This window comes from Nicotiana tomentosiformis, chromosome 4 (genome assembly GCF_000390325.3).
Source record: "Nicotiana tomentosiformis chromosome 4, ASM39032v3, whole genome shotgun sequence".
Taxonomy (NCBI): Eukaryota; Viridiplantae; Streptophyta; class Magnoliopsida; order Solanales; family Solanaceae; genus Nicotiana; species Nicotiana tomentosiformis.
Genome location: NC_090815.1, coordinates 62941514 through 63013602, shown reverse-complemented (window position 1 = coordinate 63013602; position 72089 = coordinate 62941514). Strand labels below are relative to the sequence as shown.

Sequence of the window (72089 nt, the reverse complement as noted above, 5' to 3'; positions counted from 1 at the left end):
TTTGCTGTAACAAACATCTGTTTGATCATATTAAAAATACTAAACTCCATTTATTTATTAATTTCAATTCAATTTTCACTAATATTTAACAAGAAAACAACAGAACAGATAACCAAAACAATGGAAAGAGACAAGTACACAATAAAGATAGAGCAGAAGAACCACTTGGAAATCCGACCAAGGCAGAACTTTGTTTAAAGGTGTTCAACCGTTTTAATTTTATACCAATTTGTTTCTTTGAAAAATAATTTTCTCATAAAAATAGTAAAAAATATTTATGAAGCTTATTCAACTGAATCCCCTTGACCCAATGTGGGTCCGTCCCTGCCGAAGTTACGTTGGTGATATTTCAAGATGAGCCTCTCCAATTGTAGGCGGTGACCAGAAAGTCTAAAATAAAAAAATTAACAACATAAGTAGGGCTAAAGTATTTTAACTGACACTGAGTTTTTCGTTTTACATGCCTCTCATAGCATCGCAAATCAATGACAATTAGCCAACTTAAAATTCAAAAACCAAATCAAGCTACTTCAAATGCAAGGAGTACAAATATTTGAGATTTGATGAATGCGTGTAATCTTTCCTTGGCAGAGTATATCAAGGAATACTTAATTTAGTTTGGATAAAGTTTTAGGCATACTTCTGTGGTTTAATATTATTGCTGTTACTTTATCCGGAAAATAAATTATTTTTTGTACAATTTTGAAAACTACATATAAACAAATGCTCTTTTATGTGTTAAAAATGTTTGGTGGACTGACAGGCATAGAGTAGTAAGATTTAGAACATAATTATCAAATTCAAAAAGCAGCGAAAAGGATGAAAGAAAGAAAAGGTAAATAAAAAGTGACATGAAGCTAGCCATTCACATAATACAAGTTACAATTGCTTTTGTAGTATCTTCTATCGAAATATACCATGGGTAGATCGTAGCATAGCTTTGAGGTGAAAGCAAAGACGGAGCTAAGATATTGTGTCAATGGGTTTTGGTAAAAAATACTCCCACCGTTTCAATTTAGATGAGGTAGTTCGACTCGACACGAAATTTAAGAAAATAGAAGAAAACTTTTGAAACTTGTGATTTTAAAAATTTAAGGGGTAAAGCTTTGTGGGGCCATGTAACGACCGACCAGTCGTTTTGAATATTGTAGCCCTGTTCCCCCGTTTATTGCTTATTCTATGTTCATTTGTGGTTATGTGACTTGCCGGGTGGTTGGTTTGGTTCCGGAGATTTTTCTGTCACGATCCAAAACCCACTATAAATTATTATGGCGCCCAACGTCGCCGTTAGGCAAGCCAACGGTGAACTACCAACTTAATTATTTATTTTATTATTTTTGAAATCATAAATCTTATTAGATAAGGAAATCAATGCATTAAAAATCGTAGATACGTACAATTTAAATGAAATATAAAGTAAAAGTGTGTCAATGGTAAGCAAAACCATAAACAATTTCTAGAACATCCCAAAACCTGGTGTCACAAGTGCATGAGCATCTACTAGGAAGTACAATAATAATACAACATCTGTCTGGAATACAAGATAGATAAGATAAAGTAAATAATTATGATGGAGACTCTGTGTGCTACGAATCGTAGCATAGAATGCAGCTTACCATAAAGTCTCCTCAGCAGTTGCGCCTACGCGCCCAAATGACTACCGAATGAACCTGTCAGATCCTGCACATTTAGTGCAGAAGTGCAGTATGAGTACGTAAATCAACATATACCCAGTAAGTATCTAGCCTAAACCTGAAGAGGTAGTGACGAGGAGTCGGCATTGACACTTACTAGTGGTTCAGTAAATCAAATATAATAAAGAAGACAAGTATAAAAAATGGTAAATAAACAATGAGAACAGATATAGGCAAATAGTATGGTCTACAGCTGAATAGTGAACACAAGGTCCTCAATTATCCGATACCTCCTCAAATGGAATACGTAATGGTCAATACCAAATCAACGGTCACATCTCAAGTCAGGAAATTCATGAGTACGCGGATAACTTATCAAGTATTTTGCATGATTCTGCCGAGGTGAGCGGTCTGATCCCATAAGAGTGTTTCATAGAACTGCCGAGGCGAACAGCCCGATCCCATAAGAGTGTCATATATAATCCTGCCGAGGCAAACGGACCGATCCCATAAAAATATGTTACTCTGTCGAGGCGAACGACTCGGTCACATAAGAGTGTGTTACATGATACCGCCGAGGCGAATGGCCCGATCTCATAAGAGTGTTATACATAATACCGCTGAGGCGAACGACCCGATCCCATAAGAGTATTGCTGAGGTGTTCAACCCAATCCCATTAGAATAGGAAACTTTGACTGATCACTGACCCTACTCACGAATATACGTGTGAGTTATAAAATTCAAAAAAAAACTATCGAACGAATACGCACAACACGGAAGAAATCCGTAAAGGAAAGTACAATTTCCACTGCTAATCAAGTAGCTCGTCAAGTATCTAAAATAGCAAGTCTGATACTTTACACGAGTCTAGTCTCAGGCTAAATGGAAATTAAATTATTTAAACAAGCAAAAATAACTCAAATAGTACAATTAAAGCATGGCGTGAGTCTAAGCCTACCCGTACATAATCAGGAATTCTAGCATATGCACGAACACTCGTCACCTCATACATACGTAGCTCCCACAACATGTAGCACATAAAAAATATAACACCTACGGGGTAAATTCCCCCTAAAAAGGTTAGATATGAGATTTACCTCGCTCTGAAATCTGATAACCGGCTCCAAAGCCTCTCTAACTCCTCAAACAGATGCCAAACGATCCAAAACTAATAAAACACCGTGCAAACTAGTCAAAATATACTCCAATACTCATAATTTAATAATTTGTAACAATTTCCAACTCTGCTGGAAAAGTCAACATGGTCAACACTCGGACCCACATGTATGGATTCCAAATATTATCAAAATAAATATTCCCCTTAACTTATATAGTATATATCCAGAAAATCATCCAATTTCATCTACGATTTGACCCTCAAACTAAGGATTTACCATTTCTCAACTTTGGGGCTCGAAACCCCAATTTGTACAATCCAGAGATGGATAAAAATAATAATAAACGAATCTAATCATGGAAAAACATTTAAAAAAAGGTCAGATATTTATCCCCTTTATGAGACGAGAACAACGCCACGAAAATTACCTCAAACGGAGCTCTAGAACTCCAGATATGTTCAAAATACTAAAATTCTCGATTTAAAACACTATCGAGATGATTTTTGTTCATCGCCTTCGCGGGAGACCTTCGCGAAAAGAAATTTTTCGCGTTGACGGTCAACCAAGAAATCCTTTTTTGCATTCGCGGAACCTTTCTCGCGTTTGCGAAGAACAAAAGTTCGCACCAGAAATCACCAATCTTTCCCGACACGGAAAATGGCATAACTCTCTTATACGACCTCAGAATTTGACGATTCTTGTTGCTATGGTTCCGTAATTATGATACGGATCTAATGGTTTAATGTAATAACAAATTAAAGGTCATTTTGTCAATATAATACCTTTTACGCCCAAAGAAACGATGCTGAAACATTAAATAAGAGCGCGATACAACCCAAACATATCTGGAACACACCCGAGGCCCTTGGGACCCTGCCCAATCATACAAACTAGTCCCAAAATATAATACGAACCTATTCGAGGCCTCAAATCACACTAAACAACATCAAAATCAAGAATCACACATCAATTCAAGCCTATGAACTAATGAACTTTTAAACTTCTAAAGCGCATGCCGAACCATACCAAATCAACCCGGAATGACCTCAAATTTTGTGTGCAAGTCCCAAATGACACAATGGACCTGTAACAACTCCCAGAACCATAATACGGATCCGATATCAATAAAGTCAACTCTCAATCAAACCTGTCGACCTTCTAAACCTTCAATGTTCCAACTTTTGCCAAAAAGCATCAAACCAATCTACGGACTTTCAAATCTAAATTCGGACATACGCCTAAGTCTAAAATCATCATACAGACCTAACAGAACCGTCAAAACTCCGATATGAGGTCGTTTACCCAAAAGTCAAACCATGGTCAACCCTTCCAACTTAAAGCTTTCGAATTGAGAATTATTCTTCCAAACCAAATTTGATCTTCCTGAAAATCTAATCCGACTACACGTACAAGTCATAATACATAAAGTGAAGCTACTCAAGGTCTCGAACCACTGAACGACATGCTAGAGCTCAAAATGATCGGTCGGGTCGTTACATTCTTTTCCACTTAAACATACGTTCGTGTCACGACCTAAATCGATGGGCCGCGACGGGCACCCGGTGCCTTACTCAATCGAGTACCAACATAACGTATCTTTCTTATTACATCATCATATACACGTGATATACGGGCCTAATAAGCCAACATAATCATTAATAAACTCAAAACATAGGCCGACAAGGCCGTATAATCTTTCATATACATGACATCTGTCTACAAGCCTCTAAGGATACATAATTTTTTATAAAGGTCGGGACAGAGCCCCGCCATACCAAACAATACACATCTAAATCATACTGACCAAACAAGCAACTTCGGAGCAAATATAGTGCACCGACATCTTCCGCTGAGCTGATCGCCTACTTGGAGGACTCTCGACCTGTCTATCGAGACCTGCAGGCATAAAACGCAGCATCCCCAGGCAAAAAGGGTATCAGTACAAATAATGTACCGAGTATGTAAGGAATGAAAACCAGTAAATAATAGACATGAGAGAAACATGTAGTAAAAGACTCGAAATGTACGTCTGTATGGCTCTGTGAATCATTTAATTTTTATAATGTCATGCATATGGGTATAAATATCATACCATACATAAGTATATGCGTTCATAACATAATTAAGCCTCTGAGGGCATTCCATCATATCATTTCAACCACTGTGTGTAAATTATTAACATATACTAGCTAATCATATGGTGGTGCGTATATAACGCCATAACCTTTTCCCATATCCCATATACATATAATATACGCGTATATAACACCATATGGTCATGGGTCAATGTACATGTATAAATACATGAAATGCATAAGAAATACGTTAATAAGACTTTCTCAGAATGTCACAAAAATAATATGCCTGTCGGATAAATTTGATCAAATACATATTTTTCTGAGACCCATGAATCAGAAGATATAATAATAATTCACATGGGGAATCAAGAATATAGGTACCCCTAATATTTCTATGAATAGAGTAATTTATAGAAATTGTGCATTTGCTCGTTTCGTTCGTGTCGTATAGATCATGCCAAAAGAAAGAAGGGATAACCTTAACATACCTGGGTCAATTCTCTTGACAAACCCTCTAACACACGTTAATTGCGATAAAACACGTGATGGCAAGATCGGAGTAGGGAAAAATCCGTATGATATTCTTGAGAAAGATTGCACCGTACTTCCTTATAATTGCAAAATCTCACGGTTCTTAAGATGCTATGAAATCTTATGAAATTTCCATGAAATAATGTTGAATTTGTTGAAAATGCTATACTTCCCCACGTTACCAGGTTAGAGAAGTCTTATTTTTGAGTTGAAATTTTGAAGACTAATGTTATTGATGAAAGACTTCTTAAGTCTTAAGATGCTTTATGATGTGGCCCCACTTTAGGAATAATTTTGCCACCAAATTCCTTAAGGTGACACCTATCTTAAATGACTAATGAGTCATTAATTAGGATAGAAGGGGGGTGCCACGTTTTTTACACTTTGTACTCATCCAAAGACCTTAGTCTTTACCCAAAGACTTTAATTAATCCACTAATAATTATTAATTAACTAGATAATATCCCATTATCCAATAATTAACCAATTAACCACATAACTAAGAATTATCTCCACTTACTTAAAATACTACTCACTTTTAACATACCTTATATATCTTACTATCATGGTCATATGGTACCTTGTATGACACTAGTCCATAAATACTGAGTATTTTAGCTCGGGCCGTATTTTATGCCAACATGTCAAACTTGGACGAAAATTCATTTTCTTTGACTTGCTTCCCCTCTCACCTTCACGAATTTACTCATCACTTGTTTGAAATAGCATAATGCTTATAATCTCAAAATAATCCCATTCCCGAACTTATGTCGATTAACTTACGACGAAACCTTAGCGTACGAAAATGCAGAATGTAACATCTCATTTCCGAGCTTATATCAATTTACTTATGGCGTACTTGCATGTATGAAAACATGGGGTGTAGCATCATTCCCCCCTTTGGAACATTTTTCCTCGAATGTTGACCGATGCACTTATCATTCTCATAACCCATAGCTTTTGCAAATACTTTAATACTCTTCTTGCCATTTAGGCAACTGTTCTTTGAATAAATCCAAAGGCCAGGGCATTCCCCCTTTTAGGCCTCTTTCTCACACCATGGTCTGTGGTCGAAATTCTTCCAATCTCGTAACTCTTGCTATCTTCTGTCATGCAGCCTGTACGACTTTTTCCTTGTATGTGCGCCTATGTGACTCTTCTCTCCTCTTTCCTCCAGCTTTTAGCCAATCTTTAGGCCTTACTTTGCAAATATATATACAGAACTTGATAAAATATCCCTCTGGGCATCTGTAGGTATACTGAAGTTCTTCGCTCGGTACTTTGTCGAACTTACGAATATTGTTATACCTTATTTCATAGATCCGCTTATCTATTCATATGACTTTACTGCATCTAGCTAGGTCTTATTATACCATAACTCTTACTTCGATTTATCGTTACTGAGGTCTGCTACCGAACTCCAGGTTACTTTCGTTACTTAACCCATATGTATAAATCTAAGTCCTTTAATGTCTCCTCATTACTTGTTCATCTTAAGAATGACGGCCTAATCTCACCTCATACCTTGTGACTTTTGTCCATCAACTGTTGATTCACTTTAATGTTGATCTATCATCTACCACTGATGACTTGATCTCTTATGTAACACTGCCGCTAGGGCTCACGTCTCATTAGGGACATCTAGAGTAATTAGATTGATCCACCTAGGGGCGATACTATACTTCCATAACCGTATTTTATAGCATCCCAATATGACTCACCTTACATGGGTATTTTAATCCTGTATAATTCATGAAATTCTCTTCAAGTCATTACTCAATCGAAGGCCAAACAACATCCTTTATCTGTCACAATCACACCCTCATTCCACTCTAGATGCTATTAGTCTTTAGATTCCTTTGAGTTCATTCAGACTATGCTGAACTTTCTATAATTTTGAGAAACCATTAGCTCTCTTGTTTCATGGGATTAATCTCGAGGACTTATCTATTCTCGTTACCTTCTTACTCTCCTTTCTCATCCTTACTCCTGTCACAAAACCTCATCGCTTTACTATACTTTAGCTTGCGACCTCTACGTATCTATTTATACTATTCACAACCTTCCTTCAACTTGTTTTCACCATAGATTCCCTTATATTATTCTAGAATATCAAGCGAGATATCACATCATCTCTAACTCTTCTTTACTCTCTTGGCTAGATCTCTCGGTACCTAGAAACCATAGGCTGGAATATATGCCACTGACGATACCGCTATCATTCCTGGATATTGAATCCCCGCGCTTCTAGCCTTCTATCCGAAGTATGGACTATTCTCAACCTTCTTCTTTTGAGTATCTCATGCATTGTTCACCTTTACCTTACTTACCTTAAAGCCTCACATCACATCCCTCTTGTACCTCTGATATTAAGAGTGATTTTGCAATGTTCTCAATCATGATATCTATAACTTTCTGGGTCCAATAAGCAGACTCCTAATTTACTTAGTTGATGTAACTCTTTAGTTTCCTCTTCCTTCTGATTAGCCTTTATGTAGGCTTAAGCTATCTTCCGATATGTGGCTCATGGCATTTAGTTATTACTTTAGCCTTTCATGGACGCTATGGAAAACCATGATACAATCTTCTAATGATTCCATCCTTTGTCTATGACCTGGACCCAATTCCTTATTTTAACTTATACTGGAGTCTTCTATGGCTGATCATTAATCGAATAATTCCTTTCGTTCCATTTCAGTTTTCTTCAAACGTAAGCAATTGCTTTTCCTGGTCTTTTTGCCCCCTTGTTACATGCATACTTAGCTTATCTGAGTTCTCACACATGCCGAAATTTTTGTGCAACTCATATGTTCTCGAATATTACTTTTGGTTTCACTCCCTGCTCATTAGCCATGGTAGGTGCCACTTTCTTTTGTAGTGCATACCATTTTGTAGTGGGATTGTTGTTACAAAACCATTTTCTTTTTAGGTCACTGTACTTTGGTTGAAGCCTTCTTCCTTATTTTCTCAGCTAGTCTTTCATTATAGTACTTAGGGAAGACCTTCTGACTCTTGTAAAGCTGCGAGCTTATTACATCGCATATCCGATAGAATTCTTGATGTTCGTACTTACCTATAATTATCCGTAGTTCTTACCTCTACGCCCTTGTGCTTGTAGTGTTGCTTCTGAACTGATATTTTGACTGTCTCCCCAGTGGCACTCTCTTTTATTTCCATAACATTCATACGATACCTTTAACTACCCCAACTCCTATCTGAATATTTCTCAAGGGTCACGATGTCATAGTTGCGAGACTGAATTCCCCATATTGGGGTTCACTCTATTTATCTTGCACGATCTATTGATTTGTCTGTATCCTCTTATCTAGCCATAACTAGGCACTTCCTGAGTCAACTACTAACTACTCGTTGGCCCATTCTCATATCAATATTCCGCGTAATCTTTCTTAGGTTATTTCCTTTGTCTTAACTTACCTCTCGCACTGGATCCTTATTAATCAATAACATCTTGGGCAGGAACCCTTACTTTCTCTCTTTGACGTCGTGTTTGCATAATGCTCTGGTATCATAGCATTTTTGTATGCTTTGAATAAGTGCAATCTCATCCCTTTTTCATTTTATCGCATTCTTCCTTTACCATTCCATAATTACTAGAACCACTTAATTCCGACTTAATGCCACATCACTCCATATTCCCCCCTTTAGGGTAGTACTAATATTTAGCGCTATGACGATCTACCTATAGATGCTTTACCTCTTCATCATTGGTGTCTTCTCACACTATCGATGACCCTTACTCGCCTTGCGGTAATCTTTTTATACCAAGGATAAGGAAATTCATTACTCGTGCCGGTGGTACTTAGTGTAACTGGCACACATAGTCCCTTAAGCTTAACTTTGCTCACATTGCTTGCTTTAGGGATGCTTCTTCCTGAATAACTATTCTCTAAATTTCTCATGAATCTTCTTCTGTTGTCCATTCTATTATCGCCGGAACGAAATCTGAAACTCTCATGATGCCGACTATTATCCAATCACTCAGTCCCTAATTCACGTTTAGTTTGTCTTGTTCACCAGCCCGTACTGACTTCTATTATTCTGGGGTCTAACTTTTCCTTTCGGTAGTTGCGTTGGAGTCACGAACTTATTTCTCGAAGTGAGGATATACTTTATGGCCTATACTCTTTTGTTGTCTCAAGGCCTGTCACTTCTCGTCTTTTTCTTCTTTTGACCTACCGTTGTCATCCATGTATCACATCTTACTCTTAATGCTTTATTAGCACTCTTCTTATTTCCTGCTAACATTTCTGTCTATCAATTTATCTGAAAACTTCAATAAGAGATTCTTTTGCTTTTAGCTCCCTTTTGCTCCATCCACTGGCTCTTCGGGTTGTCTAGCATTATCTCTCTACTAAGGACAGGAGCCATACTAAGATAATATTTATCCCTTCCAGGCTTCCAGTGCCCATCTTTGTGGTACTCATATCTAGCTGTACTATTTTAGAGTGCACCATCTGGGTGTCTCACAGGGAGATCTATTAGCATATTTGTAATATCCTTTAGAAAGGTAAACTAACGCAAACAATTCATCCACCCTTTTGGGTCACTCTAACCCCAGCCGGATCTTGATATCCCGTTCTTCTCTTGAACCATATCTGTTAGCTCCCGTAGGGCATAACTAAGATCGACGTAGCCAATTGTACATACCTCTGTTACTGTTGAATGTAACTCAAAAAGCTTATATTCCTCTGCCTGAATTGTAAATACTGTTAACCTTCATTTACTGGGCGCCTCGTACTCTTCTTCATCTTGCTTCTTTTGCTTGTTGAAACTTGTATTTATCTTCTGAATCTCCCATTGTCTTTCACCATAAAGGTGGATAGATATTCTTGCCTCAAGGCTCCTTATAAAGAGGCTTACACATCTTAGTACACACATGATCTACTGAAGACCTTATATTTACTTATCATAAGCATCATGAAAAATCGAGTACCTCTAACTCAACTCTTCCATAGTCACATTCAATCTCTTACCAACTGTCTTTCTGGATGTAGGTATCGTCTTATTACGAATAAATAGAAGTTAGGAATTTGAATTCTTACAACTGAGCTCTACCACACGATCTAGAGTAAGAAGAAAGAATGACAGTCCTAAATGCCCTGTAGCCTGCTACTTATAAGTGTGGTGCACAATACACCCATAAACAGGAATCTACGAGACACGGCTTGTAGACTCCCTAGGACAGAACTGCTCTGATACCACTTTTGTTACGACCCAAACCGATGGGCCGCGATGGGCACCCGGTGCCTTACTCAACCGAGTACCAACGTAACGTATCTTTCTTATTACATCATCATATACACGTGACATACGGGCTTAATAGGCCAACATGATCATTAATAAACTCAAAACATAGGCTGACAAGGCCGTACAATCTTTCATATACATGACATCTGTCTACAAGCCTCTAAGGATACATAATTTTCATAAAGGTCAGGACAGAGCCCCGCCATACCAAACAATACACATCTAAATCATACTGACCAAACAAGAAACTCCGGAGCAAATGTAGTGCACCGACATCTTCCGCTAAGCTGATCGCCTACTTGGAGGACTCTCGACCTATCTATCGAGACTTGCAGGCATAAAACGCAGTGTCCCCAGGAAAAAAAGGGCGTCAGTACAAATAATGTACCGAGTATGTAAGGAAAGAAAACCAGTAAATAATAAACATGCAGTAAAAGACTCGACATGCACGTCTACATAGCTCTGTGAATCATTTCATTTTTATAATGTCATGCATATGCGTATAAATATCATACCATGCATAGGTATATGCGTTCATAACATCATCAAGCCTCTGGGGGCATCCTATCATATCATTTCGGCCACGGTAGGCAAATTATCAACGTATACCAGCTGATCAGGTGGTGATGCGTATATAACGCCATAAACTTTTCCTATATCCTATATACATATAATATACGCGTATATAACGCCATCTGGTCATGGGTCAATGTACATGTATAAATGCATGAAATGTATAAGAAATACGTTAATAAGATTTTCTCAGAGTGTCATAAAAATAATATGCATGTCGGATAAATTTTATCAAATACGTATTTTTCTGAGACCAATGAATAAGAAGATATAAAAATAATTCACATGGGGAATCAAGAATATAGACACCCCTAATAATTCTATGAATAGAGTCATTTATGGAAATTGTGCATTTGCTCGTTTCGTTCGTGTCGTATAGATCATGCCAAAAGAAAGAAGGGATAACCTTAACATACCTGGGTCGATTCTCTTGACAACCCCTCTAAGACACATTAATTGCGACAAAACACGTAACGGCAAGATCGGAGTAGGAAAAAATCCGTATGATATTTTTGAGAAAGATTGCACCGTACTTCCTTATAATTGCAAAATCTCACGTTACTTAAGATGCTATGAAATCTTGTGGAATTTCCATGAAATCATGTTGAATTTGTTGAAAATGCTAAACTTCCTCACGTTACCAAGTTAGAGAAGTCTTATTTTTGAGTTGAATTTTTGAAGAGTAACGTTATTGATGAAAGACTTCTTAAGTCTTAAGATGCCTTATGATGTGGCCCCACTTTAGGAATAATTTTGCCACCAAATTCCTTAAGGTGACACCTATCTTAAATGACTAATGAGTCATTAATTAGGATAGAAGGGGGGTGCTACGTTTTTTACACTTTGAACTCATCCAAAGACCTTAGTCTTTACCCAAAGACTTTAATTAATCCACCACTAATTATTAATTAACTAGGTAATGTCCTATTACCTAATAATTAACCAATTACCCATATAACTAAGAATTATATCCACTTACTTAAAATACTACTCACTTTTAACATACCTTATATACATTACTATCATGGTCATGTGGTACTTTGTATGGCACTAGTCCATAAATACCGAGTATTTTAGCTCGGGCCGTATTTTATCCCAACATGTCAAACTTGGACGAAAATTCATTTTCTTTGACTTGCTTCCCCTCTCATCTTCACGAATTTACTCATCACTTGTTTAAAATAGCATACTGCTTATAATCTCAAAATAATCCCATTCCCGAACTTACGTCGATTAACTTACGACGAAACCTTAACGTACGAAAATGCAGAATGTAACATTTCATTTTCGAGCTTATATCAATTTACTTATGGCGTACTTCCATGTACAAAAATATGGGGTATAACAGTTCGTCCTCGAACGTGTCAAGAACCGTTCTAGAGTTGCCCAAAATCACTGTTTAACACCTCGTGCACCTACCCGTGCCACCACAACCCATATGAGCATATTAGCTCAAGATAGAATGAAGATCCTTCCTGCTACCTTAGCCCACAAGCCTTAGAACCAAATTCCAACATCCAGAATTCTCTACCTGGTTTGATTCTAACATACACATGCCGTATCAATCTCAACATGCTATACCAAAACATGATCATGCACCCATGATGAATTCATGCAATGCACCACATAATTCGTATGCTCATAATAACATCCCCGAACCACGATAACAGCAAATTCACGAATCCGATGCCCGTAATATACCTCATAATGCATATAAGCCCTGTTCTAACCCTCGAAATACTGCAATGATGAAAGACATGTGTAGAAACTCATAACTACCTACCAAATAAATAACTCATGGAGTCTCTCCGCTCAGCGAGAACCACTGCCTTATTTTGAACTGATTAGTGACATTTTTCCTCTAATATACAGTATATAAATCTGATTACACTAATTCTAGGTCCAAAAACATCGCCTCACCCAGTACAAGATGCTCGGGCAATAAGCTACCTCAAACACCATCTAAAATCTCATACGACGCCATCAATGTGCCAACAAGCCACAACTCGAATATGACCAATAAGGAATAATGAACCTAAATACAAGACTATCTGGCATGCGTAACGAACAAAAACAACCAAACTAATGCTATGAACCTATCTCAGAGATGAAAAACAAGGAACTCAAAATAAATGTAAGGAACCGTACTTAACATCTCACTGTTGCGGCGTGCAACCCGATCCACACATGATACCATTGCAGCGTGCAACCCAATCCAAATATGATACCCGTGGTGGTGTGCCACCCGATCCACACATAACAATCAATAAGGAAATACCCACCAAGCCATAATGCTCGTATGCAAGAAACATACGTATATCAACAACAAGTATGCCAAGTGCATAACATTACTCTAGCTACAAGGGCCAAACACGACTAAGGTGCAATAAATGTCATGTATCTCGAGAGCCATATTGCTCATATAACATCACAAGCTACACGGGATCACAACCCACGTGGAATAATAGAGTATCACATAGAATAACTGACGACACGGAAAACATCCAACGCCCGAAGACTCATCCATAAGCAATGCTGTGCTGAATGATCACATATGACCTGATATAGAGCATATATTCACATTAGATCTACCAACGGACCTCAAGACGATTCCGATCATCCCATATTAGGCCAATAACCTTTCAAGGGTCCACAGTGGCCCTATTCATGACACATATGATCAACCGTCAAATCCGAAACAAACTATCATAGAAAACCATTCTCCGATGACACTAAGGTAGCACCAACATACACTGAACATCTGAAATCTTCCCCCTGCTCCTCCGAGCCCGTGACATTCTTGTCAAATTGAATCACAACCTAGATCCTTCAATTCCAATTCCACACCGCTCACTGTCCCTATCATGCTATTACATGAGGGTACACGAATTTCATCATAAATCCTGAAACACTAGTAGAATAAACATCCCATCGGCTAGAAACCTTTCATTTAACTCATTTCAGAAGAAGAATTGCAATACAAAACCAACTTCCCATAACAGCAGAGAACACAAACCTAAAATGTGGCCTAAACCACCATAACACTTTTGGGGCCCATTTACACATAACAAAACGATCCGAATCAAATACCTCCAAATCAGTCAAATTACGGAGACTGCCAAGCCCGCAAGTTTAGCCATGAAACACCTGTATGGCCTTATCGCACCAAAGGAACCGATTATTTTCTTAACCATACTGATCCAAACCACTACTAACTGACTCAACTTCTTCCGATTTACTCTTGACTTGCCTCCGATGTAATACCTCTTTTCAAGCACATAACAGACCTCAATTGACACTCACCCCGAGTGACCCTAAAACATAAGACCACATTGCCTCAGCACCCATAAGCCAGTTCATACTCTCCTCATACACTCAGTAGTAACTCCAACGGATACACCCGTTCTAAAAGATCTTCTGCGAATCTGAAGCCGTTTATCCTATTTCTCTAATACTGCATCGTAGACCCGATGATAACATAGAATTTCCCCAAGTATCCTTCACACTCTGTTGCGAAACCCGGTCCTCAGCCACATAACAAACCCAAAATCATTAGGCACCGCACTTTAAATTTGGAATCAACTAGAACCATTATTGAGAGTCACCCACTCTAGTCCAATCCCGATTATTTAACCAAACCACTAGTGCTCCGTTAGCACATGAGCACTCTAATGAAGCAACCGGATGAATACTTTCCCTGTACATCACATCCATCAAATTCCCTGCTCAAATTACCCCTGATGTTTTCTTCCCTTAGTAATAACTAATCCACCAACGTACCAATAACCCTAAACTGCAAAGGCACATTACCACGTGACCAAATCATAGATGGTAGGCTCCCCCACTTAGCTTTAAGCCATAATCACATAAATCCAGAACCCACAATGACTCCTCCTCTTCAGTTACCATGATCTCGCACCGTTGCTCAGCCAAATTTCTCATAGGTTCTTGGTGCACTAATCATAACACATCCCAAATTATCAGCCACAATCACACACTCGACCTCTGGACAATCGTACCATCTTCTTCAAGCGATCCACGCTCACATCGCAGTACATGCATCCCATTGGATAGAAGGCAGAAATCTTTATAGGAACTTCATCAGGAGTCATACAACCCCTAACCTTCCTATAGGAGATAGCCCACCTGTGTAACGTCATACCGACATCCTCCAACGGCATAGCCATAACCACATCCATTATGAAATCAGTTGATTGTCCTAGGTCCACACTCTTCAGCCAGATGCAAGAGTGCATTCATCCCATTAGCATCAATTGAAGGTCCAACAATACATTCCAAAACTCAAAGTCATGTTGCATCCCAAAATGATAATCAAGCTTTCACATCCCTCTATGTTCCAAGCAAACTCTTCCCGTCACATTCAAATTTCCTAAGCAAACTACTCGATCTCTGATGCTTGCACTTGACCTGCTAACAACTCATCTACTGCGAGACATAACCCTCCATGTCATTCCTCATTCTTCGCTACTAAAATACTACCTCAAATCATAATCCATCTTTGTAGCATCGAAACTAATGAATTGCCACCAACTCTAAGCCTCCATAAAGATGATCTTTATCGAAACATCAACACTAGAAACATCAATTCGAACCTGAAGTTTCCACACACCGCCATCTCTGATACCCACTTCTTAGGTGCCATTTCACAACACCCTGCCCTGAAGGCAAACCGATGAAGATCACACCGACGAATCGTAAATGCGTTCAAACAAAGATGACACCATATCACAAACAAGAATTCCACCAAGTTCAAAAATATCCAATCTCGCTACTTCGTCAACAAAAGCCTGAACATCCATAGTCTGATTGCCTCTCCTCCGCTGGAAGTAAATGCCGAATCTCTAAAAAATAAACCGAGAAATCCTCTTCTTGGTACATTCACTGCCGCGACATATAAATATGCACCCTACTATTCACACCAGCACTGTGCGATAATAATGCATGAACATCACAATATACTATGCATAGCCTCGAAACTATAGGCAACGCTAACACTGGGCTGAAACGCAGAACACCCCTTCACAAGGTGTCGATAATAGTCTGTCCGAATACACAGGGAAAAACATCCTGTACAACTCCTCAATGCCCAATTGATAACAAGAGCTCAACATCGTATAATAATGAGTAGGAAGGAAATGAAGAGATAAGCTTTAATGAAATCAAACCGCACGATGAGAAATCAAGAAGGGAAGTTCTCCTAACAGCCCTGTAGCCTCTCAAAAATAAGTACAGACGTCTCCGTACCGATCCTCAAGACTCTACTTGACTTGTTCATGACTCGTGAGACCTAAGTGAACCTAGAGCTCTGATACCAAGCTGTCACGACCTAAAACCCACTATAGGTCGTGATGGCACCCAACGTCGCTGTTAGGCAAGCCAATGGTGAACTACTAACTTAATTATACATTTTATTATTTTTGAAATCATAAATCTTATTATATAGGGAAATCAATGCACTAAAAATCATAGATACATGCAATTTAAATGAAATATAAAGTAAAAGTGTGTCAATGTTAAGCAAAACCATAAACAAATTCTAGAACATCCCAAAACCTAGTGTCACAAGTGTATGATCATCTACTAGGAAGTACAATAACAATACAACATCTGTCTGGAATACAAGATAGACATGATAAAGTAAATAATTATAATGGAGACTCTTTGTGCTATGAATCATAGCATGGAATGCAGCTTACCATAAAGTCTCCTCAGCAGCTGCGCCTACACACCCAAATGACCACCAAATGAACCTGTCAGATCCTGCACATTTAGTGCAGAAGTGCAGTATGAGTATGTAAATCAACGTGTACCCAGTAAGTATCTAGCCTAACCCCGAAGAGGTAGTGACGAGGAGTCAACCTTGACACTTACTAGTGATTCAGTAAATCAAATATAATAAAGTAGATAAGTATGAAACATGGTAAATAAAGAATGAGAATAGATATAGGCAAATAGTACGGTCTACAGCTGAACAGTGAACACAAGGTCCTCAATTATCGGATAACTCCTCAAATGGAATACGTAATGGTCAATACTAAATCAACGGTCACATCTCAAGTCGGGAAACTCATTAGTAGGCGGACTCTTTATCAAGTATTTCGCATGATTCTTCCAAGGCAAGCGGCCCGATCCCATAAGAGTGTTTCATAGAACTGCCGAGATGAACGGCCTGATCCCATAAGAGTGTGATACATAATCCTGCCGAGGCAAATGACCCGATCCCATAAGAGTATGTTACATGATACCGTCGAGGCGAATGACCTGATCCCATAAGAGTGTGTTACATGATACCGCCGAGGCGAACGAACCGATCTCATAAGAGTGTGTTACATGATATTGCCAAGGTGAACGGCCTGATCCCATAAGATTATTACTGAGGCGTTCATCCCGATCCCATTAGAATATAAAACTTTGACGGGACACTGATCCCATTCACGAATATACGCGTGAGTTATAAAATTCAAGAAAAACTATCGAATGAATACGCACAACGCGGAAGAAATCTGTAAAGGAAACTACAATTTCCACGGCTAATGAAGTAGCTCGTCAAGTATCTAAAATAGCAAGTCCGATACTCTACGCGAGTCTAGTCTCAGGCTAAATGGAAATTAAAGCATTTAAACAGGCAAGAATAACTCAAATAGTACAATTGAAGCATGGCGTGAGTCTAAGTCTACCCAGACATAATAAGAAATTCTAGCATATGCACGGACACTCGTCACCTCATACTTGCGTAGCTCCTACAATATGTAGCACCTAATAAATATATTATCTACGGGGTAAATTCCCCCAAAAGAAGTTAGATATGAGACTTATCTCGCTCCGAAATCCGATAATCGACTCCAACACCTCTCTAACTCCTCAAACCCAAAGGATCCGAAACTAATAAAACACTGTGCAAACCAATAAATATATACTCCAATACTAGTAATTTAATAATTTGTAATAATTTCCAACTCCGCTCGAAAAGTCAAGAAGGTCAACGCCCTGGCCCACATGCCCGGACCCTTAACTTATATAGTATATATCAAGAAAATCATCCAATTTCATCCACGAATTGACCCTCAAATCAAGGATTTACCATTTCTCAACTTTGAGGCTAAAACTCCCAATTTCTACAATCCAAAGACGAATAAAAATAATAATCAACGAAGATAATCATGGAGAACATAAAAATAAAGGTCAGATGTTTACTCCCTTGTTGAGACGAGAGCAACGCCACAAAAATCACCTCAAACAGATCTCTAGAACTCAAGATATGCTCAAAATACTAAATTTCTCTGTTTAAAACATTGTCCAGATGATTTTTGTTCATCGCCTTCGCGGGAGAGCTTCGCGTTCGTGAAGAGCAACTTTTCGCGTTGATCGGTCAACCCAGAAATCCTTCTTCGCATTCGCGGAACATCTCTCGCTTCGCAAAGAACAAAAGTTTGCATTAGAAACCATCAATATTTCCCGGCACGAAAATGGGCAATACTCTCTCATACGACCTCGAAATTTGATGATTCTTGTTGCTATGGTTCCATAATTATGATACAGATCTAATGGTTCAATCTAATAACAAATTAAAGGTCATTTTATTAATATAGTACCCTTTATGCCCAAAGAAACGACGCTGAAACATTAAATAAGAGCGCGAAACAACGCAAACACATCCGAAACATACCCGAGGCTCCCAGAACCCCGCCCAATCACACAAACCAGTCCCAAAAACCCTATTCGAGGCATCAAATCATCCCAAACAACATCAAAACCATAAATTGCACATCAACTTAAGCCTAATGAACTAATGAACTTTTAAACTTCTAAAACTCATGCCGAACCATACCAAATCAACCCGGAATGATCTCAAATTTTGCATGCAAGTCACAAATAATAGAACGGACCCATACCAACACCCGGAACCATAATCCGGATCTGATATTAATAAAGTCAACTCTCGGTCAAACCTATCAATCTTCTAAACGTACAATGTTCCAACTTTTTCCAAAAAGCATCAAACTAACCTACGAACTTCCAAATCCAAATTCGGACATACGCCTAAGTTTAAAATCATCATCCGGACCTAACAGAACCGTCAAAACTCCGATCTGAGGTAGTTTACCCAAAAGTCAAACCATGGTCAACTCTTCTAACATAAAGCTTCCGAATTGAGAATATTCTTCCAAACCAGCTCTGATCTTCCTGAACATCTAATCCGTCTACACGTGCAAGTCATAATACATGAAGTGAATCTACTCAAGGTCTCGAACCGCCGAACGACATGCTAGAGCTTAAAATGACTGATCGGGTTGTTACATTATTCCCTACTTAAACATACGTTCGTCCTCAAACGTGCCAAAAACCGTTCTAGAGTTGCCCAAAATCACTGTTTAACACCTCGTGCACCTACCCGTGCCACTACAAGCCATACGAGCACATTAGCTCAAGCTAGAATGACGATTCTTATTGCTATAGTTCCGTAATTACGATACGGATCTAGTGGTTCAATCTAATAACAAATAAAAGGTCGTTTGCTCAATATAGTACCCTTTATTCCCAAATAAACGATGCCGAAACATTAAATAAGAGCGCGATACAATCCAAACACATCCGAAATATACCCGAGGCCCCCAGGACCCTGCTCAATCACACAAATCAGTCCCAAAATATAACACGAACCTATTCGAGGCCTCAAATCACACTAAACAACATCAAAACCATGAATCGCACGTCAATTCAAACCTATGAACTAATGAACTTTTAAACTTCTAAAACTCATGCCGAACCATACCAAATCAACCTGGAATGACCTCAAATTTTGTATGCAAGTCCCAAATAACACAATGGACCTATACCAACTCCCGGAATCATAATTCGGATCCGATATCAACAAAGTCAACTCTCGGTCAAACATATCAACCTTCTAAACCTTCAATGTTACAACTTTTGCCAAAAAGCATCAGACCAACCTACGGACTTCCAAATCCAAATTCGGACATACGACTATGTCCAAAATCATCATCCGGACCTAACAGAACCGTCAAAACTCCGATCTGAGGTCGTTTACCCAAAAGTCAAACCATGATACATTCTTCCAACTTAAAGCTTCCGAATTGAGAATATTCTTCCAAACCAACTCTGATCTTCTCAAAAATCTAATCCAACTACACGTGCAAGTCATAATACATGAAGTGAAGTTACTCAAGGTCTCGAACCGCCGAACGATATGCTAGAGCTCAAAATGACCGATCGGGTCCTTACAGTTTCGGAATGAATTGGGACACTTAGTCCCAAGGTTGAAAGCCTAAGTTGAAAGAGTTGACCGGATGTTGACTTATGTATAAGCTGTCATGACCCAGTTTCCACTATAGGCCATGATGGCACCCAACGTCGCCGCTAGGCAAGCCAACAGTGAACTACTTATTTATTTCCTCATTTTAATATTTTTAAAGTCTTTGATTTTTATTTAAATGCGGAAACATATAGTAAGTGAGCGTGGTAATATAAAGCATAAACTAAATGGGGAAGTAAGGAAGTGAGTTAAATAATCAAAACCCATGAATGTCTACTAGAATTCCTAAAACCCGGTGTCACAAGTGCACAATCATCTAGTAAAATATACAAAACTCCCTAAGAACTACTGTCTAAAAAAAAATAGACAGGAATGATAAAAACATGAGAAGAGAAGGCTCCGGGTGCTGTAGAACGGAGCATGGGAAAGAAGCTCACCTTTAAGCCTCCGGGAAATGCAGATACGCGCCCAGACGAACTCCACATGCACCTGCCTCAGAACCTGCACAATATGTACAGAAGTGTAGCGTGAGTACATAAACAACATGTACCTAGTAAGTGTCTAGTCTAACATCGAAGAAGTAGTGACGAGGGGTCGACTTCGAAACTTACTAGTGGGCAATATACATAATGTACAAGATTATTTAATAGGCATGAAAAACAATATTAATGATGGAATAAGAGGAAATAGTTAAATGGCCATTTATCATATAACAATTAAAAGTCCCCAAATATCACATAATAATCTCAACAAGTAAGGGTTTAACATGTATTATAACTCCTAAAGTCATGACAGACATGTCAAGTGAAATCGGACTCCGAGTGACAACACGCACGAATTATGCCGAGGTCGTATGGTCTGATCCATAATATTCGTGTACATACACTACAGAGGCCGTACGGTCCGATCTATGGATGCATACCATAATATATATATAAATATTGTCGAGGCGTTCATCCGATCCACAAGAATAGGGAAACTTTTGGGATTTTGAATTTCATATTTACAACTCCGAGGTAAGCCCATGAAAGGATATACTTTCCATCAATAATTAAATATTTTGCCAACTCTCTAAGTAATGAAGCTCGATTTAACATGATCTTCAACCAAGTCTTTACTTATTAATACAAGCAATTAAACTAGCAAGTTGAGTCCAAATAGTGCAAGTAATAGCATAGTAAAGGCCTATGTCTACCCGAACATAACATGAATTTTAGCTACGCACGGACTCTTATCACTTCGTGCGTACTTAGCACCCAAAATTAGTAGCAAATAACAATTTAAATACCTATGGGGTTAATTCCCTCTTACAAGGTTAGGCAAGAGACTTACCTCGTTCCCTACCTAAGGTGGATTAATGGTTTATTTTCAAAAGGGATTTTATTTACCGTAGCTTTTAAACAGCTAACAACTAAGCTACTAATCATACAGCTAATAAAATAAAGTCGGTCACTACTGAGACAGCCCATAAAAGTCATAAGTCCACTTTCCGGTCCACAAATTACTCTAAAAGCCTCAAGTCATTGCCGAATAATCCGAAACTAGTCAAGGGTTGTAAAAACTAATCAATAATTGTTCAAAAAGTTCATAATTTAACTATTAAAGTGATTATCCAACCCAATTTGGAAGATTCCTAAAATTTACCCTCGGGTCCACGTGCTCGGATTTCGGATATTTTCGAAGATAAATATTACCCATAACCTTACGAACACAAATATATGATTTTTACCCAATTCCATAATCAAATCCATGATCAAATCTCAATTTTATTTAAACCCTAGGTTCTTCACAAAATCCCACAAGTTCCACTAATTTCCCATGTTTAATCTACCTATAATTTGCTTATTTAACTTAAAAATGGGTAGAGTTTACTTACTTTGTGATGTTGATGAGAATCACCCACAAAAGTGCTCTCAAAATCGAAGTGTATGGAAAATAGGCTAAGTCCCGAATTAAATGCACACTGCCCAGGTCTGCCTTCTTCGCGATCGCGGACAGGCCCTCGCGATCGCGAAGGTAAACCTCAAAACCCCAGGAAAAACCTTCTTCGCGATCGCGAGAAGGCACTCGCAAACGCGATGCCTTGGGCCGTCTTCTCTTCGCAAACGCGTGCCTCCAACCACGAACGCAACATGCAACTGAGTTGCCTAGGCCCAGGCCCAAGTCTTCTACGCGAACGCGACCAGTCGACCACAAATGCGAAGGCCACTGATCCCATGCCACCGTGAATGCGACCCCTGCTTCGCGAATGCGAAGGGAAATATCACCCAGTCCCCAAATCCTTCTTTGCGATCGCGAGAATCCTTCCGCGTTCGCGAAGATGGAAACCAGAATAGAACACCAGCAAATTTTTGGACTTATCTCCGAGCGGTCCGAAACTCACCCGAGCCACCCGGAACCCTGTCCAAATGTACCAACAAGTCCATAAAAATAATACGGACCTTCTCGAACTCTCTGAACACATAAAACAACATCAAAACTAAGAATCGCACCCCAAAACTAAATTGAATCAAATTATGAACTTCAACTTCTTAACTAGCTCCGAACGCGCCGAATCATACTTAGACTACTCGGAATGACACCCGATTTTGCATACAAGTCATGAATCACCATATGGACCTATTCCCAGGCTCAAAATTCCAAACAGACCTTGTTAGCAACCAAGTCTAAACAAAAGTTCATTACATTCTCCACCTCCTAAACAAAAGTTCTTCCTCGAACGGGTTTAGAATCATACTTGGAGTGCTGAATAAATGCGGATATCTGCTCCGCATGTCCTCCTCGGTCTCCCAAGTCGCTTCCTCAACTTGTTGACCCCTCCACTGGACCTTCACTACAGAAATCTTCTTGGACCTCAACTGGAAAACCTGCCTATCAACAATAGCAACTGGCTCCTCCTCATAACCCAAGCTCTCATCTAGCTGATTTGTGCTATAATCTAATGCACATGACATGTCAGCATGGTACATGCAGATCATAGACACATGGAAGACCGTATGAACTCCCAATATACTGGGAGGCAAGGCAAGCTCATAAGCAACCTCCCCAACTATGTCTGGACTGTGCTATGCGAAGCCGCTCCCGAATCAACTTTACCTTCTCCAAGGCATCCTTCAATAAATAGATGCCATATAACCTAGCCTCTCCGGGCTCAAACCATCCGATGGGAGAACGACATCACCGACCATACAAAGCCTCAAATAGAGCCATCTCGATACTGGACTGATAACTATTATTATAAGCAAACTCAGCCAAAGGCAAGAATCAATCCCACTGCCCTCCTAAATCAATCACATACGCTCTGAGCATATCCTCCAGAATCTGAACTGTCCGCTTTGACTGCCCGTCGGTCTATGGATAAAAGGCTGTGCTGAGCTATACCCGGGTGCCCAACTTACTCTGTACTGCTCTCCAGAAATGCAAAGTAAACTGAGGGCCTCTATCTGAAATGATTGAAATAGGCACACCATGCAACCAGATAATCTCGTGAATGTAAATCAGGGACAATCTCTCTAAAGAGTACGTAGTCAAAACCGGAATAAAGTGTGCCGACTTGTTCAGCCTGTCGACAATGACCCAAACAATATCAAACTTCCTCAACGTCCGCAGCAACCCAACTACAAAGTCCATAGTGATCTGCTCCCATTTCCACTCCGGTATAACCATCTGCTGGAGTAGGCCACCTGGCCTCTGGTGCTCATAATTAACTTGCTGACAATTTAGACACCTCGCTACATACTCAACTATGTCCTTCTTTATCCGCCGCTACCAATAATGTTGCCTCAGGTCGCGATACATATTCGTAGCACCAGAATGAATAGAATACCGAGAACTATATGCCTCCTCTAGAATCTTCTTCCTCAAGCCATCAACATTAGGAACACATAAGCGACCTTGGAGTCTTAAAACACCATCCTCGCCGATAGTAACCTCCTTGGAAACATCCCGTAGTACTGTCTCTCTAAGAACCAGAAGGTGTGGATCATTGTACTTACGAGCCTTGATCTGCTCAATTAATGAAGACTGAGCCACAACAGATGTAAGAACTCGACCGGGCTCTGATAAGTTTGTTAGCTAAGGACTGAATGTCCAAAGCCAATGGCCTCTCCTTTGCTGAGATAAATTCCAAACTACCCATGATCTCGACCTTTCTGCTCAAGGCATACGCAACCACATTCGCCTTGCCTGGATGGTTAAGGATGGTAATATCATAATCCTTTAGTAAATCAAGCCACATGCATTGCCTCAAATTAAGATCCCTCTGCTTAAACAAATGCTGCATGTACGATGATCGGTGTAAACTTCACAAGACACCCCATAAAGATAATGCCTCCAGAACTTGAGAGCATGAACTATCGCGGCCAACTCCAAATCATGTACATGGTAATTCTTCTCGTGGGGCTTCAGCTGACATGAAGCATATGCAATAACTTGCCCTTCCTGCATCAATACACAACCCAGGCCAATGCGTAAAGTGTCACAATATACAGTATACATCCCTGAACCGGAAGGCAACACTAAAACCGGTGCTGTAGTCAAAACTGTCTTGAGTTTCTGCAAGCTCGCCTCGCAATCATCAGACCATCGGATTGGAGGACCCTTATGGGTCAATCTAGTCAAAGATGTTGCAATAGATGAGAATCCCTCCACAAATTGGCGATAATAACCTGCTAACCCCAAGAAACTCCTAATCTCGATCGTTGTGGTAGGACGAGGCCAACTTTGGACTGCCTCGATCTTCTTGGGATCCACCTTAATACCCTCACCTAATACAACATGCCCCAAGAATGCCACAGAATCTAACCGGAACTTGCACTTGGAGAACTTAACATATAGCTTCTGTTCTTGCTAGGTCTGAAGCAAATCTCTCAAATGCTGCTGATGCTCCTCCATACTACGCGAGTAGATCAATATGTCATCAATGAAGACAATAACGAAGGAGTCAAGATATGGCCTCAACACCAGTTCATCAAATCCATAAATGCCGCCGGGGTATTGGTTAAGCCGAAAGACATCACTAGAAACTCAGAGTGGCCAAACCTAGTCCGGAAAGCCGTCTTTGGAACATCCGAAGCACGAATCTTTAGCTGGTGATACTCAGATCTCAAGTCGATCTTCGAGAACACCCTGGTACCCTACAACTAGTCGAACAAATCATCAATACGCGGCAACGGGTACTTGTTCTTAATGGTAACTTTGTTCAATTAGCGGTAATCAATGCACATCCACATACTCCCATCCTTCTTTTTCACAAATAACACCGGTGCACCCCAAGGCGACACACTCAACCTGACGAAACCCTTTGCTAGCAACTCCTCAAATTGCTCCTTCAACTCTTTCAACTTTTTTTGGAGGCAAGTAGTACGGTGGAGTAGAGATAAGATGGGTACCTGGTGCCAAATCAATACTGAAATCGATATCATGATCTGGTGGCATGCCTGGTAAATCAGAAGGTAACACATCGGTGAACTCCTACACCACAGACACTGAATCAATCGTAGGAGTCTCTGCAGTAGTATCCCGAACATAAGCTAGATAAGACAAACAACCCTTCTCGACCATGTGTCGAGCCTTCAAGAAAGAGATAACCCGACTAGATGCACTGATAGATGAACCCCTCCACTCCAATCTAGGAAACTCTGGCATCACCAAGATAACAGTCTTGGCATGGCAATCAAGGATGACATGATACGGAGACAACCAGTCCATGCCCAGGATGACCTCAAAGTCGGTCATGTCGAGCAACAGAAGATCTGTCTGGTCTCATAACCACAGAAAGTCACAATACAAGATCGGTTGACCTGATCTACAACAACAGAATTGCCCACGGGCGTGGACACATAAACAAGAACACCCAAGGACTCACGAGGGACATCTATATAATGATCAATTAAGAAGAAACATATGAATATGTAGACCCTGGATCGAACAATACTGAAGCATCCCTACCGCAGACAGAAATAATACCTGTGATCACGACATCAAAGGCTATTGCATCTGGTCTAGCTGGAAAAGCATAGAACCTAGCTGGAGCACCACATGCCTGGCCTCAACCTCTAGGGCGACCCTTACCCACCTGCCCTACACCTCTGGCAGGCTGGGCGGCCGGTGTGGTAGCTAGTGCGGTAACCATGGGCTGATGGCCCTGCTACACTACCTTGCCCTGAAACTTGGGGCAAGATCTCCTCATGTGACCGAGCTCCCCACACTCATAGCAATCTTTCGGTATGGAAGATGACTGACCCTGAGTCTGGCACTGGGACCTAAATACCCGCTGGAAGGGCCCTGAATAGTCGGTAGACGGTAGAAGCTCTCTGTAATGGCACTGAAATAGGGCCACATTGGTGCACCCCGAGAAGGCAGTGGTGCTGAATAAGTGGGTCTGCTGGACTGACCACTCACGAACTGACCTCTGCCCCTAGACGGGGCACCGCTAAATCCTCCAAAATGCCGAGGCCTCTTCTCCCTTATCGTATACAATCGGCTTTAGGTGCGGATACCCTCAATCTGCCGAGCTATCTCTACAACCTGCTCGTAGGGAGTCCCCATATCCACCTCTCTGGCCATAGTAACCTAAATATCATAATGAAAGCCCGCAATCTCTTTGCATCGGTGGGGATTATCATAAGTGCATGGCGGGACAACTCAGAGAATCTCACCTCATAATCGGTCACAGACATCTGACCATGATGGAGCCACTTGAACTGACCCCGTAGCTCTTCCCTCTGGGAGGGTGGAATAATCTCTCTAGAAAGAGACATATGAACTAGGGTGGAATAATCTCTCTAGAAAGATCCATAGTTTTAATAGGCTTGAATTGGGGTGCGATTTGTAATTTTTATGTTGTGTGATGTGATTTGAAGCCTCGACTAAGTTCGTATGATGTTTTAGGATGGGATGGTATATTTGGATGGGGTACCGGGGGCCTTGGGTGTGATTCGAATTCAAATTGGGTTGAAATTTGGACTTGTGTAATTGCTGGTGTGATCAGATCTGCTGCAATTGCACCTACGAGAAATGGGCCGCAGGTGCGGAGCTGCGGAAGTGGCCAAGGGGTCGCATATGCGGTTCTGGGTAAGTTGAGGCATTTGCACAGGTGCGAGGAAGATTTCGCAACTGCGAGCTCACGGATGCGGAAGGATGGTAGCAGAAGCAGAAAAAAGGATGGAGTGGCAGGTCCGTAGAAGCGCACCCGCAGGTGCGGGCTTGGGACCGCAGAAGCGGTTAGTCGGACCTTAAATAACTTCTGCATATACGGATTTTTAACCGCAAAAGCGGTGCCGCGGAAGCGGTGATATGGACCGTAGAAGCGCAAATGCTGGGCAATGTTATTAGAACGAGGGTTAGAGCATTGTTTTTCATTTTTTGGACTTTGGGAGGGATGTTTACTATATTTCAAGAGGTAAGCAACTTTTGATCAATTTTATTCATTAATATTGAATACCCATTGAATTTCCCACATAGATTAGGTGTTTTTGAGGTGCAATTTGGGGATTTTTGACCTGTGTATTGGAGAGTAAGATTTGAGAATTTGAGTGTCGATTTATAGCCGGAATTGAATGATTTTGGTATGGTTGGACTCGTTATTGAATTAGTGTTCGAATTTTGTAAATTTTATTAGGTTCCGAGGTGTGGGCATGGGGTTGATTTTTTGAATTTGGTTAAAGAATTTAGCTTTATCGTATGGAATCGATTCCTATAGCTTGTATTGATTATATCTAGTTGTTTGTGGCTAGATTCGAGTCGTTCTGAGGCCAATTCGCGAGGCAAGGGTTTGTTGGAGCATTGAGTTGCTCACTTTGAGGTAAGTAACACTTCTAAACCTGGCACTGAGGGTATGAATCCCTGCATTTCGTGTTATGTGGTTGGTGTTGAGGTGATTCACATGCTAGGTGACGGGCGTGTGGGCGTGCACCGTGGAAATTGTGACTCGGTTGATTCCTGATACTGTGTAGTTATCAGATCTTGTTGTTATTCATGTAATCCCTACGTGTTAGCATAATTGAGCTGCGATCCATGTTAGAAATCATGTTTAGATTATATGCTTATTCTGTTGGGTCCCACTGAGGTCATTTTTGCTATTAAGTTATTTGCTTAAATTGCAATTATGTACTCAGTCATGTTCATCATTTGTATATCATACCTCAGTCTCTGTTATCATTTATTGTTACATCATGTCATCATTGTTTGGGCTTATTGGCATGAGGTTTGTGAGCCCGAGAGACTGGATAGATTGATGATTGAGTTGGGGCCTGAGAGCCGTGTTGTGAGTGATATTGTGGATCGGGTTGCATGTTGTCGCAGGCCTTATTGGCTTTATATATATTATTATTATGGATTGGGCTACACACCACAGCAGGCCTTATAGGCTTTATCTATTATTATGGGATCGGGTTCTATGCCGCAGAAGGCCATATTGAGTTTATATTAGCGCTTGGGAAGGATTCGCCCCTCTGGAATCTGACATACCAGCAGTGAGCACAAGTACCATACACTGTTGAGTGATTGAGCGTGCTGAGTGACTGAGAGTGATAAGAGGGAGTGTGAGACAGTAAGATTGAGTACTTTGAGAGTGTGAGTACATGAGTTTATCACTGTGATGTATTACATTTGACATGCATATTTAACATGTAGACATAGAGATTTGACATTCCTCATGCTAGCTATACTTGGCACATTTTATCAGTATTGAGCTTAAATTGTTGAACTTGAAAGCATGCCTAGATTTCTGTACTGCGCACAAATTGATTATGGGATTTTTTTGGATTATTACTGTCATTTCCCTGTTCTATCTGCACCGTTGTTATCTGGAATTTTACTATACCTTTCTGAGCTCGTCACTTTTTTCAGCTCAAGGTTAGTCTTGTTACTTATTGAGTACATTGGATCAGTTGTACTCATACTATACTCTGCACTTCGTGTGCAGATCCAGGCACATCTGAACACGGCAGTTGCTAGACTTGGTGCAGTATTTGCTTGGAGATTATTGAGGTAGCTGCTATAACGCCCGCAGACCTCGACTCTCATTCCTTTCAGTTTATTTAGCACTATTCTATCTTTCAGACAGTTGTATTAGAGATTTTGTATTAGAGATTTAGCACTATTCTATCTTTCAGACAATTGTATTTAGCACTACTCGGTGACACCCGGATCTTGGGGATTTTGTAGTTGAGTCGCAGTTGTTATTACCGATTATGTATGAGATTTTTCATTGTCAAGCTTATTACATCATGCTTTTAATTTAAAATGCATAGTTATTTGGTGATTGCGGCTTGCATAGTAATATGATATGCGCCATCACGACATGTTGAGATTTGGATCGTGACAAGTTGGTATCAGATCACTAGGTTACTTAGGTCTCACGAGTCATGAGCAGGTTTAGTAGAGTCTTGCAGATCGGTACAGAGACGTCGGTACTCATTTTCGAGAGTCTGCCAAACTATTAGAAAACTTCACTTTCTTGTATTCTTGTCGTTCAAATTTGTAGATTCCGGAAACTAAACTTCTATTATTCTATTCTCTCAGAGATGGTGAGGACAGGTGTGACTTGATCGGGCGGACGACCACCAGTACCTCCAGCGAAGGCCGCGAGAGGGTGAGGCCGCGGTAGAGGCCGAGATGCAACTCGTACAGTAGCTAGAGCAGCACCTGTGGAGGCACTAGTTGCTCCAGCTCAGGAGCAGATACCGAATATGGTTGAGCCGGTGGGACCAGCTCAGGCATCAGCTATGCCCATTGTGATTCCAGGCCTTCAGGAGGCTCTGGCCCAGATATTGACTGTATGTACTAGCCTTGCTCAGGCGGTTTCAGTTTTGGCCGCACCAGCCACTTCTTAGGCCGGGGGAGGTGCTCTGACTCCTGCCGCCCATACTCCAGAGCAAGGAGTTCAGGGACTTCAGACACTGGGAGTACTACCAGCCCAGTCGGTTGTAGTTCCCGAGGCCCATGTTGGTCCACCTATGTGTGACAAGGAGGAAAAGAGACTAGAGCGGTTTGGGAGGCTCAGGCCTCTAGAGTTCAGTGGGGCAGAGTTAGAGGATGCTCAGGATTTCTTAGATAGGTGCCAGCGTATCCTTCGCACGGCGGGTATTCTGGAGACTAGTGGAGTCTTATTTTCTACTTTTCAACTGTCAGGGACAGCCTTCAGATGGTGGGAGGCCTATGAGTTGAGCAAGCCAGCCGGCACTGCACCACTTAGGTGGAATGAGTTCTCAGTTCTCTTGTTAGAGAAGTTTGTTCTACAGTCTCGCAGGTAGGGGTTGCATAGGAAGTTTGAGTAGCTACGCTAGGAGGGTATATCAGTGACCCAGTATGAGATGAGATTTTTAGATTTGGCTCATCATGCGATATGGTTGGTTCCCATAGAGAGGGAGAGGATTAGGAGGTTCATAGATGGCCTCAACTATAGACTACGTTTCGTCATAGATCGAGAGATTGCATCAGGTGCCAGGTTTGACAAAGTGGTTGATATTGCGAGGCGTCGAGGCGTCTAGAGAAGCTTCGTAGTCAAGTGCGTGAGGAGAGAGAGGCCAAGAGGCCTCGTGGTTTGGGTAGTTTCATTAATGCCTCATCCGGAGGACAGTCTCACTATAGCAGGGGTCGTCCTTATTGGCCCGCTCAGATGGCTCGTCCGGTTCATCACTGTGCATTAGCTAGCCATGGTTCATATAGTGCTCGTCCGGGTCAGTCATCTATCAGTGCCCTCCCAGCTCAGAGTTCATCTTGTGCTCCATCAGTTTAGGGTTCATCGGTACCAAGTCCTTCTAGCAGTTATTGTGGTTCTCAAGGTCCGATTCAGTCTCCACCACCATTGATGGATCGGATTTTCTTCGAGTGCATGGAGTTTGGATATGTGAGGAGGTATTGTCCCCGTCTCTTGGGAGGTCTAGTTCAACAGAAGGGTCAAGTTATGAATTCTGCACTAGTTACTTCACCACCCGCTCAGCTAGCTCGGGGTGGGGCTCAGGCAGCTAGAGGTTGCCCTAGAGGGGGAGGTCGATCAAGTGGTAGTAAGGCTCGATGCTATGCTTTTCCCCCCAGGCCAGAGGCCATTGCTTCAGACACAATGATCATAGGTATTGTTTTAGTGTGCACATGGATGCTTCCATATTATTTGACCCTGGTTCCACTAATTCATATGTATCATCGTATTTTTTTCATTATTTGGATATTCCACGTGAGTCCTTAGTTACGCCTTTTCATGTATCTATGCCGGTGGGCGATTCTATTATTGTGTATTGTGTGTATCAGTCATGTGTGGTGACCATTGAGGGTTTGGAGACGAGAGTTGATCTTTTACTACTTATAATGGTTGATTTTGACCTAGTTCTGGGCATGGATTGGTTGTCCCAATCACGCTAAGACTGTGACGTTGGCGATGCCAGGGTTATCTAGGATCGAGTGGAGAGGTTCTCTGGACTATGTTCCCAGTAGGGTGATTTCATATCTGAAGGCCCAATGGATGGTTGGGAACGGATGTTTGGCATATTTGCCTTTTGTGAGGGATGTTAGTGCTAATACTCCTACTATTGATTCTGTTCCGGTAGTGCGAGGCTTTCTGGATGTGTTTTTTGCAGACCTGCCGGGCATGTCACCCGACATGGATATTGATTTTTGTTTTGACTTGGTGCCGGGCACTTAGCCCATTTTTATTCCTCAGTATGGCACCAGAAAAGTTGGAGTAATCGAAAGAGCAGCTTCAAGAGCTTTTTGATAAGGGGCTCATTAGGCCTAGTGTGTCTCCTTGGGGTGCACCGCTTGTGAAGAAAAAGGATGGTACTATGCGGATGTGCATTGACTATAGGCAGTTGAACTAAGTTACAATTAATAACAAGTATCCTTTGCGCGCATTGATGACTTATTTAACCAGCTTCAGGGAGCTAGAGTGTTCTCTAAGATTGATTTGAGGTCTGGGTATCACCAGTTGAAGATTAGGGACTCTGATATTCTGAAGATGGCATCCAGGACCCTCTATGGTCACTACGAGTTCCTTGTGATATCCTTTGGGCTGACCAATGCCCCAACAACATTCATGCATCTGATGAACAGTGTATTCCAGCCATACCTTGATTCGTTTGTCATAATATTTATTTATGATATCCTGGTGTACTCACGTAGCCAGGAGGAGCATGCACAACATCTGAGGATTGTACTACATATGTTGAGGGAGGAGAAGCATTATGCTAAGTTCTCCAAGTGTGAGTTTTGGCTCAGTTCAGTGATGTTCTTAGGGCACGTGGTGTCCAACGAGGGGATCAAGGTGGATCCGAAGAAGATTGAGGCGGTTCAGAGTAAGCCCAGACCGTCCTCAACTACTGAGATTCAGATTTTTCTTGGCTTGGCCGGATATTATCGCCACTTCATGGAGGGTTTCTCTTCCATTGCAACACATTTGACTAGGTTGACCCAAAAGGGTATCCCATTCAGGTGGTCTGATGAGTGTGAGGAGAGCTTTCAGAAGCTCAAGACTGCCTTGACCACAACTCTAGTTCTAGTTTTGCCTTCAATATCAGGTTCTTATACAGTGTATTGTGATGCTTCTCAGATTGGTATTGGGTGTGTCTTGATGCAGAAGGGTAGAGTGATTGCTTATGCTTCATGCTAGTTGAAGCTTCATGAGAAGAACTACCCCGTTCATGATTTAGTGTTGGCAACCATCGTTCATGCATTGAAGTTTTGGAGGCATTATCTCTACGGTGTGTCTTGTGAGGTATTTACAGATCATCAGAGTCATCAACACTTGTTCAAGCAAAAGGATTTGAATTTGAGGCAGCAGAGATGGTTGGAGCTACTAAAAGATTATGATATTACCATTTAGTATTATCCCAGGAAGGCCAACATGGGATTAGTTTCTACCGCTTGCGAAGTTTGCCTACAACAACAACTACCAATCGAGTATTCAGATGGAACCATATGAGGCTTTGTATGGGAGGCACTGTCGGTCTCCGGTTGGTTGGTTTGAGCCGGGTGAGGCTAGGCTATTAGGTACTGATTTGGTTCAAGATGCTTTGGAAAAGGTCAAGTTGATTTAGGATTGGCTTCGTATGGCACAGTCTAGACAGAAGAGTTACGCCGATCGGAAGGTTCGTGATATTTTCTACATGGTGGGAGAGAAGGTATTGCTTAGAATTTCACCCATGAAGAGTGTTATGAGGTTCGGGAAGAAGGGTAAGTTGAGCCCTCGGTATATTGGCCCTTTTGAGGTACTTGAGAGGATTGGATAGGTAACTTACAAGCTTGAATTGCTACCTAATCTATCGAGTGTTCACCCAGTGTTTCATGTTTCCATGCTCCGGAAGTATTTCAGTGATCCATCTCATGTTTTGGACTTTAGCACGATTCAGTTTGATGGGGAATTTTGGGGTTGACTTTTGGGGTTAGTTTGAGGTTGACTTTTTGAATTTGGTTAAAAAACTTAGCTTTATCGTATGGAATCGATTCCTATAGCTTGTATTGACTATATCTAGTTGTTTGTGGCTAGATTTGAGTCGTTCAGAGGCCGATTCACGAGGCAAGGGTATGTTGGAGCATTGAGTTGTGCATTTTGAGGAAAGTAACATTTCTAAACTTGGCACTGAGTGTATGAATCCCTGGATTTCGTGTTATATGGTTGGTGTTGAGGTGACGCACATGCTAGGTGACGGGCATGTGGGCGTGCACCTTGGAAATTATGACTCGATTGATTCTGTGATACTGTGTAGTTATCAGATCATGTTGTTATTAATGTAATCCCTACGTGTTAGAGTAATTGAGCTGCGATCCATGTTAGAAATCATGTTTAGGCTATATGCTTATTCTGTTGGGACCTAGTGAGGTCATTTCTGCTGTTGAGTTATTTGCTTAAATTGCAATTATGCAATCAATCACATTCATCATTCGCATATCATATCTCAGTCTCTGTTATCATTTATTGTTACATCATGTTATCATTGTTTGGGCTGATTGGCATGAGATTTGTGATCCCAAGAGACTGGAGAAATTGATGACTGAATTGGGGCTTGAGAGCCATGTTATGAGTGATGTTATGGATCTGGCTGCACGCCATAGCAGGCCTTATTGGCTTTATATATATTATTATTACAAATCAGATTGCACGCCGCAATAGGCCTTATAGGTTTTATCTATTATTATGGGATCGGGCTGCACGTCGTAGTAGGCCATATTGGCTTTATATTAGCATTGAGTGCAGGTATCGTATAATGTTGAGTGATTGAGCGTGCTGAGTGACTGAGAGTGATGAGTAAGAGTGTGAGACAGTGAGATTGAGTACTCTGAGAGTGTGAGTACATGAGTTTATCACTGTGATATATTACATGTGACATGAATATTTGACATGTAGACATAGAGATGTAAAACTCCTCATGCTAGCTATACTTGACACATTTTATCAGTATTGAGCTTAAATTGTTGAACTTGAAAGCATGCCTATATTTTTGTATTGCGTATGAATTGATTATGGGATTTCTCTGGATTATTACTATCATTTCCCTGTTATATATGTACTGTTGATATCTGGAATTGGACTGTACCTTTCTGAGCTCGTCACTGCTTTTAGCCCATGGTTAGTCCCGTTACTTATTGAGTACATTGGATCGGTTGTACTCATACTACACTCTGCACTTCGTGTGCAGATCCAAGTACATCTGGACACGGCGGTTGTTAGACTTGGTGCAGTATGTGCTCGGAGATTATTGAGGTAGCTGCTATGACGCCTGCAGACCTCGACTCAGGATCCTTTTAGTTTATTTAGTACTGTTCTATCTTTTAGACAGTTGTATTAGAGATTTAGATTGTGTTTATACTTAGTAGCTCATTTACTCGGTGACACCCGGATCTTGGGGATTTTGTAGTTGAGTCGCAGTTGTTCTTACCGGTTATTTATGAGATTTTTCATAGTTAAGCTTATTACATCATGCTTTTAATTTAAAATGCATAGTTATTTTGTGATTGTCGGCTTGCCTAGTAATATGATAGGCTCCATCACGACATGTTGAGATTTGGATCGTGACAAGTTGGTATCAGAGCACTAGGTTATAAAAGCTTCTCATTAAGGGTAAAATGGGTAAAATAAAGAGTTTAAAGTTGAATTATTTTCAAATTTAAAAATGTGTCATTTATTTTGGAACAGACTAAAAAGAAAAGTAACTCATCTAATTTGAAACGGAGGGAGTAAAAATTTATTGAGTTCTGAATAAATTATTTAAAATTAAATTTCTAATACAAATAAAGGATCTAGGTCAAAACTACTGGCAATAAATAGAATTTTTAACACAAACAAACAATGTGTGTCAAAATTATTATCTTTTACCGAACCCAGAAGAAGAATTGTAACTTTACCCTAATGAAAGTAGACCAAAGTAGTCTCATCCTCTCGATGCTATCTTGTGTTTTAGAAGATAACAACTAAGCTATCAAGAAAATGTCTATTTCAGATTTTGATTGCTCTAGCTTCTCTCTACTTTCTAGAGAGAGATAGCCAATCCCCGAGTCCGGAACCTAAATGTGGGCTTTTTGAGCTCAAATGACCGAAATGAGTGAAAAAAAATATTGTGACCAAACTATATATAGCGGCCTTTCAATGGGCGCTATATGTGAAGTTTATTAAATGTGCAGGTATAGCGCAGTTTATTAAGGCGCTATATACATAGCGCCTTAATAAACGACGCTATACCCCTTCAAATATCCGTCCCTTCCCTTTCCCCCGTTACAGAAGAAAAACAAATCCCCCGCCCCCCCATTTTTAAATCAAACAAGCGGTCCCCCCTATTAATGACCCAAAAAAACTCGAGTGGACCCCACCCGTCCCACAAAAAGTAAAGATTATTGGTCCCACATCCTAGCTAAGTCTTCTCTCATTGTGGGTTGCTCGTTTCGGATTCAAATCTTCAAATTTCCAAAAAACATAAATTGAGGTATTCCGATTTAGTTTTTGTCGAAACTCATATAAAAAATGCATATTAGTTTTTTTAAATGTGTTCTATGTTGTTTTATGTTTTTTTTTGCGATTAAACTGGTATGTTATTTTTATCCGGACTAAGATATTAGTGTGCTAAAAAAAATGTAAAAATTGAGAAATTATTATTATTTGTTAAAAAAATATATTAATAAGTTACTTTTTACTGTTGTATATGTATTTTCGTAAATGTTTTGTGATTAAATGTATTTGTTATTTTTATCTGATTTAGATTATTTATTTGCTTAAATACTAATAATATAGTGCCCTTTTAGCGTAGTAAAATGTAGTGCCTTTTAGCGTAGTATCCCCGTAGTTATTGAAATTAATCATTTAAGTATCTCTTATACTAAAAAATACGTCAAAATAGCTGATAGATCAAACACAAACTCTGTCCAATTCTAGTCAACGATCGTAAGAAAATAACATGAGAAAACAACAGTATTTTTCGAATATCTTGGTGCTACTGGGCCTCAAATATCGAGCCCGGAACCCATTTGTGAATATTTAATAATTAAATCTTGTATAATTATAAAAATTAATTATTTAATTTTATTATAGTAAAAAATAAGTGAGTAACAAACAAATGTATAAAGTAAAACATGTAAAATAATAAAACTATATATAAATTAATAAAACTAACACATACAAGAATTCAGGATATCTTGGTGCTACTGGGCCTCAAATATCGAGCCTGAAACCCATATGTGAATACTTAATAATTAAATATTGTATAATTATAAAATTTAAGTATTTTATTTACAAACAAACATATAAAATAATAAAACTAACATGTAAAATAATAAAACTAACACATATAAGAATTCAGGATATTTTGGTGCTACTGAGGCCTCAAATATCGAGCATGGAACCCATATGTGAATACTTAATAATTAAATATTGTATATTTATTAAAATTAAATATTTAATTTACAAACAAACATATAAAATTATAAAACTAACATGTAAAATAATAAAACTAACACATACAAGAATTAAGGATATCTTGGTGCTACTGGGCCTCAAATATCGAGCCTGGAACCCATATGTGAATACTTAATAATTAAATTTTGTATAATTATAAAAATTAATTATTTAATTTACAAACATATAAAATTATAAAACTAACATGTAATTAATGTTGTTTAATTTACCGTAGACGGCATGGAGGTTCCGCCTATGCATCCCGGACCTTCCAGCGATGAGCTACTGTCGTTACAGGGCGATCATAGGTCCTCCCACATATGGGAGGGAGAGTTACTAGCCTAGACTCTCCGCGTCAGGAGAGTGGACGACATGTGGGACTTTCTGAAGGGCAAAGTTCTCCATCCCCGTGTAGTCAGACGCCTGCAGGATACGGGCTTCTATAGGATTTTGGAGATCGGGCGGCTGCAGCTCGATTGGTCTTTGATCACGACCCTGATAGAGCGATGGCGACCGGAGACGGACACATTCCACTTACCCATTGGCGAGGCCACCATCACACTGTGTGACGTGGCGGTTATATATGGGCTGCCTGTTGATGGACATCCCGTTGCTCTGCCGCAGGCCATGAGAGAGCTGACATGTGGGCAGTACCTGGACATGCTGCAGCAGCTCACTAGTTTCCGGCCACAGGAGGAGACTGCACTGGCTGGGGCCAGTCGTCTGCAGCTGACGACTATCCGAGGCCATTTGGAGGTATTGCACCCGGACATCACAGGCGGTACATCGGAGCTGCATATTCACCGGTACACGAGGTTGCTGCTGCTCCTTATGTTTGGAGGGGTCTTGTTTCCGAACACTTCGGGGAACCTAGTCAGCTTGAGATTTCTTCATCATCTTGAGCGGCTAGATGATTTTCCCCGGTACAGTTGGGGTGCTGCTGTTCTCGCCTACTTGTATAGGCAGATGTGCCGGGCGACCATGGGCACCCAGCGCGACGTTGCTGGATTTTTGCCGCTGCTACAGGTGAAAACATATTCGAAAACTCTATTCATTATAACATACCTAGTAAAAATATATCTTAAATTTTACGTCCACTTTGTATGTTAGGTTTGGGCTTGGGAGCGGTTCATGCAGTTGCAGCCACCTCTACCACCATTAGCTCCGGGTGTACCACCTCCGTTTCTCCCTCTAGCAAGGAGGTGGGTTCTCCGATGGGGAAATGGACTAGAGTACGAGGCTCGACATAATCTCCCCTTGTGCAGGGATTTGTTGGATTTGCTGGAGGGCGCACAGGTAAATGTATACCTAAGTTTACTTGGCCTGGCTTCACATGTGTTGCATATACTCACGTTTTCTGTTGTTACTTAATGGTTCATCTGGACGCCATACAGCGACGTGCTGATAGCTGGCTTGCCCGATTATTGCTCGGTCATCCGACTTATTTGGAGCTCTTCCGTCCCGTTGATGTGCCTTGATATTGTGGAGCATCATGACACCGAGCGAGTACTTTGCCAGTTTGGTCGTCTGCAGCTTGTACCGCCACCGCCCACCTAGCAGGCCATACATTTCCAGCAGGATGATCGTTCCAGGTTGGACCAGGCATATGTGGCAGGGCTAGAGGTGTAGATCGATACTTGGGACTGGCAACTTGACCTGATTCTGCCCCCCTTCACCACGCCGGACGGATACTGAGCATGATTATATGGGCTGGTACCACAGCGTTACCCGACTTTTTGTCGGGAATCCCATTCATTGCGCTGGCGGTCGGTACATCCCATATGCCGGGAGGCACGAGGCACTGGTGTGTTATTTGGTGTCCTTACTTATAACTGTAACCTAGCGTTCCGTAATTTATATTTTACATGTTGTGCAGGCTATTGGCCTACATTTGTTCCACCAGTTGGGACTACAGATGCAGCAGCATGCCAGCGAGGGAGCGGCCACTTTGCACGACTATGGCCAGCAGGTTACAGAGCTGGCTGCCCGGACACTGCGGCGAGCTCGAGAGGATGAGCGCTTAGGACACGACCCTGCTTATGCGGCGCCAGAGCAGTACCATCAAGGTAGGGCTGTCCCAAGAGGTAGGGTTGTCCCACGAGGTATGACTATCCCACGAGGTAGGGCTGTCCCACGAGGCAGGGCTATCCACAGGGTCGTGGGGGCCGGCGAGGAGGTGGTCCCCAGCAAGGGGGCGTTGAGGCACCTGTTGAGGATGTTGGAGCTAATCAGTCGGGTGACCTTCATGAGCCAGACTACCATCACAGCAACATGCCGTCATATAACCTTCAGCTTGAGCTCACTCCAGGGACTTCGCAGGTGACCCCGTCAGATCCATTGTTGATCACGGGCACGAGCATTACACGAGAGGATTGGGATCAGTACTTTCCAGGCCCATCGACCACTGCTGATGATCGGCCGACCTGAGATGTGGATAGTGGGCGCCGGCTGAGTTATGGCTCATCATCGAGGGGTGCTGGGGATCTTTCATAGGCACATGTATGTTTGTATTACTATTAAATTTAAATTTTTTTTTATCTCATTGATTAGCCATAAATATCTTTATGTTTTTCTTATTAAGGCTTCATCCTCGCCCGTCACGGAGGCCACTTTGTACGATGCTGACCTGGCTGCGATGGATGATTATATTCAGGAGCCCGACGAGACCATGGTGAGACAATTTAAATTTTTGTGACTTAACACGTATATTCCTAATATATATTTTCATATACTGAGCTGACTTATTCTTTTGTAGGTTACTGCTGGACCGACGACCCTTTCTACTGAGCTTGCCAGCACTACTGACGATCATGCCGCAGTGCATCCTGCGATAAAGAAGTGACGTGATGAGGATGATCCTGATAGCATAGCCGGGCGGGATGGGATGCGCCTCAGGCCAGCGGCTGCGTTGAAGCATACATACTGTGGGACGCATTGATTTTTTTTTTGTATTTTATGTAAATATTATTTTATGTAAATAATAGCAACAATTTTTATTGTTTACATTATATGCGCATTATGTTTTTATTTTCCCGGTTCTTCGTTATTTTAATACTACAACACAAACACAAACGTAACAACTTTACATAATTTAAATTCAGTATAACTAATGAAAATACATGACACAAAAAGTATAAAGATAAAATAATACACTCAACATATACATGTCATTGTTTAGTCACTACCGCCTAGTATTCTCTGCCCCAACCACTTTAATTTCTCTTCCAGCCTATTTTTTTCTTCTTCCTCCTCTTTTAGTTTCTCCTGCAATGCCACAATTTCTCATTTCAGTTCAGACTCATGGCATTGGTATTCACAGTTCATATCCTAAATATACTGCAAAGATCGTTTGTAGCATTCCTGCTTAATGGGTTCATCAAGCCAAACCTCAAAATTGCAATAATTTCCGTCATTGCCTCCAAACTTGTTTACACACATCCAGTATCTGCGCCCAACATGACCATCAGACCAACAATCCTTCACCCTATATCGTTTTCCACAATAGCACATTGGTACATAATTGCGTCCAGACATTTGTTAATGCAAAAAAAACCCTGCTTTTATAGAAAGTTTTGCTATTTCTTTTGGTTAAACGCATATAATAACTAAAATGCGCTAGTTATTTATAGGAAAGGCATAACACATAACGTAGTATTTAACTGCGCTATGCTTCGCATGTTAAAGATTCTTTCGGGTACAATATAGCTTTTGCAGGCGAGCAGCTTTTCAGGTCGACAAGATAACACACATAACGTAGTATTTAACCGCACTATGCTTCGCGTGTTAAAGATTCATTCGGGTACAATACAGCTTTTGCAGGCGGGCAGCTTTTCATGTCGACAAGACAACACACATAATGTAGTATTTACCCGCGCTATCCTATTACATACAGGACTATGACTAATTATATATATATTCACATATTTATCAAACATCGTCCTCCTCTGACAGTGTAGTTTTCTATTAATTTTAGATTGAAATTCGAAAGTCAACGTAATAAGTTTGGTTTTTTAATCCAATACTATTTTTGATAACATGAACGGGAGGGAGAAATTCATTAAATTACTCCACTGATAATGTTAAATATCAATAAGATTTAACAACAATGGAAACATAATTTTATTTGATACATTTTGCAAGATAAACAAGTACATACACTTATTACAACCACATTACGAAAACAAAATACTACGTGTATCCTTGATAGTTGGGCACATTAGATGAACTTCCACCAGGAGCTGGATTACCACCGCCACTCAAACCAGCTGAAGGACATTTTCGACGGTTGTGTCCTGTTTGCGAGCATATACCACATTTGCGTGCATAAACGGTATCACCAACATCCATCTGGTTCCGTATACGCGTTCTTCTTTGGACCTGTCGCTGACGCAAAAACTCCTTGTTACACACCATTTTAAATGGTTCCGGCGGCCAATAATGCTCATCACCCACTGGCTGCAACTGCCCACTATAGGTGTTTAAGTATGCAACAACACTATATTGTTTATCAACGTAGTTGGTTGGCCCTAAACCTGTTTGTTGAAAGTAATTGATGGCATGTGAGCACGGCATGTGGTAGATGGACCATTTCCCATAAGAGCATAACCTTCTAGATTCATTTATGATGTGTACACTATTCCCCCGGTTTTGATGGATAGCGGTGCGGACTTCAAAAATATTTTGATCGTGATCATACTGTAAAAATGAATGCCAATGTGCTCGCCGGCTATATTTCTCAAATGTTTTAATTGGTAGTGGCATAAATTCAATACCCCTTTCCATCAATGATGTTGCAGCTGTAGCCCGTTCAACAAACCTCTCCGCCATCTGCTTGAATGACATTCGCACCATGGCAGTGATAGGCAATCCTCGTGCAGACTTCAATAACCCGTTGAAAGACTCTGACACATTTGTAGTAAGAATTTCCCATCTTCTGCCACCATCCGCATGCAAAGTCCACTTATCAGGCTTATGTCGCATCAACCAACGATAGGCTGCCTCGTCTTCCTGCCTGATAGATTCCATGTGCCTCCGAAATTTATGCTCTTGGTGATCTGTTGCAGCCATCCACATTAAATCATGCAAATCCTTGTTGGGATATGCCTTCTGAAAATTGGCCTTCAGGTGCCTCACACAGTAATGGTGGTAGGCATATGGTTCTTGCCATACAGGAAAATTCTCTACAGAACATATAATACCACCTTGCCGATCAGATATTAGACAAATACCTAAACGCTGTTTGACAACGTGCTCTTTCAAGTGGTTCAAAAATAGTGTCCACGTCTCTTGGCTTTCAGTATCACAAATAGCAAAATCTAAAGGAATTATACTTCCATTAGCATCTACTGCAACAGCGATCAACAACTTAATATCATACTTTCCATAGATATGAGTGACGTCTATGTATATTACCGGCCGACAATGCAGAAAACCATCAATTGCTGGTTTAAATGCCCAGAACACGTATTTGAATATATATTCTTGTATTCCCGGACTCCGCTCAAGTTTCCATTCAACAACGATCCCGGGGTTAAAGTGTTGCAATGCGGCCATGTAATTGGGTAGAGCTGCAAATGACTTATCCCAGTTACCATAAACAATTTCAAACATACGTTTGCACCCGAGAAATGCCTTTCTTTTGGTAATGGTACATCCATATTCCTGGTGGACAGATGTAATGCACTCTTTGATCTTGTACCTTATGGACGCTTTAATGTGTGGAATCAGGACAAGAGAAATCAAGTCAACATCCAAGTTGAAGTGATTCCCACTGAATGTGTCCATTTCACAAGTGTGGGTGCCAATGTATTTACCCACTTTCCACATACCTGTTTTCTTCTTGCTCGCACGCAACATCCAATAACAACCCGTAAACCATCTATGGCAAACAACCTTGTATACATCCGGAGTTGACTCCCATACCGTTATCTCACGACACTCTTTTATGCTGTATATTTTCGCCGCCCTTCTTAGGCGCGTTTTATCAGTAAAAAGCATGCCCTTTGCCAGCACCGTTGGTCTAGACTCATCCCATATTGCTGTCCGAATTTCGTCAGTATCCCTTGTGAGGGCATCCACATCCGGCATACTTGGCAAATTATCAAGGTAGATAATCTCCCTTGAATGAAACGACACTTAGGACTGGTACACTCTTGGTCTAACGGGGGGTGGAGCATGCTCCCTCATCAAATCAGGTCCAGCATTCTCTTCCTCCTCATTACCACCCTCATCAGGGAAGGGTGTATCATCTCCGGACTTATCGGCATTGTTGTCATAATCACTGTTCTCTTCCTGACTCTGTGCATCTACTAGATCCCGATTAAATATGTCGTCTTTGGGAAATTGAGTCAGGACAGGAGGTTCAACTTGCTCATTTTCACTGCACAAACAACAAAATAATGAGCTACTCAAATTGATAAATACTTTACATATAGCTATATCACTTCATTTACAAGTCGTAATGTGTTGACATCCCATGATGGACATTATTCTATTGGTGATGACTCCCAGATGGGCCACCATGATCCAACACACCAGAACTATGCATATTCCAACTGGGCGTGGGTTCATAACATTCATATCTGGCCGGTACCCCCTATGGAATATATGAGTGATAATAAAAATTCAATACAACAAAAATAAACATCGTAACACAAAGGAAAATTGAAGTTTACCACTCGTCTTTTGGATTATGTAAAGTAGGAGTGAAATTATTTCCTCGCTCCTCATTCGCCCATGGAGATATGTTTAAATCAGGCCAAACTCTTTCAGCCGGAACCTGTTCAACAAAAACTTCTCCAGAATAACCACTCGATGACTGAGGGTTATCCCTGCTTTGCGCAACGTCATTATTGCGAACGTCTTCAACTTTCACGTACATTTTCAATATTTTTATCAAAAGAAATTCCCGGTATTCATTTGGAGTCCTCAAAAAATAACTCAAAGTTTCATCATCATCGATATTAAACTCAGCGTAACAAGTAACCCCTTGCGGAGTGACATAATACAAATATCTTCCGGTTACTTTAAGGTTCACCGAACGTTTGCTCACACTCATTTTGTTACACATCAACGATACCTGTCTATCGTTCTCCATTGTAAGTGGCAACTTAACATGACACTGTGGAGATAAACTATAGCTCACTGAGTTATTTGCCATCACAACCTCACCCCCTCAATAAAATAAAACTCTTACTTTTCGCTCTTCAGACATTATTACAAAATGCTTGAGAATTTAACAAGAGTTGAGAATATTTCTAAATAGATTTTTGCAAAATTATTAACGCCTTTAAATAAGGCAATGCCCAATCCGTGGGGTCGAATTTTTTGAGATGTAGCGCCCTTTTAAAGGGCGCTATACCCATTTGAATTATTGTTATGTCAGTTAAGCACAGAAGAGTTATTGGTGGACCCACAAAATATGTATAGCGTCGTTTATAAAGGCGTTATACCTGGCAGTCTTGTTAAAGTCAGACCATAGCGCCTTTATAAAAGGCGTTATATATATAGCGCCCTTTAAGAGGGCGCTATATATAGTTTGGTCACAATGTTTGTTTTTCAATCATTTCGGTCATTTGAGTCCAAAAAGCCCACATTTAGGTTCCGGACTCACCAATCCCCTCATCTGCTTTCTGCACATTCTCATTTCCCACAATCATGATTACAACCTTGGAGGTTGAACAAACAATCCAAGAAAAAGATCAACTATGACGCAACACCAACAAACTAAAAGATACAGACACTGACAATCACACATCTGCCCAAGCAAGTTATCGAGAAAAATTAACACCCACCCCTACTACTGACTCTATGGATTACGACAGATTTCTTTAGCAAGCTCGATGAACATGATAATCCATCCCACCACACTCATTTTATCCCCATTACTATACTAGGAAAAACTAGGTTATACAGACCTTGGAATCAAGCTATTATTATTAAACTACTAGGAGCTAAAGTAGCCTACAACTATCTAAAAAATAAATTACACACACTTTGGCAGCCATCTGAGCCTCTTACACTCATAGATCTTGGTTATGAATATTATCTGACTAAGTTTACCATTAAAGATAATTATCACAAAGTTATGCACAATGGGCCTTGGTTTATTGGTGCCCAATATCTTTCTATCCGCCAATGGAAATCGATATTCAATCTTGCAGTATTCCACCTTAATTATACTACTATTTGGATCCGCTAATAAGAATTACTCACAGAATATTATGATTTGTAAATTCTCAAAAAAAAAGTATTCTATTAGGGACCCTACATAAGATCGACCACTGCACTATGAACTCTTCGTGGTCGATATACTCGATTGTGTATCCTTTTTCCACTGGGAAAACTTTTACCTACATAGGTCTTACTGGGAAATCACCTTAAAAAATTCACTATGAAGATACATCACCCTTTTTTACTCAATGTGACTTCCTTGGTCACATAATCAATTATTTCTCCCTTCGCTACAATGACCATACACCTGACTCGCCTACAACACCCTCTAATCTTACTGCCTTCAATAGTGATGTCAGCCCTTGTCACACTGTAACTTACCCTAAAAATTCCAGGGGCAACTCCAAGGCACCCCCTCTAATTCTAACTATTACCATAGAGACCCCAATACTTTTCCCCCACTTAATACTAAACCTCCTTCTCCTATATCCCATACCACTCCAATCCCTACAAATAACCTTTACAATTTTCCTACCCAGACACAAATATCGATACCCAACATTCCTTATCACAGCCAACCCAACATGTCTTCATCACTACTACACAACCAAGTTCCCATGTAACACCAAGTCCCAATATAGATTTCTCTTACCCTACTACTTATATTTCATCACCTATCTTTCCAACGTCATCTCCTACGAACCAAATAAATGCACCGCCATTACCCTCCAATCAACTCCATTCCACCATGCCCCCAAAATTATCGCACACTACTGAATACACCCTAAATTCTAATTCTAACATTTCATATACGAACCACTCCACCCAGTAAATAATTCTCCCTTAACCACTTCACACAATCATCATTCTCATGGGCTCCAATCTACAATATATTACGCCGTATTTCAAAGGATTAAAGGGAAATAACATTAAGAGTACTACCACTCCAACCCCTAAAGTTTCAGATGATGAAAACCCTAGTATTCCCACTCAAACTACAACATCTCCTTTACACCACTTGTCCACCATCGATAAACCATCTGCCTCCACCACTCCTATAATATTAACACCTCATCCATCCCTACCCCTAGCTCTGTAATCCCTGAGGCTAATGATCACCTATAGAAGATGGGAAATTGTGCATCTTCTTTGGCTGCCCCTTCACCGCCCACTGTAGAGAATAACTCCCATGATAATCTATACTTACACCCCTCTACTATACCCCCGCTAAAGCACATAAAACCTCTACAGCCCCTGTAACTCCCTCTCTCTCCATCAATCCTCGATCATCGTAGCTAATACTCCTCAAATCCCTCACAATGTATCGTCAAACTCCGCCATTCCACCGCCACCATTGACCCCGTCATTATATAGCCAACATTCAAATCAACAACTACTCAGTCCAGCCCCTAGATATTCCCTTCCACCTCAACCTACCACCAATGAGCACCTTTCTTTCTCAGCTCACCTCTACTACTTCCAGCAACTCCCACCCCCTCTTGCTCTAACACAGGAGCCTCCACTTCTACAAATTCTATTGAACCTGCCTCTACTGCAATAACAGTTAACAACCTTGCTCAATAATAATGACTTACTTATGACCTTTATCCAGGATGGGATATCGGACAACCTACTGCAGGATCATGTCATGCAACTCCTCCACTTGCAAGACATCACCACCCTGGAAGTTCAAGCACAACTGCTACAACTCTAGTAATAGGCCATGAATATTCTACCCACTCATCCGGCTTGGAATATACTCCAACCCCTAACTTATTGGCCTTATTACAACAAATATGTGCCTCCGCCACAGTAAGCTCCAATCCCAATGGAAGATCAGTACCTACCGATGCCTCCGCACGATCAGTTCATTCCCCCATCGGCATCACCTCCACCAGCATCACCTCCACCAATATCACCAACGCTGCTAGAACATGCATAAGAGGTGACAAATATGCACGACACCTTCATGGAGACACTATATCTGATCGAATCCTTGACTATCTCCATGCCAGAAAATATCAAAAGAAGATTTCTCATCCAGGTGCCAGCAACTCTGGAAAGGACCTCCCTGAATGTTTGCCTCGACCCCTCTTCTGTGGAACAGAAATATGTGGTCCTCCTCATCCCAACACTCCCAGCCGCACCACTTCCGGAGGAGCTCCCGAATCCCCACCATCTCACCATGCATTTGGAAATATCACTAGCTTCGGGAGGGAGCTCATCCCCCATGACTTATAGATCAGTGAAAATCTTACTTTGGAATTGTCGAGGGTGCAACATACCAAATTTTCTTTGCAATTTACACATTCTACTCAACTAGAACCACTCTACAATAATCTGTCTCACGGAAAAGCGCATGGAAAATCATTCTTCTCTACTTGATGACTTCAATTTCATAGACCTCAAGTTGCCGCTCAAAGTTACTCGGGAGGTATTATCATGCTGTGGCATGTTGATGAGATATCCATTGATCCTTTGGCCATAACTGTACATGAAATCCCTGCTTCAATCCAAGTACAAAATTCTTCACCCCCTGGATTCTTTCCTTTTTTATGCCAGTACTTCATATCATTGTAGACAACTTTTATGGAATAATTTAGAACAACATGCACATACCCATAATTCTCCATGGTTATTATGTGGAGATTTTAACGAAATAACCTCTACTGCTGATAAATACGGGGGAAATCCTCTGAATACCACTCGGCCAACTACTTTTATATGCTGCCTTAATAATATTAATATGATTGACTTAGGTTTTACCAGATCACATTTCACTTGGAATAATAAACGTCATACACGTAATTCATTGATCCTTGAACGTCTAGACAAAATTTACGCGAATGCCTCCTGGCTTACTCTTTTTTCTGACTCTAGCGTCCACCATCTTTCACGTACACAATCGGATCACTGTTCCCTCCTTCTTTCCCTTACTAAGGCCACATCCCGACCTACCTTCTCCTTTAGGCTCAAAAAATGTGGTTTAATCACCCCGATTTCAATTCTATAGTCTCTACTAATTGGTCAAATAATCTCGACTATACAACTGCTTTGGAACAAGTCACAAACCATGCAACATACTGGAATAAAACCACATTTAGGAACATTTTCTACAAAAAGAAAATTATTTTATCACGCCTTCAAGGTTTACAAAATATGGACGAATCTAGGAAAAATGGCTTCCACTGCAATCTGGAAAATCAACTAATTACTGATTTTAACTCCATACTAAAGCATAAGGAAGATTTTTGAAAGCTTAAATCCTGAATACAACGGCTCAATGAAGGGGACGCTAACACTAGCTTTTTCCACCTATCAACTATACAACGTCGTCGACATAACCGTATAATAAGATTATATGATACAGTGGGTAATTGGGCCTTTGACCCCTCTAACATTAAAAATATCATTTTATCTCACTTTGTAGAAATTTACACAACCCAACTTTCATCTTGTTCTGACACCCCTCTAATACCAAATCCTAACTCTCTTACGCCTGACAATATTCAATCTTTAACTTGCACATTAACCCATTCTGAAGTTTATTCTGTGGTCCATTCCTTCAAGCCTCTCAAATCTTCTGGCATTGATGGTATTTACCCTTTAGTTTTCCAAAAATATTGTCATCACACAACAAGCTGTGGTTAATACTTGTATGTCCGCTTTCACTACCTGCTCTATCCCTCCCGATATCAACCATACATTTCTCACTTTGATTCCTAAAGTATGTACTCCCGCAAATATCTCTCACTATCACCCCATAGGCTTAAGTAACACCATATATAAAATTATCACCAAAATCTTGGTTAACAGAATGCGCCCCCATTACCTTTCTTAATCATTCACACCCAGTGCATATTTGTTATTGTTACGACCCAAAATTCCACATTAAAAATCGTTATGGCACCTAGTCTCTAAGACTAGGTAAGCCTAACACACGAGGAGATCTAACAGAAATAATCGTCTTAACTATATAAAACTTAAACTGATAAATAGGATAACGTAACTAAAATTGAACAAATATTATATAATCCTCAGAATCGGTAGTACAGAGTCATAAGGTCTATGGACATACACTAGAATTTTTAAATACAATACTATTCTAAAATGAAGATAAACAGTAAAGATAATATTCGAAGATGACTTCGAGGCCTGCGAACATCAAGCAGGTATACCTTGAAGTCTCCAGTCCCGCAGGCACAACTTTCAAGAACCAATACGATAATAAGTACCTGGATCTGCACAAAAATGTACATAAGTGTAGCATGAGTACACCACAGCGGTACCCAATAAGAATCAAGAATAACCTCAGTGGAGCAGTGACGAGGTAAGTCGAGACACTCACTAGACATAAAACGTGGGCAAGATATTAACATAAAGCTAGCAATGGAAATAACGTTAATGTAAGGCTAACAACGTAAAATTATTAATATAAAACCAACAAAGGAATAATAGAAACACAATTGACAACAAAAAGTAAACGGGTAATAAAGCAGCAACATAATCACAACACAGATGAAATATGAATGAACTTAAATTAGAAAAACAGATGACAATTCATGTAATCAAATTGATCCCAATGCATGACTTATAACAAGAATTACCCCGAGGCACCATACCTCGTAACCACAAATCATAAGCCACAATTCTGAATCTTATACACATGGCATCTCCTTCCTACATTATCAATCACCTTCGCACTACAAAGTCCATGTGCTACCAAGAACATTGTATCAGTGTCAAATGCCAAATAAATTATTCGAGAGGTTTTTTTTAAATACAATAAGGCATAATAACAAGCTTGAATAAAGTAAGGCGTCAAATGAGATAATGAGTTTATTTTAGAAAACAAATAAAGTAAAGTAGAATTTATACAAAATAGAGTATCAAATGAGTTTAGTTTAGAAATCAATAAGGTAATGTAAAATAGCATTTTTAAATTAAGAAAAATATCAGATAAGTTAACGAATTTAATATTGAATTTGCTAAAGTAAGGCGTGATAACAATTTCACGTAAACTAAAACATCAAATAGGGTAATGAGTTTAATTTGAGAACTCAACTAAAGTAAAATTTAATAATAATTTAAAAATAGCAAAGCACCGAGTGAGATAACGAGTTCTTTCTTAAGATTCACACAAAATAAAGCATGTTAATAATTCTTTTATTTAAAACCGTTATGTTACCAACAACTCAACAGAGTATGAGATAATGACTCCACACAAGTAAATTCATCTTAAAACTCAATTCACCAAGTAACACGGAGGCACAAGTTGGCACATTAAGGCAACACATCAAATCACGTAGAATGCATGACTCACATAAGAAGTCACAATCGTTCCCATTCAAAAATAATATTCCCTCCGTTCCAGTTTATGTGAACCTCTTTCCTTTTTGGTCCGTTCCAAAAATAATGATCCCTTTCTAAATTTGGAAATAATTTAGCTTAAACTTTTAATTCTACCCTTAATGAAAAAAATTTATAACCACACAAATACTCTAGACCCCTTTTTGACTTGTTTAGGACCACAAATTTAAAATGTCTTCATTTTTTCTTAAACTCCATACCCAATCAAACAGGTTTATATAAATTGAAACAGAAGGAGTAACAAATAACCAAATACAATCAAAATACAAGTGAGATGATTTAAGAAAAAATAATAACTGTTCAAATCAACAAGCCTTTCAAATATAGAATGTACAACAAAATCACATTGAAGTACCACACCTCATATCCACATTTCACAATTCAAAATCAAAATCTTTCCTTATACCGCCGCATAAGCCTTACATTTAGACATTTTTTAAAATAATTTTTTTTCCAAAATAGCTACACGCACTTTAGCCCCCTTATGTCGCCACGTGGCTTCAGGTAATTCCTTTACTAGCAACACACACATAAATCCCACCTTATGTCGCTGCATGCACATTAACCCCATATTCTTATATGGCCGAATGCGCATCAATATCACAACACAATAATTAACTCGCACCACACGTGCCCATAAGCCACAACATTACCAAATCAATAATAACAAGGTTATCACAACACATAGCACACGGCTCAATCACAATGTGTACAAGAATCTCAATAATAACAAAATGAATGAGAAATAACTCACTAAGGTAATATATTCCAACAACCAACAATTTCAACCACAACCGTGTTAATAGCTTTCAACAACTAAAACTTTAATAACTCAACAATGAAGGTATTTCTATGAAATAGCAACCTCAAATCAAATGCATAACTTAGGCTCGACAAGGAAAGAGATAGCGTGAACTAGCAATTACAAATAAATACATGAGAATAACTCAATAATGGGTGAAATAGCATGTAATAACAACTACCACTAAATGCATATAAGAGTAACCTCGACAAATAAAAAATAAAACATGTAATAACAACTTTAGCTAAGGCATATAAGAATAAACTTGACAACGAAATATATGACAAATAATAGCAACTTCAATTAAATGCTTATAAGTGACCAAAGAGTGTAAACCGGTCAATTGTTCATATATAAGCCCGTGTACACACTCGTCACCGTGTAAACACGTCTTTCACATAATTCAAATAGTATAATTAAACTCAAATCCTAAGAGGTAGTTCCCCCACACAAAGTTAGGCCAGATACTTACCTCAAAGAAGCTAAATCAATACTCTAAGAAGCCCTTCCCGTGTGAAACAACCTCCGGACGGCTCAAATCTAGCCAAATAACTTAATATCATAAATAAAAGCCATAGAAAATAATTTCGGATAATAAAGCTTCGATCTTTAACGAAAATAAAACCGAGATCAGGTAGTAAAAATCCAAGTGGTAAAAATCTCCTCCAAAATCGCCCAAAACCGAGATCCAAACCCTTGTGAGAAAAAGTCTCTAAATTCCGAAATAAAAAAAATACAGCAGCTGTCTTAGCTCGAATCAGGTCCTATATGATCCCGAAACTCATGTTTGATAAACCCACCATGATCCTTGCGAGATTATACCAAAGATAGCCTCTTGAATCACCCAATCTGGCCTTAAAATAAGGGAGATATGTTGCTTTGAAGTTTTAAAAGCAATATGAAAATTTCAGGAATATAAATGGCATTTTCGTAATTACTTACACCAGAAAAAACCCATTAATATGAAAATCTTCGTTTTAGCACCCAAAACTTATTCAGAACCTCCCGGGCACAAATCATATATGCGTTTCAATCATAAAATATGCTACAAACTTGCTCGCGCACTCAAAATACTGAAAAGAGGTCATCTTGACCCGATATTTATTATGTTCAAACTTCAAATCTTTAACATAACTAGTTTTTCAACCAATGATCCGAAACACACTCGAGCCCCTCGAGACTCTATCCAATCATACCAAAAAATATAAATACATCATCCAAACATATCCAAAGCCTCAAAACACCCATGGGAACGTCACATCAAAGAATCGAGGCTCAAACCGAATATAATTTCTCTTAAGCTGTTAAATCTTCATTCTTTCAAAAGAGTGTTTGTATCATACTTAAACACTTCGGATTACTTTCAGACTATGCATAAAAGTTTAATTCAACTATATAGACCTATCCAAAGTCTCGGAATACCAATTGGAGTCTAATAACATCAAAGTCAACTCTTGGTCAAACTAATGGACTCTTAAGTTCTTCAAATTGCCAACTTTCGATAAATAGTGTCGAATTCTTCTAGGAACCTCCGAAACCAAATTGGAACATACGTACAAGTCCAAAATTATCATACGAACCTATCGGAATAATCAAAACCTGATTCGGAGTCCGTTTACCCAAAAGTCAAACATTGGTCAACTCTTCTAACTTAAAGCTTCTAAAATGAGAATCATTCTTCCAAATCAATCTCGAACCACTCAAAAATCAAAACCAACCATACACGCAAGTCATAATACATAATATAAAGCTACTCACAGTCTGAAACTACCGATTGGAATGCTAAAGCTCAAAATGACTGGTCGGGTCATTACATTCTCCCCCACTTAAATATACGTTCGTCCTCGAACGTACCAAGAGTCATTCCAAAGCCATCAAATCGCTGTATAAAATTGCCATACACATATCCATGAGTGATCCCACATCACCTCCACTTATATAAATCCGACAACGCAATCTAACCGAAGATCTTTACCTCAATCTTAGCTCACAACCCTTAGAACCCAATCTTCAACTTCCGAAATTTCTTATAATACCCGATTCTCGCATCTATAAGCTGTATAAGTCTGAATCAAGCTGCATCAAGCCATAACCATATCCCAAGTATAATCACATTATATTCAACATAACCCAGATACACATAGCAATAGCTTCCGAACACAAGAGCTACTCAAACAGCAAACCCGATAGCGGTATCTAACCTCTTATCAATAAAAACCTTTTTCCAAATCTTCGTACATTGCCAATGATGAAAGAAACATGCAGAAACTCATAACCACCCATCACATCAACAAGTCATGGAGTACTCTTGCCCGACAAGAACATCCTATTTAGAGCCACATAGCATGCAATTCGTACACCAAACAAGCAACAACTCGGATGTACCCAAATGGTGAAAAGAGAATCAAATGAGAGAACCGTCCAACAGATACCACCATGAAGCACAATGCTATGAGCGCATCTCACAAAGGAGAAACAAAATACACGAAATTAGCACAAAGGATCATATCCCAACATAACCTCATTTCGATGCGTGACCTGATCCAAACACCGGTCCACATGGAAAACCTCGAGGCATGAGTCTCACAATCAATAACCATATACGTAATATTCAACAAACACGCGAGGCGCATGACCATAGCAATGGAGAAACTGATATCACTATATATATACCACAAATAAGAAAATCATAACCAAGGGGCAATCAACCATTTAAGACCCTAGGAGCTATCTCGCTCGCTTTCCACCACAAAGACCAAACAGTACTGCATCATGTGTGCAAATGGTCAACAGTCTCACAACTCACTATAGCATAGAAGAGTAGCACATGAAACACATCAGAACCCGAATAATATCAACTCTGATCGATGACACCACCAATAACATCATTTGTGCCGGGTAAACAAATCTGATCCGATGTAGAATACACATTCTCATTAGACCTACCAGTGGCCTCCAAATCAATTTTAATCATTTCAAAATAGGTAGATAGCCTCCGAAAAGCTCACAATAACATATATATATAGCACATACCATCAGTCGCCAACCTCTTAGCATACCTTCACCGTCTACAACCACAGAATAAGCTGCCTTTGAGAATCTTCTTAGTCTTCAGATCCTTAGAATACCATAATCTCCATATCCGATCCCTACTACACTACTCAAATGACTAACACATTCATCATACACGACCAGTCCATAAGAAATGCTTCCATAATTCCTTCGTTCCACATAACAAAATCTGAACATCAGCGGTTGATCAACTAGACGATTATCGTAATACCACTCAGGCATCCGCAAGTCAAAACACAGTGTGCCTTCTGATGTGCGCACCCTTCTCAGGTGGTGTCAAATAATGCTAGCATCCTTCTAAGCATTTAAATCGTCCATGCTATCCAGAACTCGTGTCCCCATATAGGAGAAAAGATCATAACACGCAACATGTTCCTTAAGCCAGCAGCAGAATTCAGCTCAAGCAGTGGTCGACACTATCAACTCATATAACCAAGCCATCATAACAGAATTTTCCCAACTCAACCAAGTCACGCAAGCCATCAAACCCAAGATTATTACCACAAAACACTAGTAATGCATCACCACACCAAAGGAACCAATTAACTTTATTACTATGCTGACCCCAACACCACCAAGCTGACCCATTTCTTCAAATCCTCCTCGACTTGCCTTCAAGTTAACACTTCTTCTTGCCGGTATGCTATGATCCTAATTAATCACCGATTAACTAATAATTAATCAATTACCCGCATAATTAAGAATTATCTCAAATTACTTAAAATACTACTATTAAAATATTATAATATTAATAAATTATGGTACCATATAAAATCAATACATACATACATTATTATTTCATTAAAACATCCATGTAAAAATACATATATTTTCTCAACTTCTAATTTTTCTAGTCTCATATAAAGAGTACAAATTTTCGCACGCTTAATTCTTAAAATGGTAGAAAGATAACCTTCTTTTCTTGTGAGAAAATAATTTATATATTTACAATAAAGAAAATCTCATAAACTTTCTCATATTATGTTTATAATTTATCATATCCGAAAATAGTAATAATGGTAACTATCCAAAATTATACTTATAAAACATTTACTAAAATACTTCACTTAAAAGAAAATACCACACTAACATAATATCTAATGGTATCAAGGTTGTAAACTTACAGGGTCTCATAATAATAATGTCTTAAATGCTCTATAACCTCCTTTCGAACTCATGTGGATTTACTACGGCACATCCTAATGCTAAGGTACGGGATGTAACATCAAGTCTAACCTCAAAGAATAGTGATGAGGGGTCGGCGTCGACACTTACTGGTGGTCCAATAATCAAAGTACAATAAAGGTAGACAGGTATGTAGCATGGCAAGTAAAAATAGTGAAAACCAATATATGTACATAATACGATCCTTAACAGAGGAGTAAATACAAAATCCTCGAATACTGAATACTACATCGAATGGAATATATATGAGGTCAATAACTAATAAAATATCAACTGTCAAATTAGATAGATTCATAGATACACTAACTCCTTATCGAATATTACGCACGATTCTGCCGAGGCGAATGACCCAATCCCATAAGAGTGATGGTATAATATCCTATCATTGTGTACGGCCCGATCCCTGTATGACCCGATCCATAGATGCATCTCATAATACTGCTGAGCGAACGGCCCGCTCCCAAGAGAGTGTGTTACATAATACTGCCGAGGCGAACGATCCGATCCCATAAAAATATATTACATGATACTGTTGAGGCGAACGACCCAATCCCATAAGAATATGTTACATAATACTGCCAAGGTGAATGACCCAATCCCATAAGAGTAGTGAAGCTTGAAGGGTCACTGTCCCCACTCATGAATATACGTGTGAGTTAAGAAATTCAAGAAACTTTGGCACAAATATGCATAACGCGTGAGAATCCATAAAAAAGAAGTATAATTTCCACGACTAATAAAGTAGCTCATCAAGTATCTAAAATAGCGAGGTTTGATAGTCTATGCAAGTCCAGTCTTAGGATAAATAATAATTATGACATTTAAACATGCAATAATAACTTAAGTAATATAATTAAAATATGGTGTGAGCCTGAGTCTACCCGGACAAAATAAAGAATCCAGCATATGCACGGTTACTCGTCACCTCATACGTGTGTAGCTCCCATAATACATAGCACGTAACAAATATAGCACCTATGAGGTAAATTCTCTCTTACAAGGTTATATAGGAGACTTACCTCGATCCGAAATCCAATAACCGGCTCCAACGCCTCTCTAACACCTCAAACCAATGCCAAACAATCTGAAACTAGTCAAAGAACGTACAAACCAATCAAAATATACTCAAAGACTCGTAAATTTACAATTAAAAATAATTCTTAACTCCATATAAAAAGTCAACAAAGTCAACCCCCGAGCCCATGCCCCCGAATTCCGAAAGTTCTCGGAGATAAATATTACCCACAATACCTGTTACGACCCGGAATCTCACCCTCGGGACCGTGATGGTGCCTAGCATTTCACTTGCTAGGCAAGCCAATGCTGGTTAAATTACTTAATCAGTTTTAACAATTCAAATCAAAACATTAATAATAATAAATTGTAATAGTCTGAAGTAGATTGACAAAATACCAAATGACGCGATCTAAACATATCCCAGAATCTGGAGTAATAAATACATGAGCTACAGTAAAGTTGGAAAAAAGAACAACTGTTTGAAAATAAATAAATAGTAAATACAGAATGGAAGGGGACTTCGTGACTGCGGACGCCGTGCAGCTATACCTCAAGTCTCCAAAAGCAGCTGAATCCGAGCAGTCTCGCTACGAGTCGCTAGGACCAACACCGGTATCTGCACAAGAAGTGCAGAAGTGTAGCATGAGTACAACTGACCCCATATACTCTGTAAGTTCCGAGTCTAACCTCGACAAAGTAGTGATGAGGCTATGACAAGACACTCACATTAAACCTGTACGAAATAATAATAACAGCGACAAGAATAATAATAAAATAGTAAAGTCAAATAACCTGACTCGTAAGTCAACTACCAAAAAGGGCCCCATAACAATAGAATCTCAATCTCATATTACACTGTCTAGAACAATACATACAGCCACAAACAACTTATAACACATCAAATCCATTGCGGCACGCAACTCCATCCCAACATATCATCATCTCATATCACATTCCATCCTCATTCCTTCGTATCATATTATATCACTTCAATAATGTTGCGGCGTGCAACCCAATCCCCAACAATTTCAAATCATTAACATAAACACAACAACAATATTTACAAAATATCAACACAAAGAAGGTGAAATATACCGAACATTAGAGAACCACAGAATAAACGGAGAATATCCAACAGCTCGAAATCTCAAACTTTATCAATTTATCAGTACATAACAGCTAACAACTCACATGAGTGAAAACAACATAATAGAGTGCATCAAATAATATAAGAACAATAAAAGTAGGTAAAATATGTGACAATTAGAATATACAATTAAGCCAAGTAGGAACAAGTAGAAAATAAGCAGAAATCGTGTGAGAAATGAACAAATTAAAGCATATAACAATTAAATGACAATTAACAAGTATAACATAGATACAAAGTAAGAACATGTAACAATTAAGTAATATAACAAGAAATAACATGGGATAAATGAAGACATGGAAATAATTAGCCCAATCTCGCATGCTAAATCCCATGACAGCGCATATACACTCGTCACCTCGCATATATGTCATTTCCTCAAGTAATTCACATAACAAATAGTTCAACAAGTCCTAATTCCCTCAAGTCAAGGTTAGATACAACACTTACCTCACTCACGAGCAAAGCAATCAATTAACCATCGCCCTGCCTTTTGAACAAGCCTCCAAACAAACCAAATCTAGAAAATTATCGATCAAACGATTCAAAATAAGTTTTAGAAACTACCTATAATGAAAAAGGTTCAATTTTTATCATTTTTGAAAAAGTCAACAAAAGTCAACCCCATGCTTGCTTGGTCAAAACTCAAGATTCGGACCAAAATCCGATTATCCATTTACCCCCGAGCCCGGTTATGTGATTTATTTAGAAATTTGACCTTAATTTGAGGTCTAAATCTCAATTTTGTAAAATGCCTAAATTCTACCCAAATAACTAGTTTCTACCATGGAAATCCTAATTTGATGTTGAATCTCAGGAAAAGTAATGGAGAATTGAAAGAAAATGGATTAGAGTTTCTTACCAATGATTTTGCCCCAGTGTCGAACTGTGGTAACATTGGGACGTGGATGTTGGATGTTTGATGATTGGTGGATTGGTTCTAATGGACTTTGATATGGGTACGGCCTGACTCTGTGTTGAGTTTCCTACATATCTCGAATGTAACGAGAATTAGGCCAATTATAGTTCCGGAAAGCAATGGGATGATTTGATTTTTGATTTTGAATTCTGAAAATTACCCCAGCATCAAGTTGTGATGACACTAGGTTTATTCTGACCATGAGGGTTTTGATCACCTACACACCCCATGTCAATGGGACATAAGAAAGATACCTGGGATATGTTGTGGATTGCTGTTGGAAAGCTCGACGTCCGCCCACAAAATCTGCCCCAGCTAGTTTAGAAGATAATTCCACCTTGTGTCGCGTCTTTGATCGGGAGAGTTGACGAAGTGTGACTATGCTTCTATTTAACTTGAGAAAGATGGATCGTACTGGCTTGAATGATGATTGTATGTGATGCGAGAGTGATGTGATTTGTATTTTTGAATGGAATAGGATCCCAGGTTGGAACTCTAACTCGAAAGAGGTCCAGACTGTGTACCGATTCGAAGCGATATCTGACATATTTATTTGAAACAAATTCGGGTTAAGTGTCGATCCGAAGTGATCAGAGCACTTTTATTTGAATGAAATCCGGGTTGTGTGCTGGTCCGAAGTGATCGGAACACTTTTGGATTTTGAAGAAAATCCGAGCTATGTACCGGTCCGAAGTGATCGGAGCACTTTTATTTGAAGTAAACCTGGGTTGTGTACCGATCTGAAGCGATATCGTAGCATTTGAAATCTAAAATACTCGTATTAGAAGGTGGGCGCTTGTAAAATTTGAACTTGACATGAAATGCCCATTGTTCAGGAGGGCGTCTGGAAAAACAAGAAGCTATTTTTCTATGTAAGAAAATTGATGAAAAGAGTTATGCTTATTTTTGTTGTTTCTGCATTTTTGCTGTTTTTGTAGAGAATGTTTGAAATTTGAGAAGTAAAGAGAGAATTTGATTTATTGATCAATCATCATTTTTTACTTGACTTTGGTTGGTACCAATAATTAGTTTTGTCTATAGGAATTTTCACCATATATTTTCCAGCAAACCGAGATCAGCTTGTGGGGGATTCCTAAAGCTTCGAGTGGTACCTCGTGTATACCTAAGTTCGACAAGATTTGTTCATCTTGCTTCAATCAAAGGTTTTGAATTCTACCTGTCCTCATGTTTCAAGTACCCTCACCACAAGAAAAGTCCTAATTTGCATTCATATTTTTTTTGAAGTGTTTTGATTTTTAGGATATTTTTTAGAAGTACACTCACACTTAGAAAGATATTCAATGCATGCGATCTAGATACCATATGCTTGGCCATTATGTGAGTATCCACTAATGTGAGAACACTTGGAATAGGATCATGTAGCGCTTTATTATTGGTTTGTAATGTAGGCTTGGGGACAGATAGGATATTCATTTGGGGTGAAAGTGACTAATCCCCCTTGTGCACTACACCGTATCCGTATTTTCGGCATTCAGACCACTCTTCGGCGTTTGATCTTGTTTGGCTCGCTGTCCCTTTCTTTGCTTTGACTTCTCTTTGAATCTGCCGGAGGTTCTTCTTCCGTTTTTGGAAGTTTTTCCTTTTTCCCTTCTTATTAGAGCTCCCCCTCTTTGAATTTGTGAATTTTTCTCATCTCTTTTTGATTTTTTTGACTTATTTGCAGAAGTTTTCTACTTTTTGTTAGATCCTCCTTTTGAATTTGTAGAGTTTCCTTTTTCTTTTCTTAAAGTCATGTCTCTAATTGTCTTGGAGTTTGCATCTTTTGCCTTTTCATGCTTGTCGCCTTCACATTGGTCTTCGTCCGAAGTTACACATTTGTAGTGCATGCAAGAAGATTGGGCCAATAGAAGGGTAATGCTCTTAAGCACAAAGAAGGGTGAGCTAAAATGTGGTTGTCAAAGAAAAATTCTTAAGGCTCAAAGGGGAAATGCTAGAGATTAACGACATTTGGTAGGCTAGAAAGGCTCAAACGGGTCAAAGAAGGCGTATGATCCTTTCCTAAAGCAAGAGATACTCAGGATTTCGCCTCAACAGACATTCGAGCCAAATTCTATAACAACAATGCAAGGAAATGAATTTTTGTCTAAAGCTCGCCACACAATGCACATGAAACGACAAGGTCGGCTTTGTTCTTATCCTAACTGTAAGCATGAGATTTTTTCAAGCATCACTAAGATATAATTAAGAGGTACCACAAGATTCTATGATTTACCCGGAGCTGATCCTCTCCATCATACCACTTCTTACACTTGTTTTTTCCCATGTACACTCCTAACTGTGTTAATACCAACAAAGTCAATTTTTTATGATGATTTTTTTTTGCTTTCTTCTCTTCTTTCTTCTTCTTTTTTTTTTTAATAAATGGGACCAAACCCAAGGAAGGTTCCCTTTTTTTTGTTGTGATTTTTTATAAAGAGAAATAAATATAAAACGGGCTTTGTAGTTACCGTTCTGAATCGATATCAGAGTATTTGAATGTTAGACGGGTTTTGTGGTTATCGTTTCGAAGCAATATCGGAGCATTGAATGTTAGACGGTCTTTGTGGTTATCGTTAAGTAGCGATATTGGAGCATTTAAAGTTAGAAGGGCTTTGTAGTTACCATTCCGTAGAGATATCAGAGCATTGAAAGTTAGATGGACTTTGTGGTTTCCCTTCTAAAGCGATATCGGAGCATTGAAAGTTAGACGGGCTTTGAAAGTAACATCGGAGCATTGAATCTCCATGCGATGGAAGTGACTGAAAAGTAATTCTACACATGATGGGAGTGACTGGAAAGTAAATATCCATGCGATGGGAGTGATAGGAAAGTAAATCTCCACACAAAGGGAGTTCCAGGAGTGAAAACTCTCCACACGATGGGAGTGATAGGAAAGTAAATTTTCACATGATGGGAGGGACAAGAAAGTAGATCTGCACGTGATGGGAGTGACAGAATCTCCACGTGATGGGAGTGATAGGAAAGTAAATCTTCACGTGATGGGAGTATTTTTTTGAGTTTTTTGAAAGATGAGATCGAATCCAAGAAGGGTCCTTGATTAATTTCTTTTTGAAAAATGAGACCGAACCCAAAGGTTGCCTACGTATCTCGTTGAAATGAGAATCAGGTCAAGCGTAGTTTGGAAGATTAGAGATAAATGGGAGATGTTTTGGATTTTGAGTTTCCTCAAGGAAAGAGGATAATATTTTTGGATTTTGATGTTGATGTCTCATGGGGAGACGTCTAGAGAAGCAACAAAGGAAGGTATATATATGTTTTTTTTTTTATTTTTTTGGAAATGATCTGCATAGATCTTCGGTCAACTGTGACCCAAGTGGCCAAACTTGACCGACTCATCCAACTAAGGACGAGAAAAATCAGACCCATTTCAGGTTGCCTACGTATCCTGACACGAGGTCAAGAATGAGGTACGTGTAGTTTGTGAAGATTGGAGAGTATGAGATGTATAGTACTCTCAACACTTCTTTTATTCTCCTATTTTCAAGGAATTTCAATTAACAATAATAATTGCTTCAACAATATGTAAAAAAAGAAAAGCAAGAGTATAAACAAACTCGGAGCGATGCCTCGTTGTGTCCGTGGTTGGACGTAGTATCTTCTGAAGTTGAAGAGTGACTCCAGCTAAAAGATGTAACGACCCAATCAGTCGTTTTAAGCTCTAGCGCATTGTTCAGTGGTTTGAGGCCTCGAGTAGCTTCACTTCAGGTATTATGACTTGTACGTGTAGTCGAAATTAAATTTCGTGAAGTTCAAAGTTGACTTGGAAAGAAAATTCTAATTTCGGAAGCTTTAAGTTAGAAGAATTGACTAAGGTTTGACTTTTGAGTAAAAGACCTCGGAATCAGGATTTGAAGGTTCTAATAGATTTGTATGGTGATTTTAGACTTAGGCGTATGTTCGGGTTGAGTATCGGGTTGCCCGGAGCATTATGTCGCTTATTGTGGGAAGTTGGCATTTTGAAGGTTTTAGAATTTTCTAAGTTTGGCTTGAAGTGGATTGTTTATGTTATCGATGTCCGTTTTGGGTTACGAGCCTTGGAATAGGTTTGTATTGTGATTTGTGACTTGTACGCAAAATTTGAAGTCATTCAGGATTGATTTGATACGGTTCGACGCAAATTATAGAAGTTGGAAGATTTGAAAACTCATAATTCGATTTGAGGCGCGATTCATAATTTCAATGTGGTTCGACGTGGTTTGAAGCCTCAACTAAGTTTGTATAGTATTTTAGGACGTATTTGTATATTTGGTTAAGGTCCAGCGGGCCCCGGGTAGATTCTGGGTGATTAACGGATTGTTTGGAAATTTTTGTAAAAGCTGGTTTTTGGCAGCCACTAGTGTCATCGCATCTGCGATGAAGTTGATCGCAGATGCGCAATCGCACGAGCGAAGCAGCATTCACAGAAGCAAAATTTGGAAGGACTGGCAGAGGTCGCAGGTGCGAAGCACTTCCCGCACATGCGTGATCACAGATACGGTCTTTGGAAATGCAGAAGCGACTGGGAAGGGACAAGGCATGGATCACAGAAGCAAAAATCTTCAGCGCAGAAGCGGCTAGCTTCGCAAATGCGTAAATGAGACTCCTACCTGCGATGGCGCAGGCGCGAAATTATTTTTGAAGGTGCGAGAGTGAGACTGGGCAGTGGGCTTTACAGAAGTGACAATTGTGTCGCAGAAGCGACGTCACAGATGCGCCAATCTATCCGCATAAGCGAAACTGGGTAGATTATTATGGGATCAAACTTGGTCATTTTCCTCATTTCGTTTTGGATTTTTGGAGCTCGGCTTTGGGTGATTTTGGAGGTGTTCTTCACCACTTCGACTTGGGTAAAGGTTCTATATATTAAGGTGATTATATCTCATAAATCCATGGTTATATTCATCATATTTCGAATTTAATGGAAGAAATTGAGAAAAATTGTGAAATCTTTTGAAAGTGTAAATTGGAGATTTGGAGGACGATTTGTTATCAGAATTTGATAATTTTGGTATGGTTGAACTCGTATTGGAATGAGTGTTTGGATTTCGTGAATTTTTATCGGGTTCCGAGACGTGAGCCCGAGGGTTGACTTTATTGACTTTTCGATAGGAGTTGAGAATTATTTTAAATTGTTAAGTTATACGTATTGGAGTATATTTTGATTGTTTTGCACATTGTTTGACTAGTTTCAGATCGTTTGACTTTGAATTGAAGAGTTAGTGCGGCATTGGAGATGGTTATGGAACTTCGGAGCGAGGTAAGTCTTCTATCTTAATTTGTGAGGGGGAAACTACCCCCTAGGTGATGTAATTGTTATGTGCTATTAGTTGTGGGTGCTACGTATGCACGAGGTGACGAGAGTCAGTACGTAGCTAAAGAATGTTTATGTCCAGGTAGACTTAGGACTTTACCATGTAATATTTGAAATACTTGAATCCATTATGCTGGCTTAATTAATTCAAATTATAATTGAATTGATTTAGAAATATATACATATATATTAGGCCGAGCTTTATTACCTTGAGTTGTTGGCAAGTTATTTGAGAAACAGTAAAGGTTAAATTCGCTTCGTACCCATGTACAGTATTGTAAGCACGTGTCTCGTAACTCGATGATTTCCTTCCTTTCTTGTGGAGCGGGCCGAATGGCTTGGCAGTATAATAGATGCATCTATTGTTCATGCCGCTCGACCCTCGGCAGTGTACACATTATTTTGGATCGTGCCGAACGACCTCGGCATTATCGTGCGTTATATCGCTGGCAGTCCGAACATTCACGAGATTATCTTTCCATTGATGCCCAACATTTTATATGGTATTCCTTATTCCTTTGATATTTGGCACTTGACATTTTCTGAGTTGTTAAGGTAGAATACAATATTGAGAAATTCATACTTTAAAAAGAAACATTTGGAAGATTATGTAACTTACATATTTACCCCATTATTGTTGTGTGCTTCATATCTGCTTATGATTTATTATATTGCTTTATTGGACCTCTAGCAAGTGTCAATGTCGACCCCTCGTTACTACTTCTCTGGTGTTAGGCTAGATACTTACTGGGTACGCGTTGATTTACGTACTCATACTGCACTTCTGCACTAAACGTGCAGGATCTGACAGGTTCAATTGGCGGTTATTTTGGCACGTAGGCGCAGTTGTTGGGGAGACTTTATGGTGAGATGCATCTCAGGCTATGTATCGCAGCCCACAGAGTCTCCATCGTACCATTTATTCCCTCATGTCTTATTTACATTCCAGACATATGTTGTATTATTCTTGTACTCCTTAGTAAATGCTCATGGTGTGACACCGGGTTTTGGGCTGTTGTAGGAATTGTTTGTGATTTTTCTTAGTATTTTACACACTTATATTATCTATTCTATTAAAAATTGTAAATTTCCATGATTTTTATGCGTTGATTTATTCATCTAATAAAGAGTTACCATTTCGTAAATAATAAAGTTCATAATTAAATTGGTAGTTCACAGTTGGCTTGTCTGACGACGACGTTGGGCGCCATCACGGCCTAATGTGAGTTTTGGGTCGTGACAACTTAGTACCAGAGCATTAGGTTCACTTGGGTCTCACGAGTCATGAGCAAGTCTAGTAGAGTCTTGCGGATTGATATGGAGACGTCTGTACTTATCTTCGAGAGGCTACAAGGCTGTTAGGAGCATTTCCTTTCTTGATTCCTCATCGTGCGATTTGATTCCTTTGAGGCTTATGCCTTTATTTCCTTCCTACTCAATCTTATGCGATGTGAAGCGCTTGTTATCAATTGGGCACCGAAGAGTTGTGGTGGTACTGCAGACGTGGTGTAGGATATTTTTCCATGCGTGTTCGGGCAGGCTATTATCGTCGCCTTGCGGAAGGATGTTCTGTCATTTCAGCTCAGTATCTGTATTTCCTATGGTTTTGAGGCTATGCACATGTTGCTATGATATTCATGCGTTATTATCGCACAGTATTGGTGTAATGGTAGGATGCTTATTTATGGATCGCGACACTGTATGACTCGAAATGAGGATTTCTCAGTTCATGGTGTAGAGGCTTGGCATCTAATTCCAGCGGAGGAAGGGCAATCAGACTATGGATGTTCAGGTTTTTGTTGATGGAGTAACGAGACTTGATATTTTCGAGCGTGGTGGAATTTTCATTTGTGATGTAGTGTCATTGTCTTTGTTTGAATATATTAAGGTTCGACGGTGTTATGGTCTTATTTTATTTTCCTTCGGGGCAGGGTGTTATGAAATGGTGCTTGAGAAGCAGTTGTCAGAGATGGCGGTGTGTAGCAATTTCAGAATCAAATCGGTGTTCTAATGCTAATGGCTCAAGAAAAATGATCTTCGAGGAGGCTTAGAATTGGTAGCAATTTATTAGTTTAGGTGCTACAGAGATGGATTTTGATTTGAGACAGCATTTGGGTAGCAAAGGATGAAGAAGGACATGGTGGGAGGTGTGTCGCAGTGATTGAATTGCTAGCAGGTCAATTATGAAAAGCAGAGGTTGAGAAGTTTCTTAAAGGAGATGGTTTAACCGAAGTGGGAGTGGCAGAGTAGCATATGAATTTTGTGGTAGGATAGCCACATGCCTTGAGAAAAGTTTAGAGCGATTTGGGAATCATGGTGGACAATAACCAAGTCCATAAATGCCATTTGGGATGGTGGCTACTGCATTGAGGAAGGATTAATATGACAAAAAGGAGTTTTCTTGGAATGAAGAGGGGTGTAAAAGCTTGATTATCGTTATGGGATACGACGTGACTTCGAGTTTGGAATGTATTATCAGACTTTCAGTTGATGTCAATGGGGAATGAACAGACTTTTACAGCTGGTAGACGAGCATGGGCTCAGGAGGGGTTTACTGATTTCGTGGTAGTTGTACCCCGTGCAGCGTCGTTGGGAGATATCGGTAGGGAATTCCACAGGTGGTCTATCTCCTGTGAGCAGGTTGGCGGTTGCGTGGTTTTGATGAAGTTTTTACGAAGAGTTCTACTTACTATCTAGCGGGAGGTTAAACAGGCAAGTGTGGTTGATAATTTGGGATGTTTTATGAAAAGTTTAACAGAAGGTTTCGAGAATTTGGCGGGTTAACGGTGCAAGATCATGGTGATTGAGAAGGAGGAATTTTTGTGGGTTCTAACTTTATGTGATTGTAGCTTAAAGCTAAGTGGGGGAGCCCACCTCTACTATTTGATTGCGTGGTTGTCTGCTTGTGTAGCTTCTGGTTATCGGTGCATTGGTGGATTATTTATGACTATGAAAAGAAAACATTAGGGTTAATTCGAGCAAAGGATTTGATGAATGTGTGCTATATTTAGCCTTATCGATTCATGCACAGATTTTGGGGAGACTCAGAGTTTATGCTTCTAGTAGATGTGATGTGCAAGGAAAAATAATTCATCTGGCTTCTTTGGGAGTGTTCATGTGCTGACAGCACACTAGAGTTTGGCTTATATTCAGGACCAAATCAGAGTGGGTGACTCTCAACAGTGGTTCTAATGGGTTCGTTATGTGGCTGGAGACCGGGATTTTGCAGCAGAGTGTAAAGTATACTTGGGGAGTTTTCTGTGTTATCATCGAGTCTGCGGGACAGTATTGAAAAAATGGGAGAAACAGTTTCGGATTCGCGAAAGGTCTTTCAGAATGGGTGTAACAATTGGAGATGCTATTGTGCGCATGAGGAAGGTATGAGATGGTTCATGGGTACTTAAACGATGTGGTCTCGTGAAGTGGGTCACTCGGGAGGACTGGATGTTTTGGAGCCCAGTCGAGTTCTCGCTTTTGTAGTTTCTCGGTCTTCTTTATATGATCGCATCAGAGAGCGTCAGTATCACGACTCCCATTTGCTTTTCGTTAAGGACACGGTACTGTACGTCGATGCCAATAAGGTTTCTAAAGTAGATGATGGTGTGTTGCGGATGCACGGCCGATATGTGTGCCCAATATGGATGTGTTGCGTGAGATGTTCCTTCAGGAGGCCCACAGTTCGCGGTACTCCATTCATACGGGTTCCGCAAAAATGTATCAGAATTTGAGGCAGTACATTGGTGGAGGAGTGTGAAGGAAGACATAGTGGAGTATGTATCTCGGTGCCTAAATTGTCAGTAGGTGAATTTGAGGCGGTTTGCTTCAGAGACTTGAGATTCCCAAGTGGAAATGGGAGCGTGTTACCATAGACTTTGTTATTAGGCTCCCATGGACTCAGAAGAAATTTGACGTTGTATGGGTGATTGTGGATAGGTTGACCAAGTCGGCTCATTTTATTTCGGTAGTGACTACCTATTCTACAGAGCAACTGGCTCAGATCTATATCTGCGATATTGTCCTACTTCAAGGCATGCCGGTATCCATCATCTCTGACCGGGGTATGATCTAGGCACATTGGTTGAGTTGTGTACAGCATTGCACCCCCAGACGGACGAAAATTCCAAGCGCACCATTTAGATATTGGAGAATATGCTTTGCGCCAATGTAATGGATTTTGGGGGTTCTTGGGATCAGTTGTTGCTGCTTGCGGAGTTTGCCTACAACAACAACTACCAATCGAGTATTTAGATGGCTCCTTATGAGGGCCTATATGGGAGACGGTGTTGTTCTCTAGTTGGTTGGTTTGAGCCGGGAGAGGCTAAGTTATTGGGCACAGATTTGGTTTTAGATGCCTTAGAGAAGGTCAAGTTGATCCAAGATCAGCTTCGTAAAACATAGTCTAGGAAGATGAGTTATGCCGATCGGAAGGTTCGTAACGTAGCATTTATGGTTGTAGAGTAGGTTATGCTCTGGGTTTCACCCATGAAGGGTGTGATGAGGTTCGGGAAGAGGGAAAAGTTAAGCCCTAGGTATATCGGCCCTTTTGAGATCCTTGAGAGAGTGGGAGAGGTGGCCTACAAGCTTGCATTACCACTTTGTTTATCTATAGTTCATCAGGTGTTCCATGTTTCCATGCTCCAAAAGTATTACAGTGATCCGTCAAATGTTCTAGATTTTAGCTCAGTCCAATTGGATAAGGATTTGTCTTATGTTAATGAGCCGGAGGCCATCTTGGACAAGCAGGTCCGAAAGTTAAGGTCAAAGAGCATTGCTTCAGTGAGGGTTCAATGGAGGGGTCAACCAATTGAGGAGGCGATTTTGGGAGACCGAGCATGATATGCGTAGCCGTTATCCAAATCCTTTTACCACTTCCGGTATGTCTCTATACTCGTTTGAGGAGGAACGTTTATTTTAAGAGAAAGAGGGATGTAACGACCCGACTGATCATTTTGAGTATTTTAGCACTGTTCCCACATTTATTGCCTCCTCTATGTTACATTATGGTTATGTGACTTGTTAGGGTGGTTGGTTTGGTTTCGGCTGAGTTTCAGAGTGAATTGGGATACTTAGTCACAAAGTTAAAAGCTTAAGTTCAAAGAGTTGACTGGAGTTTGACTTTTGTGTAGGCGACTCCGAAATAGAGTTTTGATGGTTCAAATAGCTTCGTATGGTGATTTTGGACTTAGGCATATGTTCGGATATTGATTTGGAGGTCTTTAGATCGTTTTGGCTTGAATTGGTGAAAGTTGGAAAGTTAAAAGTTTGGAATATTGAGAAGTTTGACCGAGAGTTCACTTTATTGACATTGAGTCTAGATTTCAGTTCCGAAAGTTGGAATATGTCCGTTGTGTCATTTGTGACTTGTGTGCAAAATTGGAGATCATTTGGAGGTTGTTTGGTATGTTTCAACATTAGTTTTAGAATTTAAAAGTTCATTAGGCTTGTATCGATGTGCGATTCGTCATTTTGGTGTTATTTGATGTGATTTGAGGCATCGAGCGAGTTCGTATTGTGTTTTAGGACTTGTTGGTTGTTCGGACCGGGTCCCGGGGATACGTGTAGCGAGTTTGTGTTTCCTTATTGCCTCATTTTTCTCGTTTACATTCTTAGACTGTATTTTACTTGTTCAATTTCTTATTCTTATCCTGGTAGGTGTCTTGACCTGACCTCGTCACTAATGTACTGAGGTTAGGCTTGATACTTACTGTGTACCGTTGTGGTGTACTCATACTACGCTTCTGCACATCTTTTTTGTGCAGATCCAGGTACCTCATACTAAGCTAGGCACCAGTGAGTAGAGCTTCCAGATTGAAGACTTCAAGGTACACCTGCCGACATTCGCAGGCCTCAGAGTCACCCTCTGTCCTTGTTTTCTATTGCGTACTCTTTATTAGATAATGATGTATTAAGGATGTTTCAGAATACATGTGTACAGCTAATAATTCAGTCTTACCAGATTTTGGGAGTTATTGTTAGTTGTATTGTGGAGTTCTTTTATGATAGCTGGTTGGTTTTAAATTTGAAGTTCCTTTTATTTTTTCCATTATTTTATCATGTATGTTAGGCTTACCTAGTCTTAGATACTAGGTGCATCACGATATCCTATGGTGGGAGATTAGGGTCGTGACAATAGCGATATCTGTTTCTCCATGGTTATGGTCATGCGCCTCACGTGTTTGTTGAATATTATGCATATGGTTATTGATTGTGAGACTCATGACTTGAGGTATTCCATTTGGATTGGTGTTTGGATTGGGTCACGCATTGCAACGGAGTTATGTTGAGATAATATCCTTGCATATTCGGTGTGTTTTGTTCCTCCTTTGTGTGATGGGTTCATAGAATTACGCCTTGTGACAGTATCTGTTGAGTTGGCATGGTGGTTCTTTCATTTTCATTCTCTTACCATCATTGGGTATATTTGAGTTATTTTCTGTTGGTTTGCGAACTGCATGGTATATGGCACTAGGTATGATTGGTGTGCCATGTTGGTAAAGTAGCTTGGACTGAACGAGGTGAGATTATTAGGCTTGAATACGAGGGCTATCGAATTTGATTGAGGTATGTTTCGAAGAATAATGTCACTAGTCGGCTTAAATTTTGGCTATTGTTCTTGTCGGGAAGGGAGCTCCATGACTTATTGGTCTAATGGGTGGTTATGAGGTTATGTGTATTTCCTTCATCATTGACAGTGTACAAAGGTTCAGAACGAGGTTTTAGTTGATATGAGGTTTGTTACCGGTGCTCGATTTGTTATTGAGCAGCTATTGCGGTAAGAAGTTACAGCTATGAGTATTTGAGTTATGTGGTATATCATGTAATTATGTCTTGAAAAATGTTTATAGATTGATACAACTTGTTCAGACCTATACAATGTATAGATGCGAGAATCATGTCTCATAATGAGTTACGGATGTTGGGGATTTGGGTTCTAAGGTTTAAAGGCTGAGGTTGAAGAAAGAATCTTCGGTTGGATTGTGTTGTCAGGCATGCGTGGATTGGGGTGACGTGAGATCACCCGTGGGTATGGGCATGGCGAGTTTATATAGTGATTTGGTGGCCTTGGTACAACTCTTGGCACGTTCGAGGACGAACGTATTTTTAAGCGGGGGAAAATATAACGACCCAATCGGTCATTTTGAGTATTTGTACTTCGTTCGGTGGTTTGAGGTCTTGAGTAGATTCATAAGGTATTACGACTTGCGTATATGGTCGGTTTCGATTTTTGAGCGATTCAGGATTGATTTGGAAGAATGATTCTCATTTTAGAAGCTTTTAAGCTGGAAAGGTTGACCAAGTTTGAATTTTGCGTGTTTAATCTCGATTCAGATGGCGTTTTTAGACTTACGCATATGCCCGGAATTGATATGGAGGTTCCTAGGTTTATTTGCTTATTGTTGGCGAAAGTTGGCAATTTAAAGGTCAAGAATTTTCCTAACTTCGACCATGTTTTGACTTTGTGGCTATCGGGTTCGAATTCTGGTTCTGGACTTGGAATAGGTCTGTTTTGTCAACTGTGACTTGTATGCAAAATTTGGTGTTATTTCGAGTTGGTTTGATAGGAATCAAATGCGTGGTTGTGTTTCTAGTAATTCTTGAAGTTCATTGTGATTTTCATGTGTTTTAGTGTCCGATTCTGTCACGACCCCAATTTTCCTCCGCAGGATATCGTGATGGCAACTAGTCTTTAAGACTAGGTAAGCCTAACACTTACTGAATT

The 72089-nt window shown here is 39.9% G+C and overlaps 1 protein-coding gene across 1 annotated transcript; it reads right to left on the bottom strand.

Moving 5' to 3' along the window:
* Positions 1 to 40548: 40548 nt before the first annotated feature.
* Positions 40549 to 43461, bottom strand: LOC138909804 (uncharacterized). The gene is made up of 4 exons (XM_070201019.1): positions 42478 to 43461; positions 42147 to 42381; positions 41785 to 41906; positions 40549 to 40638 (listed from the first exon to the last, which is right to left on the bottom strand). Exons 1-4 carry the CDS (start codon positions 43459 to 43461, stop codon positions 40549 to 40551), a joined length of 1431 nt encoding a protein of 476 aa, XP_070057120.1.
* Positions 43462 to 72089: the final 28628 nt, after the last annotated feature.

What these genes read in the sequence shown, in the direction of transcription:
- LOC138909804 (XM_070201019.1), bottom strand. Translation starts at nt 43,461, where the DNA reads ATGCCGGATGTGGATGCCCTCACAAGGGATACTGACGAAATTCGGACA. An exon ending in AACATCATTGATGGAAAGGG is followed by an intron (nt 41,907 to 42,146) that starts GTATTGAATTTA and finishes TTCAACAAACAG; the next exon opens with GTTTAGGGCCAACCAACTAC. An exon ending in CGCCGGAACCATTTAAAATG is followed by an intron (nt 40,639 to 41,784) that starts GTGTGTAACAAG and finishes GTGGCATTGCAG; the next exon opens with GAGAAACTAAAAGAGGAGGA.